This window comes from Homo sapiens, chromosome 6, assembly GCF_000001405.40.
Source record: "Homo sapiens chromosome 6, GRCh38.p14 Primary Assembly".
Lineage (NCBI taxonomy): Eukaryota > Metazoa > Chordata > Mammalia > Primates > Hominidae > Homo > Homo sapiens.
Genome location: NC_000006.12, coordinates 139,553,822 through 139,625,910, shown reverse-complemented (window position 1 = coordinate 139,625,910; position 72,089 = coordinate 139,553,822). Strand labels below are relative to the sequence as shown.

Here is a 72,089-nt window from a genome sequence, read left to right as displayed (position 1 = left end):
AGCAGGGTTGAGACAATGGCATCAAAGGCATGTCTTAAACACCATCATTGCTTTTGCCTCTGCTGTTGACTTACCAGAGTCAAAAGTCTATGAAGGGTGAGAACTAAGGCAGGTCTCTGCTCTTTCAGCCAGCCTAGTGTCTACTGCTGAAGAGAGGACCCTGAAGCAGGAAGGTCCAGGGTGCACCGAGAAAGAGGTAGCAAGCTATGAGCCACAAGAACACCCACACTCTGTTCTTCCCTTAACTGTGCTTTGGCTATTCACAGGTGGTCTTTGCCATTCCATTGACACTTACCTATGGTTTCTTTCCTAGGTCCTAGATTATTACTAAAGCCCAAAGTAGATCAAGGTAAATATTCTACAGTTAGCTGTTGACTACCGATGTCTGTTATCATAACCTTCACATTTTCAATGTGGTCTAGACCATAGATAAGTCCACATGAAACTCAGACTGCACAGGAAACAGCAAAGGAGAATTGCTTACCGCCCTTTGTTTTCCTCTTTGCCTTGACCCTAATAATGAGAGCTGCCTCTTTGTTTTCTCTTGTTCAGCCTCATTCTGCCTCATACCTTTCTCCCAAGGTCTCCAGGGAGGGAACTTAAAGGAACACACAGAGCAACTAACCGGAGGAGGCCCTCCCGGTCCCCTGGCTGTTTCTGAGTGACTTTTGGAGGGGAGCTCCCTCTGTTCTGCAGTGATGGTTTAAGTAGTGAGGGTAGAGCAGAGGGAGGAAAGAAAATCCAGGCAGGGACTGGTGGAACTACGGTTCTAAATCTCAATTAATATGGCTTTTCCTGCCTCCCAAGGGTTAGGAAGGTTATATCTGCAAAATATATTTAAGTTATATTGCACAGTTATATCTGAAAAAAATATTTAAGTTACCATAGGTTAGGTGCTATGTAAGAAAGTAAAAACAAACAAGAAGTATACATATTTATTAGATAGATACATAGATAGATGACTGATAGATATAGAGAGATGATAGATACTATAGATAAAACTCAAGTTACAACTAAGTCTGACTACATAGCTCAAATAGCCTTCTTAAATTTTCAAGCTCCTTTTTAAAACTAATATATGTTGGGGCAACCTAATATATATCATCTCAAAGTCTGAGATACATTCCAGCAGAAATCACAAGAAATAAACAAAATGTAGTAAGTACTATGGTAACAACTTGATTTCTTGCTTTGCTTACTAAATGACAGAATTATGTTTAATAGGCAAATAGCTGAAAATAACTCCATAATAAATAATGACATAATTATATAGTAGAATAACTTTCAAACCCACTCCTTATTGTCTCTTGTTATCACTGCCTTACTAATATATTCTGGAGTGCTTACCGTTTGTTAGATGCAGATCTAATTTCTTTATACCTGTTAACTAATTTAATCCTTACAATTCTGTGAAATAACTCCCATTCCAATCCTTGATTTACAGAGGAGGAAGCTGAACCATGGAAAAATTAAGTAACTTCTCCCAAGGTTATGGCTCATCCGTGGCAAGTCAAGGTGTCTATTAATGCACAAGGTCATCCAGCTTCTATGGCTTCACTCGTAACCACTATGCTTAACCCTAAGATCTGGCTCTTTCTTTTCTCTCCTCTTTTCTGATTGGTCTCCCAGGCTGCTAACTTCCCACTCCATCATTATTCAGCTGCCAATGCAATTATTTACATGCATAATAATTCACATTATCACCCCTATTGAAGTCCATCAATGATCGCCTTTTGCCTACAGAACAAAGTCCAATCTGCTTAATGTGGATCCCAGCGTGTCACATACTCTCATCTGAAATGTCCATTCAACTCCATTGTTCTTCCATCACTTTCTTTACAAATGTCTTCTGCATTTTCTTATCTCTATGCTTTTACATAACATTCCCTTCCTCAGTCTTTCTCACTATTGAGAACCAAGATGAAATTCCAGGCTTCATGAAGCCTCTCTTAACCTCATAACAAGAAATCATTTCTCACTCCTCTGAGCTCCCCCTGTACTTTGTGCTTCTTTTCTGACCCTTACTCCTTTTTTGGCCACCTCCAGTATGGCTTTTTATGTGTTTCTCTAGACTATAGCTCCTAAAAATCAAAGACCATGTCTTGTGCAACTTTAAACTCAATCATTCCTTACTCTCCTTGGTGTGCAGTAGTTGTTCAATAGGTGTTTGTTGAATTGCATTGAAAATCTGTTCTATTCTGTATTTGGATGAGAATATCATGTGTTTGCAAATTGTGTCTCTGTCAGCCCACAGAGAAGGGTGGGAGGAGGTTGCTGTGGGCATGTGGAAAGGAATATTCCCAAAGGTGCATGAGACCATGACTCAAAATATAAGGCCACTGGGTTATCACTCGTGGTCTCATATTTCTGCTATATGAGCGAGGAGGGCGCCTACACTGCTGCAAGCACAGCTTTTTTCTCTAGCTCCTGTTTACTATTCCTTCCAATGGCCCCATCATGACTAGGCCTAACTGACTGCAACAGAAATGTCTCCCCGTTCCATACAGTGCACATTGGTTGCTGGAGAAAAAGCAGGTTAGTTCATGGCCTATTAGTCCCTCTTCTCCTTCTCCCTGTACAAAACCCTCTTTGCTCCCACGGTGGTACTGTCTGCAAAGGTGGCAAGCAAAACATGATTAGAAGGAAATGAATACTCAGGTAAACATTCAAATTAAAAGAAAAGACAAAGAAAAAAGAGATATAAAGCATTAAAAATATTGGGCTAGGAAATGAAGAAACAAGAATTATACAAAGTGGTTTTTAAGAAGCAAAAATAAAGGGCCGGGGGCGGTGGCTCATGCCTGTAATCCCAGCACTTTGGGAGGCCGAGGTGGGCGGATCATCTGACTTTGGGAGTTCGAGACAAGCCTGACCAACATGGAGAAACCCCGTCTCTACTAAAAATACAAAATTAGCTGGGCTTGGTGGCACATGTCTGTAATCCCATCTACTCGGGAGGCTGAGACAGGAGAATTGCTTGAACCCAGGATGCAGAGATTGTGGTGAGCTGAGATCGTGCCATTGTACTCCAGCCTGGGTAACAAGAGCAAAACTCCATCTCAAAAATAAATAAATAAATAAGAATGGGACATAGCTCAGGGAAAAAAGAAGCCCATTTATTTTTCTTAGAGTAGTACTTCCAGCCTTTGCTATAATCAAGAGCACTACATCCATCCTTACTCCCTAAATCTGGCCTTCTCAGATACAGCTGTAATAAAAACTGATATCCGTCTCCCAAAGAGGTAAAACTCTTGCCTCCAAATGACAAAGCAACCTCAATGAAGACCATGATCTAACATTTAGATAACTCCCTACTTTATATTGCTTATTCATGGTCAACTTTGCATGGACATTATCCAGACTAATGAAAAGAATGGCATTGCTTGCATTAGGTTGATAGACCTGGGTCTTACCCTTTTTTCACTCTCTCTCCACCAGTGTAACACATCCTGCCAACCATCACAAACGGTTGCTTCAAATATACACATATATGTTAGTTCAGTTGAATAACACTAATTATCACAGATAAAATGAAGGAAATCCTAACTACAGCCTTCACATGCATGCAATCATTTTGTCACAAGTTCAAAATGCCAACAACCCTTTTTAGCAATTCTTTTTCATCACTTCAGTATTAGCTCAGGGAGTTTCTGGGTCCTTGTTCCAGATCCTGCAAACTAGTACATTCCATTTGGAGGCTTTTATCTCACTTTTTTCCTCCTTGATTTCAACCACCATATGTTCCCTCTAGATCATCAACTTGATTAATCTTTCCTGAGCCCTGTTCCTAACAAACTGGTTTTCTCTGTACTCCTTCTTCTAGCCTTTGATACTAGGTACTTCTTAAAATATGTTCTTCTATGATGAATTAGCAAGTTCTAGTTCAAATCTAACCAAATGGGCTGGGCGCAGTGGCTCACACCTGTAATCACAGCACTTTGGGAGGCCGAGGCGGGCGGATCATGAGTTCAGGAGATCGAGACCATCCTGGCTAACACAGTGAAACCCTGTCTCTACTAAAAATACAAAAAAATTAGCCAGGCGTGGTGGCAGGCACCTGTAGTCCCAACTACTCGGGAGGCTGAGGCAGAAGAATGGCGTGAACCCAGGAGGCAGAGCTTGCAGTGAGCCAAGATGGCACCACTGCACTCCAGCCTGGGTGACAGAGCAAGACTCTGTCTCAAAAACAAAAGAAAAAAAAAAAAGAAATCTAACCAAATGAAATTCAGTTTTAAAAAATTAAAAATCTGGCCGAGTGCGGTGGCTCACACCTATAATCCCAGCACTTTGGGAGGCCGAGGCGGGTAGATCACTTGAGGTCAGGAATTCCAGATCAGCCTGGCCAACATGGTGAAACCCCATCTCTACTAAAAATACAAAAATTAGCTGAGTGTGGTGGCACACGCCTGTAATCCCAGCTGCTCCAGAGGCTGAGGCAGGAGAATGTCTTGAACCTGGAAGGCGGAGATTGCACAATCATGCCACTGCACTCCAGCCTGAGCAACAGAGTGAGGCTCCATCTCAAAAAAACAACAATAACAACAACAACAAAATATATATATATATGATCTTGTAACTAGAAAGAAAAAATACAAACAATTGTACAAATACAAGATAGGGAAAATACCCTGTAGTTATACAAGTAAGGAATATTTCAGTGTTCTACTTGTTTGCATGTACATTGACAGGATACATTATAATGAGACTGAATTTTAAAATGTGTTCTTAGGCTCTACACACGAGAGGATCAAGAATAGATTATAAACCGGGCGCGGTGGCTCACGCTTGTAATCCCCAGCACTTTGGGAGGCCGAGGCAGGCGGATCACGAGGTCAGGAGATCGAGACCATACTGGCTAACACGGTGAAACCCCGTCTCTACTAAAAATACAAAAAATTAGCCGGGCGTGGTAGCGGGCGCCTGTAGTCCCAGCTACTCGGGAGGCTGAGGCAGGAGAATGGCGTGAACCCGGGAGGCGAAGCTTGCAGTGAGCCGAGATCGCGCCACTGCACTCCAGCCTGGGCGACAGAGCGAGACTCCGTCTCAAAAAAAAAAAAAAAAAAAAAAAAAAATTAGCCAGGTGTGGTGGCGGGCGCCTGTAGTCCCAGGTACTCGGGAGGCTGAGGCAGGAGAATGGTGTGAACCCGGGAGGCGGAGCTTGCAGTGAGCTGAAATCTCCCCACTGCACTCCAGCCTGGGCAACAGAGCAAGACTTGTCTTAAAAAAAACAAAAAAAAGAATAGATTATAATGAATAAAGTTCTGCTTTCCTCTGTATTTCTCAGAATTTACCCAGAATTCTGGTAGGTGTAGGAAACACATTTGAAAGACAAACTAGAAAATTTCCAGAGCAGAGTAGTAATGAATAAGAAAAAAACTGATAAACTTCTGTCCTGACTAAGATGATAAGGAATAGAGTTACCATCCCTACCTAAAATCAAACAAACAAACAAACAAACAAAAACCTAAATAAAATATATGAAACAACAACTTTCTCTTTTTTTTTTTTTTTTTTTTTGAGACGGAGTCTCCGTCTGTTGCCCAGGCTGGCGTGCAGTGGCGCAGTCTCGGCTCACTGCAAGCTCCGCCTCCCTGGTTCACGCCATTCTCCTGCCTCAGCCTCTCCGAGTAGCTGGGACTACAGGCTCCCGCCACCACGCCCGGCTAATTTTTTGTATTTTTAATAGAGACAGGGTTTCACCATGGTCTCGATCTCCTGACCTCGTGATCCGCCCGCCTCGGCCTCCCAGAGTGCTGGGATTACAAGCGTGAGCCACTGTGCCCGGCAGAAACAACAACTTTCAAGACATGAGACATCAGGCAAGAAAGACGTAATTCCTGCTAGACGGAAGACAGGTCGGATTCTCTGATTACTCTGGGTTACCGTTTTGAGGGAGATGCTAAGTTGTGATTCAGGGAGGATAAAGCCAGCTGGAACGTGTGGATTCCCTGAGTTGAGGTAACAGAACTGAGAATCCAGTGAGACCAAGGCAGACAGAGTTCACAGAACAAAGTACTGGAGGGGAAAGTAATGAACAGAGAAGGCACTATGGAGGTCTCCAGAGGATCTCCTTCAAATACTCAGCAGAGTCTGATCAGCGTATACATGTGATGAGACTGCTTGATGTTGGAAAAAGAACCACCTAAAAGGATTAGAGAAAACAGAACCTAGTGCTCACACTGGGCTGGGAATAGTGCCTGTTCCCACAAGCCAGACTACAAAACCTTATAATTCACTGGGCATGGGTAAATTCAGAGGGTCTTGACTCAGTAGTAAGGAATAATTAGCCCAAGAGAAAACACTGCGCTAGTTATGACTAACATCTTAAAAGAAAGTCTAGAAAAATGCTGTCTGTTTTTAAGTTACTTAACTGCATCCCAGAAGAAAGCGCCAGAATATTTTTAGGAACACAAAAATATCTAGCACCCAACAAGTAAAATTCACAATGTCAAAGACTAGCAAAGATTATCAAAGATTAACAGGCATAAAATAAAGGAAAATAGGAAAAAAAATGAAAGGATTAATTGAAACAGGCCCAGAACTGAGAGAAATTGGAAATATCAAAATAGAACATTAAAACAGTCATTATAACTGCATTTAATAGACTTTTTAAAATTATGTGGAGGCATAATCAAACTTTTTGAGAGGGGAACATTATAATGTCTTTGATAAAAATACAATACATGAGATTAATGACAAATTACATATTATATAAAGAAAAGATTGGCAAACTTGTAGAAATAGCAATAGGCACTGTAAGAGAAGGCACAGAGGCTGGGCACAGTGGCTCATGTCTTAATCCCAGCACTTTGGGAGGCCGAGGCGGGTGGATCACCGGAGGTCAGAAGTTTAAGACCAGCCTGACCAACATAGTGAAACCCCATCTCTACTAAAAATACAAAATTAGCCAGGCTTGGTGGCACGTGCCTGTAATCTCAGCTACTCGGGAGGCTGAGGCGAGAGAATCGCATGAACCCAGGAAGCAGAGGTTGCAGTGAGTCAAGATCGTGCCATTGCACTCCAGCCTGAGCAACAAGAGCAAAAAACTCCATCTCAAAAAAAAAAAAAAAAGGCCAGGTGCAGTGGCTCATGCCTGTAATCCCAACATTTTGGGAGGCCAAGGCTGGCAGATCACAAGGTCAGGAGATCAAAACCATCCTGGCTAACACGGTGAAGTCCCATCTCTACTAAAAATACAAAAAATTGGCCAGCCGTGGTGGTGGGTGCCTGTATTCCCAGCTACTCAGGAGGCTGAGGCAGGAGAATGGTGTGAACCTGGGAGGCGGAGCTTGCAGAGATCGCGCCACTGCCCTCCAGCCTGGGTGACAGAGCAAGACTCTGTCTCAAAAAAAAAAAAAAAAAAAAAAGAAGGCACAGAGAGAAAAACAAAAGGAGCATCGGTGAGCTGTGCAGCAATTTCAGGTAACCTAGCTTACATGTAATTGAAGTCCTCGAATCAGAGAGTAAAAAAAAAAAATTGAAGAAATTAAAACTGAAAATATTTCAAACTTGATAAGAGCAATAAACACACAGATTCCAAACACATACAAAAATCTTCAACAAAATAGTAGGTAACCAAATCCATCAGCATATCAAAAAGATAATCCGCCATGATCAAGGGGGTTTTATACCAGGGATGCAGGGATGGTTTAACATATAGAAGTCAGTAAATGTGATATACCACATAAACAGAATTAAAAACAAAAATCACATGATTATCTCAATAGATGCAGAAAAAGCATTTGATAAAATCCAGCAACCTTTGTGATCAAAACCCTCAGCAAAATTGGCATAGAAGGGATATACCTTAAGGTAATAAAAGTCACCTACAACAAACCCAGAGCCATCATTACACTGAAGGGGGAAACGATGAAAGCATTTCTCCTGAGAAATGGAACAAGACAAGGATGCCCACTTTCACCACTTCTACTCAACATAGTACTAGAAGTCCTACCCAGAGCAATCAGACAAAAGAAAGAAATAAAGGACATCCAAATCAGTAAAGAGGAAGTCAAACTGTTGCTGTTTGCTGATGATATGATCATATACCTAGAAAACCCTAAAGACAGGAGGCTGAGGCAGGACAATCACTTGAACCCAGGAGGCGGAGGTCGCAGTGAGCCGAGATCGCGCCACTGCACTCCAGCCTGGAGACAGAGCAAGACTCCATCAAAAGAAAGAAAAAGAAAGAAAGAGAGAGAGAAAGAGAGAAAGAGAAAGGAAAGGAAGGGAAAGGGAAATGGAAAGGGAAAGGGAAAGGGAAAGGAAAGGCAACTCTAAAGACTCATCCAAAAAACTCCTAGAACTGGTAAGCGAATTCAGCAAAGTTTCAGAATACAAAATTAATGTACAAATCAGTAGCTCTGCTATACACCAACAGCAACCAAGCTGAGAATCAAATCAAGAACTCAATCCCTTTCACAATAGCTGCAAAAAATAAAATCGAATACTTAGGAAAATACCTAACCAAGGAGGTGAAAGATCTCTACAAGGAAAACTACAAAACACTGCTGAAAGAAATCATAGGCACAAACAAATGGAAATACATCCCATGCTCTTGGACAGGTAGAATCAATATTGTGAAAATGACCATACTGCCAAAAACAATCTACAAATTCAATACAATTCCCTTCAAAATACCATTGTCATTCTTCACAGAAATAGAAAAAAAATCCTAAAATTCATATGTAACCAAAAAAGAGCCCATATAGCCAAAGCAAGACTAAACAAAAAGAACAAATCTGGAGGCATCACATTACCCGATTTCAAACTATTATAAGGCCATAATCACCAAAACAGCGTGGTACTGTTATAAAAATAGGCACACAGATCAATGGAACAGAATAGAGAACCCAGAAATAAACATTTACGGCTAACTGAGCTTCAACAAGGCAAACAAAAACATAAAGTGGGGAAAGGTCACCCTATTCAACAAATGGTGCTGGGATAATTGGCTAGCCATATGTAGAAGAATGAAACCGGATCCTCATCTCTTACCTTATACAAAAATCAACTCAGGATGGATCAAAGACTTAAATCTAGGACCTGAAACCATAAAGATTCTAAAAGATAACATCGGAAAACCCTCCTAGACGTTGGCTTAGGTAAAGACTTCATGACCAACAACCCAAAAGGAAATGCAACAAAAACAAAGATAAATAGGTGGGACTTAATTAAACTAAAAAGCTTCTGCACAGCAAAAGAAATAATCAGCAGAGTTAACAGACAACCCACAGAGTGGGAGAAAATCTTCACAATCTATACATCTGACAAAAGACTAATATCCAGAATCTACAAAGAACTCAAAGAAATCAGCAAGAAGAAAAAACAGACAATCCCATCAAAAAGTGGGCTGACATAAACAGACAATTCTCAAAAGAAGATATACAAATGGTCAACAAGTATTAACATATGGAAAAATGCTCAACATCACTAATTATCAGGGAAATGCAAATCAAAACCACAATGCAATACCACCTCACTCCCTTAAGAATGACCATAATCAAAAAATCAAAAAATAATAGATGTTGGCATGGACGTGGTGAAAAGGAAACAGTTTTACACTGTTGGTGGGAACATAAACTAGTACAACCACTATGGAAAACAGTGTGGAGATTCCTTAAAGAACTAAAAGTAGATCTACCATTTGATCCAGTAATCCCACTACTATATGTCTACCCAGAGGAAAAGAAGTCATTATACAAAAAAGATACTTGCTCACGCATGTTTATAGCAGCACAATTTGCAATTGCAAAAAATGTGGAACCAGCCCAAATGCCCATCAATGAGTATTTAAAGAAAATGTGATATGTATAGAGATAGAGATAGAAATATACCATGGTATACTACTCAGCCATAAAAAGGAACGAAATAATGGCATTCACAGCAACTTGGATGGAATTGGAGACTATTATTCTAAGTGAAGTAACTCGGGAATGGAAAACCAAACAGCTTATGTTCTCACTCACATGTGGGTGCTAAGCTATGAGGACCCAAAGGCATAAGAATGATACATTGGACTTTAAGGTCTCGGGGGAAAAAATGAGGGGTGGCAAGGGATAAAAGACTATACATTGGGTACTGTGTACACTGCTTGGGTGATGGGTGCACCAATATTTCAGACATCATCACTAAAGAATTTATTCATGTAACCAAACACCACCCGTTCCCTCAAAACCTATTAAAAAATAAAAAATAAAATAAATATAAATAAATAAAACATAGGAAACCAAACCTAACACAACTGTAAAAAGAAATGCACAAATCCACAACTATAGTTGGAGATTAAAATTCACCTCTCTCAATATTTGATAGAACAAGTAGACAGAAAATTATCTAAAACATGGAATACTTGAACAATACGATCAACTAAGTTGACCTAATTGACATTTATAGAAGAATCCACCCAACAACAGTAGAATACACATTCTTCTCATGTGCATGTGAAATATTCATGTGTGTGTGTGAAACATAGACCATATTCTGGGACATAAAACCAGTCTAAATAAATTTAAAAGAATTTAGGTCATACAAAGTCTATTCTGTGACTACAGAGGAATAAAATTTTTAAAATGAATAACATAGAAATCTCTAGAAACCAAACAACACACATCTATATAACCCAAATATTAAAGAATTCAAAAGGTAAATTGGCTCTGGTTGGAGTCACAGGGATGCTAAGACCACTGCCTGGGCCTTCGCTGACCATGCTGTCCCAGGTGGCACATTCTGCCACCACCATGGTGGCCCCCTCTCTGAAGAATACAGCCTTCATAGGTCCAGGGATATTGCAGGCAACAAAGACCTTTCACACAGGGCAGCCACACCTTGCCCTTCTACCACCTCTTCCTGAATATGGAGGGAAAGTTCATTTGGGGCTGATCCCTGAGGAATTCTTCCAGTTTCTTTATCCTAAAACTGGTGTAACAGGACCCTATGTGCTCAGAACTGGGCTTATCTTGTATGGTTTATCCAAAGAAATATATATGATTACCCCAGAGACCTTCTCTACCACATCGATAGTATGGTTACTTGTCTAAATAATTTTAAAATATCGCGCCTCTATTGGAGATTTTGCTGAAAAATTCAATGAGCAAAAAATTGCCCAACTAGAAGAGGTGAAGCAGGCTTCTATCAGACAAATCCAGGATGCAACTGATTTGGAGAAGTCACAGCAGGCACTCGTTCAGAAGCACCATTACCTTTTTGATGTGCAGAAAAACAACATTGCTATGGCTTTGGAGGTTACTGGGAACGACTGCATAGACTATATAAGGAAGTAAAGAATCACCTGGACTATCATATAACTGTGCAGAACATGATGCTTCGAAAGAAACAAGAACACATGATAAATTGGGTGGAGAAGCACGTGGTGCAGAGCATCTCTGCACAGCAGGAAAAGGAGACAATTGCCAAGTGCATTGCCAACCTAAAGCTGCTGGCAAAGAAGGCTCAAGCACAGCCAGTTATGTAAATGCATCTATCCCAATTGAGACAACTAGAAACAGTTGATTGACTAAATGGAAACCAGTCTATGTGACAAAATCTTTCTGTATTGTAGTATTTTTGTATCCTGTATTCTGTATTTTTAGGAGACGTAAACTATAACTTCAGTAGAAGTTTCCTCTCCTAAAAATGAAAAGTTTGTTTCATATAGTGAGAGAACTAAATCTATTGGCCAGTCAGATGGCTCTCATCCTTCTTACTCTGCATTTCAGTTGTTCCGTGATCACTTTTGAATAAGCGTTTGCCTTTATTAAAACTTGCTGCCTGACTCAAGATTACCAAGTTATAATTTAAACTTGTAATTAATTATACCATCTTGCAATATAGTGATAATTGAATGAAAAAATGGCAAATTGAATTGGAAAGTATTTTAAACTGAATGAAAATGAGACGGCAACATACCTAAATTCGTAGAATACCACAAAAATCATTTTAAATGGGGAGACTTACAGCACTACATGACTGTATTAGAAAATAAGGTCTCAAATCAATGAACTCAGCTTCAACTATGAGAAAAGAGAACAGGGCTTGGCAAACTACAGCCCTTCGATCAAACCAAGATCACTGCTCATTTTTAGAGATAAAATTTTATTGGCACAGTCTTGCACATTCTTTTACATCCTAGAGGGGCATACACACTTCAGTGGCAGAGTTGAGTGGTTGTACAAAGACTGTATGGCTCACAAAGCTAAAATATTGCCATGTCATCCTCTGCATAAGAAGTTTACTCACCCCTGAACTGGAAAAAGAAGTGCAAATTAAACCCAAAAACTATGGAAGAAACTAAATAAGGATTACAACAGAGTTCAGTGTAATTTAGAAAATACAGAATGAATACAGAAAAGCTTTGGTTCATTGAGAAAAATATATGAAAGTGATACTAATCAGAAAAACAGAAATTATCAATATGAGAAATGATAGAGACCTCCCTACAGAAACTACATATAATAAAAGAAAAATATGGGCCAGGTGCAGTGGCTCATGCCTGTAATCCCAGCACTTTGGGAGGCCGAAGCAGGCGGATCACGAGGTCAAGAGATCGAGACCATCCTGGCCAACATGGTGAAACTCTACTAAAAATACAAAAATTAGCTGGGCATGCTGGTGTACACCTGTAGTCCCAGCTACTCGGGAGGTTGAGGCAGGAGAATAGCTTGAACCTGGGAGGCAGAAGTTGCAGTGAGCCAAGATCATGCCATTGCACTCCAGCCTGGGCAACAGAGCGAGACTTCGTCTCAAAAAAACAAGCAAACAAACAAACAAATAATAAATGGAAAATATGAAAATAATATGAACTTCCTGCTAATAAATTCAACAACTTAGATGGAATAAACAAATTTCTCCAAAGACATAAATGACCAAAACTCACTGAACTAAGTAATCTGAACAATTCTATATTTATTAAAGAAAATCAATGTGTAACTAAAAAATCTTCTCACAAAGAAAATCCCATGCCAACATGTCTTTCCAAAATTTAAGGAAGAAATAATATGTATTGTTACATGAACTCTTCCAAAAAAATTGAAGAGTTTGAATTCTCCCCATCTCAATGTATAAAGTTACCATTACCTTGATACCAAAACCAGGCAAAGACATTAACACAAGAAAATCCTATACCAATATCCCTCATGAATAAAAATGCAATTTTTTTAATTTGACAAATCAAATCCAACAATACATAAAAATGATAATACATCATGAAAGAGTGGGATTTATCTCATGAAAACAGTGTTGGTAAACAATTTTGGCTTAGCATTTGAAAATCAATCAACTTAATTTATCTTATTAATACACTAAAAAATAAAATCCATGTGATTATCACAGTAGAAGCATAAAAAGCATTTGACAAAATCCAACATAAATTTCTGATAAAAACTCTCAGCAAAATAGGAATATAAGAAAACTTTATCAACTTCATAAAAGACATGATGAAAAACTACAGCTAACATGGTACTTAATAATGAAAGATTGGTTATTTTCCCCTTAAGACCAGAAAAAATGCAAAGATATCTGAACTTATATCTAGTTAACATTGTAGTGAAGGTTCCAGCTAGTGAAATAGGGAGAGAAAAAGGAATAAAAGGTATCCAGATTTGAATAGAAGAAGTAAAACTCTATTGTGAAACAACATTGTGCAAAAATAACCCAGGAAACCTACAAAAAACCCTGCTAGACCTAATAGTGAATTTCTCAAGTATCTTTAGTTTGTTCAGCATGCTGTAACAAAATACCATAAACTAGGTAGCTTATAAACAATAGAAATTTATTTCTCACAGATCTGGATGTTGGGAAGTCCAAGATCAAGGAACCAACAGATTCTTACAGAAATATATGTAACCAAGCTAAATCCATGATCTCTGTTGTCCAGTGTGAGATTGGTGCAGTAATCAGGGTACAGTCTAGCTAACAAAAAGTAACATAAGAATAGTTCAATTTCCTCCCTTGAGTTTTCTGAATGCCATGAATTGTATAGTCTCCAGCGAGGCTTCTCAAAATTTCCATTTTCCTTCCAACACTTTTGTCATACTATGTTGGTTTTGGGCCACATTTTACGGAAATGTCTTCCCCTGGCCCATCTGCTTGTTATCCTTTTTCTTGTCATTCCTGATTCTGCATCACAAAAGGCTAAGCAAATAGTCTGGCAACAGCAGATCTGTCCATGGGAGTCAAAGAAAGGGGTAAGTCTGAGTGGGCAACAGTAGAATTCTTTGACCAATTCAAGGATGAGGAAAACCTGGGAACATTCATGCATTGAAAGGAAGAACACTGATGTGCTTAAAAGCACAGGCTCTAGAGCTAGAATTCTAGGATCCTGTGTCAGGCTCCGTTATTTACCAGCTGGGCGACATTGATAAGTTTATCTAACCTTTCCGAGCTTCATTTGTCTTATCTGTAAAATGGAGATAATAATCATAACTTCCTAAGATGACTCTTTGAGCATTAAACGATTTAATACATGTGAGGTACTTAGAATTACACGTGGCACATATGAGGCTCTCTAAGCTAGTACTTAATTGCTATTCATATGTATAGTAATAACTTCGGCACTTTCAAACATAGGTACTTTTTGAGACCCAAAATGGAATGGGCAGTCTCAAGAGATAGTGATCTCCCTATTTCTAGAAGTGACCAAACTGATATTAGAGGAATGCTCCATCAAGAAAGTACACATCACATTCATTAATTTGATACTGATTGGACCAGGACTGCATAGAGTCCCTTTCATATATAAGGGTCTATATTTCTGTGCATCTTTTCTGCCTTGGTTATTTTCTTCCTGTTTCCACCATTCATCCACCCCAGATCAGAGAATTTGAATTCTCTTAATCCTAGGCATTTTTTTTTTCTTTCGCTTGAAGGTGTTTTGTAAAAAAAAGCTTTCTTTCAGATAACAAAACTGACAATTCACAAAATAGGGAAATAAAAATATGTTAACCTCACAGGAAATCAAATATTTGATAATACAAAGAATGTCCCTGCCTTGTGTACACACAAGATTGTAAGCACTGAGAATTTTGTAAAAAAATATATAATGTTTTTAGCCAACTGACACCCACACAAAACAAGTCTTTCTGCAAGATGGATAAAACAGAAAAACGAATTCGAAGTTAATATTTTCTAAGTAGAGAATTTACAGGTATTCCACTATAAAATATGTTTCTCTGTTTTCTTCTTTTTCTACTTCTTTTGCATTCAGGGAAATTCTAATAAACAGTTCAGCTTTTTATCCTGGTGGTCAAAGGAAAATGTATTTTCTAATCAAAGGAAAATCAATGACAATTATCAGAGTTTTTTCCCACATCTAACCTTATCTCCTTTACTCTACGTCCCCAAATGGTGGGGTATTCTTTCAGTTAAAGGCCACCACCACCTTCTTTGAGAACTTGCCCCCCTCTTCCTATACCTTTAACCTTCCTCTCCTTTCTGACTTTCCCACTTCAACCTGCAAATATTCCCACATGCTTCACATTCACTACAAACCCTCCTTTGACCTTGGATCCACCTCCTGCTACCAACCAGTCTATCACTTCTGCATCTCTATTCATACAGAATATCTCTCTCCTCTTCCCTCTCACTCTGCAGACATTTACTCCTCCTTTTAGAATCATTCCATAGTTGTAACACCATCCATCTCCCACCCCCCAATAAGAGTAGTAAACATCCCTCATTGCCTCACAGAATTACCCCAAATACCCTATTGGTGTTATCAGTTTACCTCAACAGCCTTGAAAGTAGACCTAGGAGGCTTGGCCGACAAAGAAAGAGATATACATTGATTCCTTAGGGAATAAATGAATGCACCAGTTCTAGACAAACACATATGAAAAAGAACTAATATGATTATGTGTTATAACCTTGATAGGTACATTTTGTTGTTGAAACTTAAAATTTTTCAGATGAATAAGGCCAAGTCAGTAATCTCTTTGGCCCTGAATTCTGTGTAGGCAAAAATGTGTAAACTCCCACATGGAAATACTAGCCATAGTCTCGGTGCCCTCCAATCAGTAATACAATTGATAACACATATTTTTCCCTGGGCCATTTGGTCTAATCTTTCTATGATCTACATAACTTCTCTTGACTTTTTCATTCTAGAGTCTATACTCTAGATATTCCATACACAGACCAGCACACTGCCATGGGCATCCCTGGACTGTCACTTAGTCTTTCTATCTATGCGTACTGTTTTACCCACTGTCACAAAACTTCAGACACAGAACAGTCTGGAGAGGTAAGCTCTGTTTATCCAAGATCACATATTTTGTTGATTTTTTTTTTAGTTGGGGATTTTTTGAAAGTTTAAAATTTTTTATTTTGTATATCTTATTTATTTATTTGTTTATTTATTTGGAGTGCAGTGGCGCCATCTCAGCTCACTGCAACCTCTGCCTCCTGAGTTCAAGCAATTCCCCTGCCTTAGCCTCTTGAGTAGCTGGTGCACACCACCATGCCCAGCTAATTTTTTTTTATTTTAGTAGAGACGGGGTTTCACTATATTGGCCAGGATGGTTTTGATCTCCTGACCTCGTTATCCACCTGCCTTGGCCTCCCAAAGTGCTGGGAGTACAGGCGTAAGCCACTGTGCCCGGCCTGTATATCTTATTTTTTTAAGCCACCCTTCATTGAGACTTATTGTGGGATAGAACTAGAACATGAGCTTGGCTTACATTTTCTCATTCAGACTTTACCACAATCCTATCAAGTTCACACTACGATTATAAATTTCATCCCCATTTTACAATTGAGAAAACTGAGGTATAAGGAAATTAAGAAAGTTAATCTAAACCACATAGCTGGTAAGGTCTTGAGTCAGAACAGCTGTTTCCAAAGCAGACACTCTTAACCAATACTCTACAATGTCTCATGGAAAATCCGAGAATAGATATTCAGAGGAAAAACTGATGATAGATACTCATGTGTATTTAAAAAGAGAATGAGGCCTGGGAATATATTTCCTTATTATTTATAGAGTGTGTAAGTTTTTAAAAATGTAGAATAATAACATAGGGAACAGAAGAAAAGAAAAATACCCTAAAGATTTCTAAAAGAACATTTTGACCGAAAGAGGCTTTTCTAAGCAAGTAGTTTACTCCTGGGCCATTAGTCATGGATTTAGATTTTCTTTTGAGCTATTGATTAGCAAGTGAAATGCAATTTACAGATTTTGTTAATCATTGTTCTCTTGGTGAGCAAATTTTTCAATCTGTTTCAAAAACAGTCAAGTAATAGAACTAAAAAACCCCAAGCCAAGTTGGATGGGAGAGAAGAGTACTCAAACATTTGCACTGACATCATTGTTTACCTAGTGGAGACCCTCCTAACATTCTAGGAAGAATAACTCCTTCAGGAAGGGTTTCTGTTCTCAGAAAAACATTCCACAAACCTTTATAATTAAGAAGGAAATGCAAGGCCCAAGAGACTTTTCCTTATCAGCAAAGTCATCCTAAATGTATATAAATTTATTCTCTAAAATAATCAAGAAAGAGGATATTTTAAATATAAATAAATGAAGGATTTTTTGTTTCCTATTACATGAATCCATCTCCATCCTGTCTTTGAGTTAATCATCATCAAATTGCACTAAATCAGAGATGGCAGGGGCTGCGCCTGGCTGGATACCAGTGTTTCTCAGTGTTTGGTTATACTGGAAATGTCTTTGGAATGAGCTTAATCTGAAAGATTTTTGACCAGTAATTCTCTTAGAGTTCTAAACAGCAGAGGTTTTTTTGGTGGGGAGAGTAGGGTGGGGAGATGAAGGGATCTCTGTGTGTGATACATATTTTCTTCTTAAATCAAAAATAAGATGGCATCAAGAATTTCTCTCCAATTTTCTCTGTCTCTCTCATGCGCGCGCGCACACACACACACACACACACACACACACACACACTCCCTCCTCCCATCACAACACTTCTGCTGTTGGGAAGTCTAAGAGAATTGGGAAAAGGAGGAAGGAGTGGTGAGGGGAGGGAGACATTTACTTTCTGCACTGTTTGCTTTTTTAACCATGTTTATGTGATTCTTTTGGGGTAAAATAATAACTTTTTTGAACCCTGAACAAAATGAAAAGGCAAAAAGACTCACAGCTACACAGTCAGCTGTTGTAATAAAGAAGGTAGAAGGGAAGTACAAGCAAAATATTCCAGGTTGGCAGTGTCATCTGTATTATTCTTTGGCTGAAAGGCGAAGTTTCTCCTGAGGGTTTAGGTTGTTTGCCCAACTAAGGGGTGGGGTGAAGGATAAGGAAGGCAGATTTGCGTCTATAGCTGATTGGCAGTTTCTGTGAGGAATTATCCACTCCAATAAATTTTGTTATTTCTGCAGTTTCTTTCTCAGAGTTGATGGTACTCTTTACTCTTGGGTGGGGGGTGGTGTGGGGAATGGGATGTTGTTTCTGGTGACTGCTGGGAGAAGAGAGTAGGGGGTAGCTGTTTGAGAGACTGAAAAGGTTCTGGGAGAATGGAATGTTGTTGTTCCTTCATTTTTGAAACCACTCTTCTTTTTGATCGTGTTTGTACTTTAAAATTTCACACTGTGGTCAAACTAGGCAAGGTATAATTTAACATGTCCCCTATAAACACTGGACAACTGCACTTGCCTGTATGCACACAGGCACACAATTTTTATATAGACATTTGTGGGGGAAAAAAATCACATTTTAATTAACAACCAGAATGTGAAAAGGCAAATATTTTAAATGCCACCTATTTTTTTTTTTGCTTTTCCTACAGTTTTTCTATTTAATGGAGATAACATATAAACCCAAGTGCTGTCTTTCTCTCCTTCTCAACTATAATTTAGAATCACACTGAAGAAGAAAGTTGTAAATAAGACAAAGTTAAAATTTATATTTCACATCAAGCATTCAACTGTAATGTAAAGAAAAGCAAACTTTAAGTTTACTGAAAAGGAATATTCCAGCAATTACCAAAAGATTCCACAGCTGTTAAACTAGAGAAACTATTTTTTCTTTCTTGGATTCCAACTCATCATCTCTCACAATTACCTCATAACTAATCAAAGCTTTTATGAAAACGTTAGTAGCCAAAAGAGCCACTTTGATTGCCTTCATTCCATTGACACACTATTTACAGGCGTGTTTATTGCCACTAATAACTTTCTTTTTTAATTTTAAAATTTCTTCACTTGAAATCTGCTTTAAAAACAACAATAAAATATATTCTAAAATATTCACATAGTATTTAGATAGAACATCAATTTTCTAGGGCATTTCTTTACAACATGTAAGGAAAATGTACTCAGGGAAAGGGATGCAGTTCTTGATCTTGAAGACGGCAGCATCAAGCTTTCTTCGAGCATCTTCTTCTTTGAGGACGCACTGCTTGGAAGAGCTATTATAAGAATGTATGCACCGGGCGCAGTGGCTCACGCCTGTAATCCCAGCACTTTGGGCAGCTGAGGCAGGCGGGTCACTAGGTGAAGAGATTGAGACCATCCTGGCCAACATGATGAAACCCCATCTGTACTAAAAATACAAAAATTACCTGGGCATGGTGGTGCGTGCCTGTAGTCCCAGATACTGCAGAGGCTGAGGCAGGAGAATTGCTTGATCCTGGGAGGTGGAGGTTGCAGTGAGCCAAGATCGTGCCACTATACTCTAGCCTGGTGACAGAGTGAGACTCCATCTCAAAAAAAAAAAAAAAAAAAAAAAAGAATATGTGTATGTGACTTATAGACATCTATGATAAATAGCCATGCCTAAATTAGACTGTGTCCGTCCATGCTTTCATACATTCACCAAGTATTTGACCAAGACTTTATGCTGTTTTGCTAATACAACCATGTATCAAACATAAATACTACTCTTAATTTGCACGCAATCTAATAAGAACTTTAAAGAATAGTGTTTCTTGGCTAGGCGCGGTGGTTCATGCCTGTAATCCCAGCACTTTGGGAGGCCAAGATGGGTGGATCATTTGAGGTCAGGAGTTCGAGACCAGCCTGGCCAACATGGTGAAACCCCGCCTCTACTAAAAATTCAAAAATTAGCTGGGCGTTGTGGCGGGCGCCTGTTGTCCCAGCTACCTGGGAGGCTGGGGCAGGAGAATCGCTTGAACTTGGGAGGTGGATGTTGCAGTGAGCCAAGATCACACCACTCTACTCCAGCCTGAACGACAGAGCGAGACTCTGTCTCAAAAAAAAAACAATAAACAAAAAAAACCAGAATAGTGTTTCTTGCCACTAGATCCTAGGCCTTTGCATCAGTCGGCTGTTAGCACAATGCTGCATAACAACAACAAAACCTTGACATTTTAGTGGTTTGCAAAAGTAAGCATTTATCTCTTGCTCAATATCTGTGGATAGGGTTCAGCTTACGTAGGCTTGAGTCAGCTGGACTTGGCTCCAAACTTTGAATTGGGTCCAAACGTGCTAATTCCTCTATAAACCAGTGGCTATCCAAGGCATGTTCTTTATGAAGCAAAAGGAAAGAGCACAAAAGGGAAAGTTCCACTGCACAATTCAAACATCTGCTCCTGTCACCTCTGCTGACATCTCACTGGCCAAAACAAATCACATGGCCAAGGCCAGCACCAATGGGACGGGGAAGTATACTCCATAGGAAATAATAGCCATAATAAAGACAGAAGAGAGTGAATACTTGCTGGACAAAATCCAATCTCCCCAAAATCCTCTTCTCTTTTCATATCATTCTTTCTCTAAGAGATCTCATCAAATCCAGAGATTTCCTTCCTATCTATGTATAGATAATTCGCTAATTTATATCTCCAGCTGAGAACTCTCTTCTCAGTTCTAAACCAAGTTTTAAAACCAAGAAACTACTTGATAATTGTACTGGGATATCTCAAAGATACTCCAAAGTTAATATGTCTTAAATAAAAATCATGCTAACCCCCACCATCTATCATAGACCAAAGTGGTATTCTCCTGGTATTCTCCATGTCAGTGAGTACCACATTATCTATTCAAACCAGAAATCTAAGAATCTATACTATTCCCTCTCCTTCAACCTTCAAATCCAATTGATTGCCAAGACCTATTTTACCTTCATCTTTTCTCTTCATCTTTATCAGCATCCTACTCTACCCTACCAACATCTCACACCTGATATCACTTAATATCTATTAACCAGTGTACCCACTTTCATACTGGTCCTATTTAATTGGTTTTCCATTTAGAGTATCATTTTTTTGAAAGGCAAATCTAATCATGTGACCATTCCTGCTTAACTCTCTTTAACGGTTTGGTGGTTTTTAAATATGCCCCAAATTATTTGATGTTACTTCTTTTAAAAGTGAAGCCTAGTTCTCCTCTCCTTAATAAAATGTGGAACGGAATTAGCTACTTTTTTTTTTTTTTGAGATGAAGTCTCGCTCTTGTTGCCCAGGCTGGAGTGCAATGGCATGATCTTGGCTCGCTGCAACCTCCACCTCCCAGGTTCAAGTGATTCTCCTGCCTTAGCCTCCCAAGTAGCTGGGATTACAGGCATGCGCCACCACGCCTGGCTAATTTTCGTATTTTTAGTAGAGATGGGGTTTCCACCATGTTGGCCAGGCTGGTCTCAAACTCCTGACCTCAGGCTATCTGCCCATCTCAGCCTCCCAAAGTGCTGAGATTACAGGTGTGAGCCACCACGCCCGGCCCTAGTTACTTATTTTTAACAAATAGATGTGATGGAAGTGCAATGTGACTTCTGAGGCTAAGCTTTTAAAAATATACCTTTGCCTCTCTCTCTCTCTCTTTCTCCCTCTCTCTGTCTCTGTCTCTCTCTCTCTTTCTCTGTTTCTCTCTTTCTCTCTCTCTCATTACTTACTCTCGGAGAAGACAGCTACCATGGCATGGAAATTCAAGCAGCCTTATGGAGAAGTAGCTCAAGCTTCTCACCAACAGTCAAAACTAATTTTCCAACGACGTGAGCCACCTTATAAGCAGATCCGTCGCCCTAGTCAAGACTTCAGATGACTTCAGCCCTGTAAGATATCTTGTCAGCAACTTTCTGAGAGACCTAAAGCTAGAGCTGCCTGGCTAAGCTGCTCCTGGATTCCTGACCCACAGAAACTGAGATACTAAATGTTTATAATTGTTTTAAGCCACTAAGTTTGAGGATAAATTGTTATGCAATAGTGGATAACTTCCCATTCCTCTTAGGAGAAAGAGCAAAATGCTTAACCCCCTTCTCCAGACACATCCCATAACCTTTCCCACCCACTCTCTGCCTCCCAGACATGCAGATCTTCCTTCCGTCCTTTGGACACACGATGTTCCTTTCTCCCACAGAGCTTTTGCTCATTATCTTCTGATTTTGCAATAAAGGTATTTCTTTCTATCTTCACCACATTATACCCTATATTGCCACTAAATCTTCGCAACCTTCTTACTTTTCCTGAGATATTTTTCCAGATATTAGTGAACTGGTTAAACTCATATATCATAACCTTTCTCTGCATCATGTAACTCCCCCACTCCATTTACATTAATCATGTGATAATTTGATTTCCATTTCTTCCTCTGTAGACTTCCTGAGAGTTCACTTTGCCCACCATTGAATCCCTAGTACCTGTAATAACGACTGGCTTGGAGTTGGCAGCCAACAAAAATTTGTCGAACGGATGAACGAAATGAAGGAACGTGAGAGGTACACAGGAACCACAATCATATAAGGCAAAACTTGCCATGTTTGGAGTGAGCAGAGCTGGAAGGCCGTACAAATAGGTATCAAGACAGATTGTCTAGTTTACCATTTATGTCCACAATTCCTGTTGCCTCTGTCCTTTCACCTCCCCTTCAAAAGCAGCCTTCCTCTTTCTCCCTGCTTCCCCTTAAAAGTTTCCAAATCCCTTATCTCCATTTTCCTTGCTTGTCAGTATTCACTGGCAACAAAGGGTCAAATAAAGTCATTCACATTGAGGTGCTTATTGTCGGCAGAAAGTCCAACTGTGCAGGGAAGCCCTGGAGGGAAATAGAGGTAGAGGAAATGAGCTGGTTAAGTGGGACAAAAACCCAGGACAGAAGAGAGGCCAGGGTGAGAGTGGACTAGGCTGGAGTCAAATGGAAATGAGGGGGTGGGAGGTAAAGGATAAGGGAGAGGGCAGTGGGGCTAGTTCAGACCCCCGCCCAGCAACTCTCCTAATCCAAGGAAACAAGAAACAGACACAGCTTCCAAGCCATAGGGTGCAATCCGGAGTGTCTGTTGCAAAGCTAGACTGTGAGAATGCCTGTCTGAGGTGACTGAGATAAGGAATAGGAGGCAGGGTCTGGCATTGAAAAAAAGAAGCCTGCAGGAACAGGGCAGGATAAAAGGCCTCCAAATAGTAAGTTTTAGTGGAGACTAGGCACACCTCTGGATGCCAGAAAATTAGAGGAAACAGAGAAACTCTAGATGAAGGAAGAGGGGCCCTTTTATCTAGGGCTCAATAATCTGTAGATTCACCATCTCCATGGGCCTCCTCCCCCTCTACGAGCATGGAAGGCTGTTCTCAGCACTGCATGGCCAGGGGAAGCTCTGGGGGTCTTGTCCAGATGTCCTTACTATGGTTCCACTGGGATAGCTATAGATGATCAAGTATTTACCATCAGTTAGCGGGCTGAGGCATGGGACTGGCTCAGAGGTATATACAGGTAAATGACTAAGAAACTTCTGTTTTGTTTTGTTTTGTTTTGTTTGAGACGGAGTCTCACTCTGTCGCCCAGGCTGGAGTGCAATGGTGCGATCTCAGCTCACTGCAATCTCCGCCTCCTTGGTTCAAGTGATTCTCTGCTTCAGTCTCCTGAGTAGCTGGGATTACAGGCGCCTGCCACTGCACCCGGTTAATTTTTGTATTTTTAGTAGAGATGGGGTTTCACCATGTTGGTCAGGCTGGTCTAGAACTCCCAAACTCAGGTGATCTGCCCGCTCAACCTCCCAAAGTGCTGGGATTACAGGCATGAGCCACCGCGCCTGGCCAGAAACTTCAGTTTATTGGTTGTTTTTTCACTTGAAAAATATATTTAAGTTAAATTAATAAATACTGATTATGGACTTCTGAACAAAGTAGCCAAGAAGAGCATTGCAGCATGCATTAGAAACACACGTGAGTTCATAAACACTTGCTGACACTCCTAGGGAAGTAGCTCCCTTTCTTCAGCAGCTCCAAGTGTGGTTCTGCACCAAGTCACTGAGCACTTCTTCCCAACCTGAGCCAGCTAACGAGGGCCAACATCAAACAATATTCAGTGCAAAGTTTAAGACAGATGGCAAGTATATTCAAAGAATCAAATTTTTGAGATATGCACAGTGAATTCATTCCCTGCCTTTTATTTACTAAGCTATAAAGCTTCTCAATGGCTTTAGTATACTTTATTTGTTTAGCAGAAATAACAGTGGCATCTCAATGACTAAAAGAAGTGGACCAAATGGATCTTCCAATCTTAGGGTTTTTAGCTTCCAGTCTTAGTGACTGAAAAAGATCAACAAACTGTGCCCTCAACCGATTGTTGTTGATTGGACTGTGCAAAGATAAAAATGAAAAACTCTGAATTAGTAGTTGGTTTTATAACAGCGTATCCTGTGGTGTGACCAGACATAGTCCTTTCAACCTACAGAGTAAAGGGAATATTGCCTAGTCTAGCACATCCTCTAATCTTATCACCCAGGCCTACAGATTCTAGAATAAGCCATACTCCACCCCTACCACCACCACCTCTGGCCTAATTACTCAGCTACATCCTCTGGACATGTTCTGTTGGAACTCAGGGGCCTTCTAAAGAACTGCTATAAGACCATCAGGCTTGCCTTCTAAATTCCCCTCTGGGGCTCTATTGAACTGCTGTGTGACAGAGAGGGTACTTCCCCAGCCATAAATAAGTGTTGAGTGCAACCACACTTTCTCATTCTTAATGTTGGAAAACTAGGAGGGCAGTTGCAGTTGTCAGCCTATATGTGGCTGATGACACCTAGAGTCACTAAGAATAAAATTATAAAATTAAATTCATTTTCTATAATTTTTTTTGAAGTGATGTGTTAAAACACCAACAGTCTTACCTTAGGAGAATGTAAACTCCTTAAGGATGCCTTTGCAAGCTTTTTCAACAAGTCATGGTCAACTGCAATGAATCAACACAACCGTCAATATCTATGAAATCTGTCACTTATCAGGTGTAACTAAGTATAAAATTTTCAAAATATCTGTTTTTTAAGTAAATTATGTCAAATTTGGTATATCCCATACAATGTCACTCTCATTTAGTTGCATCCTTAGATGTTTCCTCAAAAGAGAAGAAGGGTATGTCATTACAGCTAGTGGGAGGGCAACCCACCAATCAACAGCTGCCAAATATCTTCCTCTCTTCCTTTAGCCTCTCCAGGAAATCTTCCTCCTCTGAGAAATATGTGTTCAAACACCTTATTTGGGTATTTCCATGATGATATATACTTGTGACAGTGTCATCAATCACGTGCATCTCAAAAGAAAAAAAAAATAAAGTGATCTCAGACATTAAGTCTTCTGTGAATTTTAAAGAGTATCTGAAAAGAGCCGGGTGCAGTGGCTCACACCTGTAATCCCAGCACTCTGGGAGGCCGAGGTGGGCAGATCACCTGAGGTCAGGAGTTCAAGATCAGCCTGACCAACATGGTGAAACCCCATCTCTATTAAAAATACAAAATTAGCCGAGCGTGGTGGCACATGCCTGTAATCCCAGCTGCTTGGGAGGCTGAGGCAGGAGAATTGCTTGAACCCAGGAGGTAGAGGTTGCAGTGAGCCAAGATTGTGCCATTGCACTCCAGCCTGGGCAATAAGAGCGAAAACTCCATCTCAAAAAAAAAAGTATCTGAAAAGAGCGATCTGTCTTCAGCTGAGCTCCTAGAGAATTCTGAACTAATGCAGTATCACAGCAATCATTTCCCTCATGCTTTCATGGCCTGTCCCCTGCAGTGGTCATTTTACTAGATTATAACAATTTATCACATCTATCTCTTTATTAGGATACCAGCCTTGAGTCTATGGCTGTGTCTTTTTATCTTTGTGTTCAGGGTCCAGCACATTGCCTGGCACATAGTAAGAATGTGGCACTACGTGTTGAAACTGAATGAAATGGTTAGATGAATGGATGGACAGAGGGACAGGCGGATAACTCGATGGATGCTATGTAGAATAAATAGAGTGGATTAATGTCACCTAAACTACAAATGCTGCCCCGTTATTGAACTTTAGAAGTTCTGACAATGTTTTGAGAACCAAGGTTATGTTTTGACAAAACTAATTTAGTGTTTCGCAAAGCATAATTTTAGAGCCCAAATGACCACATTTGACAGGATTTTGTTAAGCAGGGCTGCATTTTATTTAGGCCAGGCCCTCAAGACTGACAAGTTATATACTTTTTGTTTGTTTGAAGGTCTTTGCAAAAATGTATGACTGCACCAGCTATGGATTCTTTCTGGTTTCTGCTGCCCTGTAACCTCCAACAGAACAACGCTGCTTCCAGGAGGTGCAGTGTCTTCATGGGTTTCCCAGAATCTTTTCGATGTCATAAGAAGGCAACAGATTTCTAAGGAGCACCTGAATTCCTTGAAAATGGCTTTGAACAATATGAGTTTCTTTTCTTTTCTTTTCTTTTTTTTTTTTTTTTTTTGAGACGGGATCTTACTCTGTCGCCCAGGCTGGAGTGCAGTGGTGCGATCTAGGCTCACTGCAAGCTCTGCCTCTCAGCTTCATGCCATTCTCCTGCCTCAACCTCCCTAGTAGCTGGGACTACAGGCAACCGCCACCACACTCGGCTAATTTTTTGTATTTTCAGTAGAGACGGGGTTTCACCGTGTTAGCCAGGATGGTCTTGATCTCCTGACCTTGTGATCCACCCGCCTCAGCCTCCCAAAGTGCTGGGATTACAGGAGTGAGCCACCGCGCCCGGCCATGAGTTTCTTAATTTAATATTTGTTTCTTTAAGGGATCAGGCTGGCAGCAATGTCATGGAGATATCGATGTGCTTCACTGAGAGGAAAATAGTTGTGCTTCTTTGAGGAAGGGGCTTAATTCATAAGGTAGTTCACTAAACTCAATGCAGATCCTCAAACCATATGACTTTGTAAATTTGTCTAAGGATCAAATCATTTGTTCCAATTTAGTGTTTCTGACTTTCTGAGAATAGTATTTCCAAGAACACCCAGGAGAATGCAAAGTATGAATAATCCCATATCTGTCTCTCCTTTTTTAAATTAAAAAAAAAAAGATAATAAAAGACAAATTAAAATATTTGAATTTTATGATTTAACTTCAGCTTACAGATTGATTCATTTGTGGCAAATTATGACTTGAAACATTTAAGAAAATCAACCCCAACTTTAAAGAAGATGGTGCCAGGAAATGGAAGGCAGAATTTAGCTTACTCTTTGGCTTTAGCATCTTTTTCCTGTGCTATCTTTATAAAGGCTGTAAGTAGCAGCTTAGAAATGCTGGAGAGGTTTTTCATTTTTTCGTTCTTTTTTTAAAAGAAGGATTTGGCCAGAAACTTAGTTATTTGCATATAGTAGGATCTTGACATCTCCTGTGCTTTATCTTGTTCACATTGTAAAATGTTGCATATGAACTCTAGGATTTAAGACACATCAGCAGTTGCTGAACACTGCATTGAAAATGTATTCATTCCAAAGTGAATTATCATTGTTGGTGACGTTCTCTTTTCTAAACCTTAAAAAGCTGAAAAATGGTAATACAAACCACATGCTTGCTTCATTCCACCACCATTCTTGGCAGGACGAGAGCTGCCTGGCAACCTTGCCGTCAGCTGGGCCTGTGGTAATCAGGGCAGTATTGCCCTGTAGTTAAATCTAATGCTTTCTTTCTGAGAACCCATCAGTGGATGTTTTTTCTTCTTATCAGACTTCTTAGTAATGTTTGAAAAGGGCTTCTGTGGATGAGGAGAATATGTCCTCATAGAGCGAGCTGCTGAAATAGTGGGGAAAAAAAAAAAGACAATAAAGTATTCTAATGACTCTGCAGAGAAAAAGCCTGCAAGAACTGCCTGCCTGTTGCTTTGGACTTCGGCCCTACAGAGGCGTGGGACCCAGCCTGACTCAGCTGGCTGGGCTCCATTTCTTTCAGAGGCCTTGGGGAGCCTCATTCCCTATGGAAACTCCAACAGCAAGGATCCAGGGTATGGAGTTCAGGGTCTGAAGACTTAAAACACAAGCATGGCCTTATGTGTTTGGCCCTTGAACATTGACAATATTTTAATTCCAACATACTTAGGAGAAAAATATGTATTTGGAGCAACACCAATGATGAAAACATCCCTTTAAGTAAGCCTAATTATAACTGAGATGACACAAATTTGTTATGATAACTGAGCCTGTAAAAACTGAAACTTCCAGGAAAGAAAGATCACTGGAGCAGCCATAGCCACAGGGACAGTCTCTAATGAGACGCAAAAGTCAATAGGAAATTGGAATTCACCAGGCAGAATTTTACTTTATAGCCAAATTACATAAACAAGGACATTATTCAATTCTTCCTATTCCCTGCTAATTAAACAAAATGATGACATATAAAGTGCCTAGTAGAGTTGCTTCACATGACTGGCACTTAAAACATATATGAGTTTGTTCCTCCCTGGTCAAGCAGATTTGCTTTGAGATCCCTCTTCCAAAGGCCCTCTTAGCCAGCTCTTAAAAACACAGCTCTGTGGGGCCTCTTTCTTCCTTCAAGCACCTTCCATTGCTTCATCCTCTTTCCTGAGACCTATAATCACTAAGAAAAAGAATCTCAAAAGGAGTTGATGAATCCAGCCAGTAGCTCCAGCTACTTAATTTGAGTAAGCCCTAAGAAAGTTAAGATCCTTCTGTGATCCTTAACTTCAGGGTCCTAGAACCCAAGACCTTAGATGAACTTTATTCTAAAACAGAGAATATTATTCCCCAAAAGGAGTAAGTAAATTATTCCTAGTTACATAACCAAAGGACAGCCTCATTCTAATCTTATGATTTAGAGAGCAGTGGCCCTCTATGTAAGTTAGTTAGTTAGTTTTACTTTCCACAATGGTTAGAGGTGCTTTGTGAATGGACAAGAAATTATATACATGCCTGGAACTAACCAGATGCACACATTGGAGGTTGTACCATAATGAAAACATACAAATATTTTTAATTTCCATTATAATGGGTAGAAAAGAATTTGGGCTGTACTTAATGTTCTCATTCCAGCCCTTCCTCTCACAGACCCTGAAATACCTAGAAGTTCAGCTACTTAGCAAACTCGCAGGATGGTCACATTCTCTGTCTTCCCCCACTGCACTTCCCTTCAACTAGCCAGTAGGAAGAGTAAACCCTGTCTCAATACTAGTTGTAATAATTCCCTGTGTTTAAGTTTATAGATTTAACTTTCAGGGACATCATTTGCCACTCAAATAATAAATAAAATTGCTTGTATTTGCATATGTTCAAGAGTTTTATACTTGTTTTCTTGCTTGTCACTTCTGTGAAACATGCTGAGATAAATATAGATATTATTGACTTTATTCTAATGATAAGGGGACTGAGATAGAAGTGTAAAAATGTCTCAAGAAAATACATTTCAAGTAGACTGTCACCAGGTGATGGAAGGCAGCTGGATGATATGTTCCTTTTTAACTGAGATTCCTACGTGGCTATAAATGGGCCAAGGTTAATGCATTTTAAAATCCATATCCCATTATTTCAGTTACAGTGAATTTTGAACAATCTTTAAAGAGCATAAATTTGAATTTATCATAAGTACCTTTCTCAGAAATCTGTATTTATTTATCACAATTTAATCTAACCTTGGTCTTCCATCTAAAGATTTAAGCTGTTTTTTTGTTGTTGTTTTGTTTTTGCTCTTGTTGCCCAAGCTGGAGTGCAATGGCACAATCTCAGCTCACTGCAACCTCCGCCGCCCAGGTTCAAGTGATTCTCCTGCCTCAGTCTCCCAAGTAGCTGTGATTAGCACCACCATGCCTGGCTAATTTTTGTTGTTGTTGTTGTTGTTGTTTTGTTGTTGTATTTTTAGTAGAAACGGGCTTTCACCACGTTAGCCAGGCTGGTCTCATACTCCTGACTTCAGGTGATCCACTCGCCTCAGCCTCCCAAAATTCTGGGATTACAGGCATGAGCCACCACGCCCAGCCTAGGCTGCTTTTTAAATCCACACTGTATCCACTGCCTTGAAGCTAGATTCCTCCTAGGCTTATCTCCAGGTGCACCTCTTTTTATCTGCATGTGGTCTCTTTTCTTTTATTAGCTTTCTAGACACAATTAAATACACAGCTTTAATTTCCTTTCTAGCTCCTGTGCATGAGCTGCAAGGGCTCTGTTCTGTCTTGAACTGTGTCTCCCAAGAAGGATGGAGCACAGATTGATCACTTTCATTTAGGGCATCCCTCTATTCTGAGAGCCCCGCCCCATTACCAACCCTCCCCCATCCAAGAATGTTTTCTTGGCATTGTTCTTTTTGGAATATGAGGGAAAGTTTTCCCTCCTTTTCTTGATTCTTTCCTTGATTAGCAGCTGCAAGTTAGGTATGATGACTTTTAACCACAAAACATCTCAGAAGCCTGTTGCTAGCGGTAACACAACATACAATTTTTAAACAACTCTGTCTGATACAAGCTGTTCCAGCCAAAGAGTTCCTCTGAACTGATTTCTAAAATAGGTGATATTCTTCCAGAACAAAACATTTTATGAGAGATTTTTTTCAATGGTGATTTAAGTCATCGCATGACCCATTTATCCTTAAAAGCTCAACTTCTTTCCTGTGGTGCAGTCAATTAAATAATGATTTCTAGCACAACCATACTGTAAGGGTCTCCTGCTACTTCCAAGAAGCTCAAAGAACTTATGTATTTGATATTGGAAATCATCACAGGATCCTTTTTAGGGGAAAGGCTATAGGTAGGTGTATCTGTATAGTTTTGGAGAGAAGCCAATAGATAGTTAAACATTCTTTTTCATGGATTTTAACTTTGTTAAGACTTGTAAATTTATCTTTCTAGAAGATTATGTGTTTACCTTACATTTTCCCTATGTTAAAATCGCATTTGTCTGAAACTCAGTTACTTCTTCCTTTAGTTCCAAACCATGTAAGTAGTTAATTATTTTCCCAAGCTCCACCTATTTACCTTCTTTATATCTTACTAGGCCCATCTCTTCTGGCCTCCTAGAGCTGAACTATACAATTATGTGACCACATGTAGCTATTTAAATTTAAATTGACCGGGTGAGGTGGCTCACGCCTGTAATCCCAACAGTTTAGGAGGTTGAGGCCAGTAGATCGCTTCAGCTCAGGAGTTCAAGACCAGTCTGGGTGACATGGTGAAATCTCATCTCTACAAAAATACAAAAATTAGCCCAGCACGGTGGCACAGGCCTATTGTCCTAGCTCCTTGGGAGGCAGAGGTGGGAGCATGGGAGGCTAAGGTGGGAGGATTGCTTAAGCCCAGGAGATGGAATTTGCAGTAAGCTGAGATCGTGCCACGGCACTCCAGCCTGGGTGACAGAGTGAGACTCTGACTCAAGAAAAAAATTTTTTTAATTACAAATAAACTTGAATTAATTAAAATTAAACTAGGCCGTGTATGGTGGCTCATGCCTGTAATCCCAGCACTCTGGGAGGCCGAGGCGGGCGGATCACAAAGTCAGTAGTTCAAGACCAGCCTGGCCAACATGGTGAAACCCCATCTCTACTGAAAATACAAAATTTAGCTGGGCATGGTGGCAGGTGCCTGTAATCCTTGCTACTGGGGCAGCTGAGCCAGGAGAATGGCTTGAACCCATGGGTGAAGGTTGCAGTGAGCCAAGATCTTGCCACCACACTCCAGCCTGGGTGACAGAGCAAGACTCTGTCTCAAAAAAAAAAAAAAAAAAAATTAAAATTTCAGATTTTCAGTTCACTGGTCACATTTTCAGCGCTATTAGCCATATGTAGCTAGTGACTAGTATGCTGGACAGTGCACACATAGGACATTACCATCATTGCACTGCTGTTGACTGTATGACCCATACATTTCCCGTATCTGTCTTTCCTATGGTATCACAGGGCCTTGAGTGTTAGTAAGAACACTAGAATACTTGTTGAATAAATAATCTATCCAGAAAGATGTCTCACTATTCACAAGATGAGAAGACAAAGAATGGGACTTTAAAAAGAATCCCTCATTGGAAGCAAAGAACAAAAAGGTGAGAGTCTAACTAAAGTAAAATGTGGGTAAGAATAATGGACATAACACAAACACAAGCTTGTGCCTGTTCAGTAACTACAGAGAGATTAACGGTTCACAATGAGTTAGATTTCCATTCCGCACTAAAGTTTATAAAATTTTTACATCTGGCTATTTTATCAAAACTAGCAATTCAAATCACCAATCTAACCAGCGCCTAGCCAGAGGTGAAACAAAAAATATATATATATATCATTGGGACTAAAGAGTTCTCCATTAATTTCTTTATTAATTCAACATTTGCTTGAGTTCAATATGCAAAAGATGAAAGAAAAGAAAGTGCGAGAGATATTATTAAGTCACCCACCACACAAAAACGTATTTATATAAATAAAGGCAGTAGATAATAAAAAAATGCATTTGGCTTACAAGTTTGTTAAAATAACGATTCCCATAGAAACAAAACACATTCTATGATATGAGGCTCAAGGGCAGCCTTCCAATGCCAATGTCAGTCACCCCATAGGTGAGTCAGAACCTTAAGACTGTGTGTACCCCTGATTCTGTGGGCAAATACATTCAAAATTCTAATTCAAGGTGCCTGGATCCTCTCTCAAGAATGCCTCACCTGTATATCCCTGACTGCCTTAACTCTGAATTAGTAATGGGGGTTTTGTGGCCTTGGGCCAAGAGAGCAAGAAGCCCAAGGGGGTAGAAACTGAGATAAGGGGAAGCAGGGAGCCAAGGTGAAAAGGTGGCAGGAGCTCTGGATGAGCAAAGGGTGAGGAGCAGATATAGGGCATCTAGGAGATGCAGAGGTTAAGGGACAATGGTGGGGAAAAGGGCAGTAATGGGAGAATTCCACTTGAATGGTGCCTGTCCAACTGCTGCCCAGCACTGTAATAAAACCCTTAGGCAACTTCTCCGTCTCCCAAGATAAAGAGAAGAGTCCTACTTTGACCTCAAGGCTCATGTGTCTGGCCCTCTCCTGCCTCGGCTGTCACCAAGCTGCCGTTGGCCTCTTCTCTGCTCCCCCGACCATCTTTCTGTCATTCCCTTGCCCCATCCCAACTCAGGCCTCCAAATCTGCTACTTAACCTGGAATTCTCTTCATTTCCTTCTTGAATGATTTTGTTTCCCTTCAACCTTCACCTTTCAGCATTTATCACTTCCTCAGGAAAATCCGCCTTGAACCCTGGATTAAGTTCAATCTCTCTTATTATCTGTACTCATAGCATGTGCTTTTACCTCCTTGCACTTATCAGAGCTGTGATTTTACATCTATTGATGTAATTGTTTGATTAAAGGCTATTTATCCCTCTAAGTCTAGACTGTAAACTCCAGGAGGCCTGTTCCAGGTCTATTTCTGCTCACCAGTGTGTTCTTAATGCCCTGTCTAGTGCATGGCACATAATAGATATTCACTAAATAGATGTGGAGTGAATAAATACATGAATGAAATATGACGGGGGGGTGGTTCTCTCAGGCTCTAGATAAGGTATTTTAGGGGTTAATCCTCCCTGAGCATGGGAGACATGATGTTTATGTGTACATCCAGCCATTCACAAATAAGGAATGACCACAAGTGAGGAAGTCCCTGTATTCATCTGAAAGTTAAAATATTTATGCAACTCAGTGTGTTTTTCCATCCTTTCTCTCCAGCTATCCTCCTTTCCTTTCATATGAGATTTATTCTAAGAGCCTTGGACTGAATTTTTTAGTGTAATTGAGAAGACAGGAGGTTCTGTCCTCCAATAGAACACATACTTCCTCTCCTTAAAACAGAAAAATACTTTAGAAAGCTAAACTGTTCACAGAACACTCGATTTAGAATTGTCAGGGAGAAAAAAAAAAGAATCAAATCAGAAAGTAGCCTCTTTGCCTTACTTTCACGGTTCCAATTAAATAACAGTAGATCAGGAAAATAAATGTGCCTAATTATAAAGTTTGTAGGACCTTGAGGGGTTTCATGACAGGGAGCACTTGTCTTCTTAAATGGGATTTACTCTAATGGGGTTAGCCTCCTAAGAATAGACTTGTATTTGTGCTTTGTGCTTCTTACCCTAAGGGGTTAACACAGAATGTGGGAACTTGTTCAGTACCCACTTCCGTGTGTCCTGCTAAAGTAAAAAAGAATTGCTTATAAGGGCAGAAAATGTCATCATTTTTGCACTTGCCCTGACCCTAGCATCTAAAAATACAAAATGCTGGAGTTTCCATAGCAGGTGACTTTTAAAAAAACGTGAAGAGGGCTAATTGTTTAAGGTCTAAATGTAGTCCATAGAAGAGAACAGAAATAGAGAGGTGTCTCTCTAAATGACCTAGCTTGTATAAAACCAGGCATACAATTCATTTAAAGGACTTTTTGTCTCGGCATTTTTCCTCTAGATTTAAAGAGAAGCATTTCTTTTTCAGCACAATGGATAATAGTGTCATCTTGGCTACCTTCTGTCTATAAGTGGGGTTAATTTTAGCCTGATCCTCATGTTGAGCACATGGAAGAGTTTATATTACTCATCAACCTTTGCTAGAAGCCTAAGATAGCCTTTAAGTCTCGGAAAAAGTAGCTCCTGTTTGAAGAGATTCTCCTGCCACATGCTGAAGTCAGAGAGGGTAGCTGTGAACCTAGAAAAGGCTGCACCTGTTATTGTATACACCATTGCTGCTAACTTTGGCCTTTCCTTTCAGTTTAAATTTTTTCCCTTTGATATATACTCTATTTCTTAGTTTAAATACACATTTCAAAACACTTCCTTCGGGTAATTGAAGTGAAATTGATCATTCTTCAAATGTAAGTTTTTAATTGACTTCCTCCTTCCTGACTAGGAAATTAACTTTCAGTCCTCCCTTATTTGATCTGTTTAACAGGGCATGTAACACCTTCCAGACAGCAAGATTTAATGAGATCCTAAATGCCGAAGACTTCACCTGATAGAGGCTCAACATTCCCACCTAACTTTTAAAGATACAACAATCAAACTTACAACTGAATTCTAGCTGCAAAACATATTGATTGACATCATTGTCCATAATATATTGAAACGGTCAGCTATTGTCTTGCTCCTCTCCGCCAGTTGCAAAGCACTCTTTAAAAATCAATTGCCTTCTCCCTGTGCAGAATTGCCAGAAGTAGATATCTGATGCCTGAGCTGTAAGCATATTTATTCATTTTCAGTCTCATTTCTGTTGTTTATAATGATTTCAATGAAAATTGAAATCTAATGTTTGAACTGAAAGGGATCAATAACATCTGAGAACAACTATGCTCAAAGATTTCACAGCCCTTTCCTTACAAGAGGTTGTTGTTTTTCATGCTGGTTGTTTGCCAAACTGCCACCTGGACAACCAGGTTGGTGACCAAACAGGTGATAATGCTCTCACAGTTTCACAGAAAACGCACCCAGAACTACCATTGCCACACTGCAGTTCCTTGACTTTAAGTGCTTTATAGATTTTTCTGTTGTTCATGTGGTTATAGTCCAACACTATGAAAAACAAGCTCTAGGATCCCAGATCTCAGTCTACAAAGGTAGGTTTTACTTCTCAGAAGGAAACAGATCTCCAAATCCCAGAATGTAGTACAGTTGTGACCTTCGGGGAATTCTACTGCCTACAACAGCTTATTTTCCTAGGAAGGAAACTTCTAGATTTTCTTTGGAGATACTCCTTACCATGGGGAAAATTTTCTGACTGTGACCCCCTAAATGCTTCCATAAAGTAGTCTCAATCAATGACATAAATATATTTGGTGACACTGTACACACACACCCAGTGTGCACATATACTCTGACCTCCACCAAAGATAGAATTTTTCATGGAAATAAGATTTTTCTTAGCGATTGATTTTCCTGGAAGGAATTTAATTAATTAGCATTCTCTTCCTCCAACGTTTGCTTCATTTGCTTTTCTTTCTCTTGCCAACATTCTGTCCTATCACCTGTGTTAAAGACACCGAGATTTACACCCCTGACTTTTTTCTACGTATTTTATCATAATTTCATTATTGTTTTCATTTTCCATATCATATATTCCGTTTGGTTTTTAAATAGGTCTTTTAATATCTTGGAAATAAAGGGTCAGCTGGGCAATAGAAACAGGAGGAAATAGAGCCTTGTCATGTTTGTAAAAAGAAAAGATGAAGCCAGATGAAAATTGCAAGATCTGTTACCTTATTACATCCGTATTTTCCCCTGACCGAGTGTAATACTTTAAACTTTTTTCCTCCCTGGTTCTCATAGAACTGACACATTGCAGGTGCCACAGTTTAGATTTAACAATGAAAAAAAAGTCCATCTCTTTTCTAGTTCAGCAGGAAAGACATCACAAAAGATAGAGTTATCATGAGCTAATTACAGTCCTTGAAAATTACCTTTGTGCTTAGCAAATATGCATTTTTTTTCTTTGCTGGTGATGAAGAAGTTGGCAGTTTAAATAAAAAACACTATTTAAAGTAACAGAGTACAGTTACATAACCTTTTCACATAAATCACACAATAACTCTTTGTGCTTTGAAAAAAAAAAAAAAAGAACCGCAGTGCGTGTTAAGAAGATTTATTTATATAATAATCTATGCAAAGGATTTTTTTTCTCTTTTTATAAAAGTGGGATGTTCTTTTTTTTAAACCTCTGGAAGTTGCAGAATAGAGGGCAGGAATACCCTCCAGTCACTACTTTTAGTAGCACACACTCCAGCTACTAACGACTTCAATTCAAGTAGTGTTTTGGCATTACCACACACTTTTATTTCTAAACACACAGATAGAAAACTTCATAAAGGAACAGTCTCTGCTTATAAGTAAACAAAACTATAGGGTCAAATTCCAATCCAGTATAAAGATTCTTTTGCATCCACAAATTGCATCATGGCCTGAGATCATTTTTCTCTGTTTTGTAGGAATACTATTCCTTCAAGTATGTTTGATCAGTCATGGGGGTGGAGAAATTCATGGGACCATTGAAGCCCTGTAGTTTCTCTACTGATTCTCTATGGAATTCTTTAATCTTTTTTCCCCCTTCCTGTCCATCCCTCTTTTGTTCCTTTTAACCTTATTCCCTGATTTAAATCTAGAAGCAATAGTCTTTCGTTATTTACAACATTGTACCCACCGTTTAAAAACATCCCCCATATAAAATGTCCTGACACCAAATTGATCTTATCACTGACCAGTTCACTCTGAAGGGTTTCAGAATTGAAGAGCCAAGGAAATACGTAAGTTGCTAAATGCTAAGCTTGGCTCAAGCTTACCCACTTAATCCTCAGTCCACAAGATCACTCCGGGAAAAGTGATCTTTTCACAGAGATAAACCTAGTAGAAGCATTTCACTGGTCACATATATCTATTCTGATCCTTGCTGAACAGTGGGGGTTCTCAAGACAGGGCAACCCACAAGGGCTTTCTTGTGTGTCCTTATCTTTCATTGAGATGCTGACCTAACTTTTAAAAGCTATCTCCATGGAAAATTCTGGGCTCCACTCCAAAACCAATCAGTAGGAGGTGGCTCTCTTAATCAGTGGCTGTGTTCCGTCTTTATATAAACAGGTTAAGCCAGCTGCCAGGGCCTCTGTGACCAGTTCCAGCTCACATTACCTTCAGCTGGAAAGATGGGCCTGTACCAAAGCTACATTATGAAAGCTGAGAACTCTACCTCTCCCAGGTCATAGCAAAAGACCTGGCTGCTGTATGTGGTGATTAGAGTCACCAGTAATCTTACTCTTGTTCCTGAAAAAAAAGTGAATAAAATGTGGCACACCCTCATTGCCAGAATGGGTAAGATTTTACTAACCTGGCAATTAGCGGTAGCAACTCCAAAAGGAAAGATTTTTTAAATTCTGATTGATACATAATGTCGAGCTACTCATTTTCCTAACACAGTGGAAAAATAATAGAAGTAGAGATAACTTCTTGGTTAGAGGTGGAATAGAGTGCTTGTTGTGGTGAGATTTGATTAACTGGAGAGACATCCTCCCACCAGCTAATCCGAAAAGGGCTATCATTGCCCAGGATGGAGCTCAGAGTATCAGTTTGAAGAATCAACAGGCATGACTAATACTGGAAAGACACTGCTGACAAAAATCTGTTACATTCCTCAAATACCCATTCCTCTCCTTTGACCCTAAGAATGTTGCTCAGAATGATGTTAGTCCAAAGTAGCAGCAAACCACATGAAATACAACCTAAATAAATGGAACAATAAAACAGGCTTCTGGCCAGGCGCGGTGGCCCACGCCTGTAATCCCAGCACTTTGGGAGACCAAGGCGGGTGGATCATGAGGTCAGGAGATAGAGACCATACTGGCTAACACGGTGAAACCCCGTCTCTACTAAAAATAAAAAAAAAAATTAGCCAGGCATGGTGGTGGGCGCCTGTAGTCCCAGCTACTCGGGAGGCTGAGGCAGGAGAATGGCGTGAACCCGGGAGGCGGAGCTTGCAGTGAGCCAAGATCGAGCCACTGCATTCCAGCCTGGGCAACAGAGGGAGACTCCCTCGCAAAAAAAAAAAAACAAAAAAAAAAAAAACAGGCTTATACATGTTGACCAAAAATAATCCAGGCAGAAGAGGTGACACCATCATGACACCCTAAATTTTGAAACTTGCTTGTCGTCCAACCAATAAAGCAGGATCATTAAAAGAAACAAAGCAAACAAATGAAAGCCTTCCCATACAATGTATTTTTGTTAGGTATTAATGAAGAATAGTCTGTTCTACATTAATCATTACAATGGTAATAATTAGGGATTCCGGAACTCACTTCCAAAAGAAATCCATTCCCAGAGAAAGTATTTTAACATGATATCACATTGATTTAAAATCACTGAATTAAAGCCACTGGTTTATACGTCAAGCCATATTTGAATGGCTTGAATAACTTTTCTCTTTTTTGCTACCAGAATTGAATGCAAAGTGGGGAGGGCTCTTATGCTGATTTTATTTTTAAGCGCGTGCAATAGCCACTGCAATTCCAGTAGAATTCTTCTGTTTTTTATTTTTGACAGCATAATCCTACACCCATGGGAGCTGAGCTTTACAGGTGTTAAAGAGGATTTGTTGTAAGAAAATGATTATGATAGGATTTAATGTAATTGAAAGTCAAGGTACAGTAGCCATACAGTGTATCAGAGAGAGTGTCAAAACTTGCAGCGAGGGTGGAGTGTCTTTTGTTAAGTAAACAACAAAAGTAGAGAGCGAAGAAGATATTCTATCACAATAGGATCTACAAGCTTGGCCAACCTGATAAGCCTGTCCCACCACAGTGGATATCAAACCCACAAGTGCTAGAGTGCTTCCCTGGCAAGAGGGGCCAGGAATAGCTGCAACATTCCTACTACACAAGAATGTTTTGAAAACAAGTTATATAATAACCTGAATTCTTGTCTAGAACTTGCTAAGCAACAACCATAGGCCCTCTCAGGCTCCAGGGGAGAAAGACTCATCTCTCAGCCATCACCCTGGCCCTTCCAGTTCCATGACCTAGAGCCACTCAGTCCTTTCACATCTTCGCTAAGTTTGTCAATATGGTGGCTATGAACACATATGCATTGCACGCACATATGCACAGAAACACATGAAGCAAGAATTGTGTGGCTCCCCAAGTTTCTCACCCCTGTTCTTGAAAATGTCATTCTCTCTCTAAAAATTATAGGTGGATCAAACATGTGAATACTTTTCCATTAAGATATGGCTATAAGGATTACAAGCAACATGACTTACTTTAGGCTCATAAAGTAATTATAAGCACTCAGGACTAGAATTTGGTGGTAGCAAGCAAAAGGGCAAGAATAACTGAAGGCCTTTTTCCCTGTAATTATAGTGCTTTCTTTTACTTCTGACTTTCTTCCCTACCATCCCAGGGTGCCATTAGCTCATTTTGATCATAATTAATATTACTAACTATATTTTGGTTGGCTTTTCACTGCTTATGGTCCATGAGATGGGCAGAAGCAGAACCTGAAGTCTAAGGCCATATTTATCTTAGACAAACAACTGGAGAACATTTTTTCCAATCATTAATTCCAGTTCTTTAGTACCGTGGAATCCCATAACAGCCTTTGCAACAGAGACACGTGAGTGCAGACAAGACCAGGAACTTACTATTGTTGCTATCCGCATCAATATTATTTATGTATATACTTCATTTCTCAAGCATGAAAGTGATTTACGAAATGACACAGGATGTCAAATAATGTGCATGGACTTGTGAGTAACGTCTTTTGAGGCGTTGCTCTTTCAGCACACAAATTTCATTTTCACCTGCATTCCCAATATCTGTTACAGATTTAAGCATCACTACATATATTTTTTAATATTAGGTTTTCTTTTTGTTCTAAATCGTGCTGCCTCAAAATCATGAATTTCAGATTTATATCACATATCACACATAAGGAATTTTTCTCCTCCTTTCTCCTTTATTTGTGTGCTAGCCAATTCTCTCCCTAGACATACAAGATAAAGGACAATAGGGAAAAAAATTTTTTTTTCATTTATTTATTTTTTGAGATGGAGTCTTACTTTGTTGCCCAGGCTGGAGTGCAGTGGTGTAATCTCGGCTCGCTGCAACCTCTGCCTCCGGGTTAAAGTGAGTCTTCTGCCTCAGCCTACCGAGTAGCTGGGACTACAGGCGTGCACCATCATGCCAGACTAATTTTTGTATTTTTAGTAGAGATGCAGTTTTACCATATTGGCCAGCCTGGTCTCGAACTCCTGACCTCGTGATCTGCCCGCCTCAGCCTCCCGAAGTGCTGGGATTACAGGCGTCAGCCACTGCACCCAGCCAAAAAAATATTTTAAAGTGGAGATAAATTCAAACATCACCAGTCAGCCAGCACTGAACAGCAAACATATACACATGCATATCTGACCCTTGAACAACATGAATTTGAACTATGTGGGTCCACTTAGATGTGGATTTTTCAATAAAAGTTACATTGAGTGTCCCGCCTCCCCTCCCACCTCTTCTGCCTCTGCCACCCCTGAGACAACAAATCAACTTCAGTACTTCCTCCTCCTCAGCCTACTCAATGTGAAGACAATGAGGGTGAAGGCCTTTATGATGAGCCACTTCCACTTACTAAATAGTAAATACATTGTCTCTTCCTTATGATTTTCTTAATAACATTTTCTTTTCCCTAGCTTATTTTAATAATACAGTATATAATACAAATAACATACAAAATATGTGTTAATGGACTGTGTATGTGGTCAGTATGGCTTCCGGTCAACAGCAGGCTATTAGTAGTTAAGATGTGGGGCAGTCAGAAATTATACATGGATTTTTTGCTGTAGGAGAGATCACCACCTCTATGCCCCAAAACGTTCAAGGGTCAACTGCTTATATATTTTGAATTATAGTTGGCATTTTGAATATGTTTTTATGCTTATATCTGAATATATGGTTTTGAGGATTAGAAATTAATATTTTACCCTAAGTCATGATGTCATTCTAAGAGCATTGTATTCAAAGAGTCAATAAAGCCACTCTATTTAGGACTCTTCACCTCCCAGACTGATAACAGAATACCACATTAAAGTAAAGTTGTTACTTCTATGAAGCAGGTAATCAACTAATTACATGCTTTAATTAAACTATCTCTCTAGTAGAATTTTCATTTGTTGGTCGGGCTTGGTGGCTCATGCTTGTAATCCCAGCACTTTGGGAGGCCGAGGCAGGCAGATCACGAGGTCAGGAGATCGAGACCATCCTGGCCAATATGGTGAAACCCCGTCTTTACTAAAATGCAAAAAATTAGCGGGGCATGGTGGTGCGCACCTGTAGTCCCAGCTACTCAGGAGGCTGAGGTAGGGGAATTGCTTGAACTCGGGAGGCAGAGGTTGCAGTGAGTCAAGATCATGCCACTGTACTCCAGCCTGGGTGACAGAGCGAGACTCCATCTCAAAAAAAAAAAAAAAAAAAAAAAAAAAAGAATTTTCATTTGTTCTGCTGGGAAAGTGAACTGCATAGTGACAGTGTCGGTAAGTACTAAATGTTGAGGTATACCACTAGCAAAACCAATGTGTATGACCCAACATAAAAATTCAGATATTCACTGTACTTTCTCTGTAGACTTGTTGTTAGTCCTATCTCTTCATATCTGAATGCATTTCTTTCATTCCATACCTGTTGACTCATATAGGATACTCTATATTAAACACAAATATGACTTTGACTTCAGAGTCCTTAGTAAAGAAGTTCTGTCATAAGCCACTCGTTCCTTTGATCACAGCTCTACCTGTGTTCTTGTATGCTCCCTGACCTTTAACCCCGTTAATTTTGCTTCATTCCTTTTGTGCATTCTCACTGCCAAGAATTCTTACCTGCCAGTTCTTCTATCATGGGTAACTTACCAATCAGCACTGCCAAATATCCTTCTCTTTCTTCACCTTCTCCAGGAAAGCTCCCTCTTCTGAGAAATGTGTATGGTCAAATCCAAAATCAGCTTGAGTGTGTTCATTGTTTTGCATCTTAGAATGATCACTATCTGGAATTATAATTTGGATTTTAGTCTCCAAATTTAAAAATGAGCATGCTAATAATGGTATGTTTGCGAAGACCTAGTGTCACAAATATTCAAGATATTCTCATCTTGGTCTCAAGTAGAATTGCTATTCTCCACCTCACCCCAACCCCTGTGAACTTAGTCATCATCACGTAACCTGCATTAGCCAATGAAATGTGATTCTGAGACAATGTGCAGTTTACAGTATCCTCTTTTCCCTCCTTCAGGGATATTGAAACTGTGAGTCTAGATGGAGTTCCCAGCAGCCTGGTCCTTTGCTGACTGTGATGAGCAGAGCCCCTGCCAACCTGCAATCACCTGTGCAGTGAATCTTTGGGGTTGTTTGTTGCCACAGTATACCTGTATTCCTGACTAATTAACTTAGAAATATTAATTTTCCCTTTCACTGCAGGGCTCATCTTTGTGATAAAATTTCTGTTGTATTCCAAAGCTTCTCAAACTTATGTTCTCACTGATTTTTACCTTTGGTTTTGTTGTTGTTGTTAACATTCCTATATCTCAGATAAAAAGCCTAAGATGCAAAGAAGGAGAATGATTTCATCAGCTTTTCCGAGCAATCACTTCTAAAGGAAAAATAAGAACAGATCTGATGTCTAGCCAGCGCTCTCTCTTCTGAACCAGAAATTAAAAAGAAATGCAGGTTACAATTCCAGTTAGAGGAAAAGTCATAGAGGTGTAGACTATTAAAGCTGGAAGAGTTTCAGAGCTCATCTGGTCCAGGCACCTTATTTTAGAACAAGACTCTGAGGCCCAGTGGATTTAAATGAGTGTACTGGCTAAGACCACACACCAAGTTAGGGGTTAAAGAAGATAAAAATTCAGATCCCTTATACCATGTTTTTCCACTTGGTAATATATGGATCCTGAATGAAAGGAAATCTGAAGAGTCTAAGACTATGTAGGCATATTCCTACACATCAGGCTAAGAAATTTAATCTTTAATCATTGATGATATCTTTCACATATGAGTTACTGCTCTACAAAATTTTTCCTTTATAACTAGTAAAATTACCATTAAAAATATATTATTGGGCCAGGCACGGTGGCTCACGCCTGAAATCCAAACACTGGGAGGCCGAGGCGAGTGGATCATCTGAGGTCAGGAATTCAAGACCAGCCTGGCCAACATGGCAAAACCCTGTCTCTACTAAAAATACAAAAATTAGCTGGGCGTGGTAATACTTGCCTGTAATCCCAGCTACTCAGGAGGCTGAGACAAGAGAATCTTTTGAACCCCAGAGGCAGAGGTTGCAGTGAGCCAAGATCATGCCACTGCACTCCAGCCTAGGTGACAGAGTGAAGATGGAAAAATATATATATAAAATATATATATTATATATACACACACACATACACACACACACATATATACACATATATATGTATATATTATTGAAACAAAAGCAAAAAAAAATTAGACTTCTGGAACTTGCAATCCCTGAGAATTTTTGGAATTCTCCAATTGGGAAATACTGTATGAGGCTCACTCTGCAGTGTGATCTTGGATTTCTCATCTTTGTCTCTATTGCATGCAGCCCAGTGGCTGGAACAGAGTAGGTGTTAATGTAAATTTGTGGAACTGATGCTTCTCTGTGTGGCACCCTGTTCAGTTTTCTTTCCAGGATAACATGCTAACATTACTAAGAAATTGATGAGACTCTGTCAGCAAGTCAACTGGATGACAGAGGTGATGAGCTGGTGCTGCACCAGCTTAATTGATTTCTTTACACACACTCACTCTTATGAGACAGTTTTAAAAAAGAGAGAAGAAAAGCTCTAGCATATTTCTAACAAGTTAGAGTAAAAGTTCATTATCTTCAATGACTATGAACACCATCCCCCAAAATATACAATCTCCACCTCCCAAACCTGTTGTCTCCACTATCTCTGGACATTAAGTCATTATCCAAATATCATATTCTCATCCTTCAGTGCAGTTAATCGCTACACAAGATGACGCTGCCTGTCCCAGGATGAGGAAAGGGGTGCTAGGTGCCAGACGCTGAATACAGACTGGTTCAGTCAAAGGCTCTATGTCTCCAGTTACAGAGAAAGAAACAGAGGACACAAAGTTAGATGTAATTTTCCCGGGCCCCATAGCTAGAATATGATAAAGAAGAGCTTTGCACCCAAATCTGTCTAAGAGCAGAAACAGAACGACAGAATCACCCTTCACTAAAACTGGTTGCCTCCGACTGCAAAGTAGCCTCATTTTATGGCCCCTCAGTTTGCAGCCTTTTGGGGGAACTGTCACGTGACCACTATCCCTACTTCAAGAGAAAGATTTGGTCACTAACATCATCACTAACACTTCACTTTTATTTCTACCAGGGCAGTGGGGAAAGGAGAACACAGAAAGGAGTGTCTGTCTCTACGGTTAAAGTGTCAGAAAGCCAAAGACTCATTCTCCTGGCTCTAATCGTGTAATTCTTGTGTGGGTGAAGTTAAACTCAGTAGTTAGCCTAATGAGAATGCAGATTTTGCTGTTCTGGGACTATTTAAAGGTTGCTTTCTGGTTTCTGTGGTAAAGTACCTTGAAGTCCTACTTTCAAGTATAAGTGGGTGGGAGTTGAATTGGCACAAAAAAAACCAAGAGATTTTATCAGTCTTCCTATCTACCTTTGCCTGGTAGAAGAGAAGCTCAGAGGCTTACACTAAACTGTCTTTGGAGACTCAGTTTCCAAAACTTCATATAATTCATCCTGCAATGTCCCCATGAGAACTTCCAACACTACAAAAAATGGACAACTTGAACCAGAAGGAGGGTGGTGGGAGCAGGTTTCTCTCTGCTCAGTATTCTAACAACCCTGCTTCTCCTCCTGCGTCTATCTTTCTGTTTCTCAACCCAGATCCGAAGGAAGTTGGGTGCATGGAGGGAGACTAGTAAGGAGTTGGAAGGTTTAAACACCACATCGACCAGAGAAACTTTAATGTTAAAAATAGGCCAGGCGCAGTGGCTCACGCCTGTAATCCCAACACTTTGGGAGGCCAGGGCGGGCGGATCACTTGAGGCCAGGAGTTCGAGACCAGCCTGGCCAGCGTGGTGGCTAATCCTGAGCTCAGTGGCTCACTCCTGTAATCCCAGCTACTCGGGAGGCTGAGGCAGAACAATCGCTTGAACTTGGGAGATGGAGGTTGCAGTGAGCTGAGATCACGCCACTGCACTCCAGCCTGGGTGACAGAGTGCGACCCTGTCTCAAATAATAATAATAATAATAATAATAATAATAACAACAAGTATTCCAAACAACTGAAAGTCTAGATTTTTAAAAAATAAAGAATGTAGAAAAAGCAAGCTATTTTTCTCCTGCTGTAGAGGGAAGACGAAATAATAATATGGGCTCAATACAATTCTTGCAGACCTGGTATTTCCACTTGTTCTACTCTTTGATCTCCCTACAGTGAGGAAGCACTTCAGAGGCCTGCCCTTCTCTCAAGCAATCTTATTTTCCCAGCACTTCCTTCTGATGGATTTCTGCACAACAAATTTATCAGGACATTTTATCATAGGCTGCCTTTTATGTGGTGAGATGGAGAGACCCTTAAGGAAAAGAGAATGTCCAGGAAGTAAATAAGTTTAGGCTGGAAGCAAGCAAAAAGCAAAGGACTAGGAAGAAATTCAGGAGGCCTGGGTCTGGAGCAGCCCACCGACAACCAATCAAGGAGGCCACGAAGCCAGTAGGGAAAGTAGCATCAACAAAAACAACATGGTGTCCTAACCGTGTGCCAGGCTTCATGTTAACCTACCTTCTTTTTATTTATTTTTATTTTTTATTTTATTTATTTATTTATTTATTTATTTATTTATTTATTTTGAGATGAAGTCTAATTCTGTTGCCCAAGCTGGAGTGCAGTGGCACATCTTGGCTCACTGCAACCTCCACACCCTAGTTCAAGCAATTCTCCTGCCTCAGCCTCCCGAGTAGCTGGGACTACAGGTATGCGCCACCACGCCCGGCTAATTTTTGTATTTTTAGTAGACACGGGGTTTCACTATGTTGGCCAGGCTGGTCTTGAACTCCTGACCTTGTGATCCAGCCCCCTCCTCGGCCTCCCAAAGTGTTGGGATTACAGGCATGAGCCATGGCGCCTGGCCCAACCTAACTGCTTTAAACCCATTATCACATTTAATCTGCATGATAACCTATGAGTTGGTGCTATTATTATACCTATTTCAAATATCAGAGGCTTAAAAACGTTACATGCTTGCTTGGGCTCGAACAGCAAGTAGGTGACAAGGAGGAGGAATTTAAACCTTAGTCTGTCTGAACATTACTTACATGCTCAATCAAGAACCTGTACTACTAGTGTAACAGAAAATTCATTAGACGCTCAGTTTCATGGACTAACTTAAGGAGTAGATAAATCCTTTGAAACTCTATAGAAAATATTATGTATCATTTTGTTTTTCAAGAGAAATGGTCTGTAGCCCTTACTGGATTCTCTGATGGGTTTGGGGGTCCAAAATACAGCCTGGGTTGTTCAGAGTTTGGCTGTGTGATTTTGCACTGGCTTAGTAGCTCTGAATTGTCATTGCAGGCTTCCAAGGCCTCTTCTGTCTTTAAAAAGCAATGGTTCTGTTATCCTAAATGTCATAAAGAACATTAAAAAGTATGAACAACTTTCCTATTACCCCTCATGACCCCTCCCCTCCCCACCCTGTACCCCCCAGCTTTACATTCCCACCACCTACTACATCACCTGCTTTTATCACTCCCACGATGGGACAAAATAGATCCAATTGCCATGTGCATTCTTCAGAGCCTTTCCAAAGCCTGGTTATATGATGCATGGAGTATGAGTCAGGCTCAGGGGAAAGGGGGCCTCTTTTTAAAGTTTATATGTAACCGTGAGAGCATTCAAGCATGTGCTGGCATGCCAACCCTCTGTTTAAAAAAATATAAAAGCTGTTAGCAATAATGTTTTCCTGTTACATAGTAGTTCAGGGACATCACAGCCCTTCGAAGTGGGGAAAGGCATGTCTACTTAGAGGGCAGTGGAGGGCATTGTAACCCCCAACCATTTCTCCACCTTCCATTTCTGCTACAAAAAGGTTCTCCAACCTCATTCCTCTCTGAAGTTGAAAGCTCCAGTTTGAATTCCTTACTTGGAAGGTCACGCATTTTCTCATAGCCAAAAAGCCTGTTTGCTTTTGTCTTCCCACTTGCTTTCAAATGAAAATATCAGACCACAGACCATTTTGCTTCCCTGATTCAAAAATTAATTACATCATGTCCAGAAGTGAAGGTTGTTGAAAGTCATTAATGTATTTGTTGGGAACACTGCATTCCGATAGCTTTTACATGAATGCTCAGATGCCTGTTCTCAGCCTGACCCCATCAGCAGTTCTGTATGGTGTAGGGTAAAAACCATGGTCACATATTGTCCACTTCAGTCCCTCACTGTGCTCATTCAAAAGCACACTGTCAAGTACATTTTTATTATCGGAAAGTGTATCTATTTATTTCCCATTGTTTGTCGACATCTCCCAGAAGCTTTGGAATAGGACTTCTTAATCTGCCAATTCTGACCCTTTCTGCCTCTCGACCATTATTTCTACTGCCTTGTGATTCTAATAGACCTTGAAATTAGCACTGTGTTTCTGTTTGTGGTGCGTAGCACACTCACCGGTGGTAGGTAGCAAGCCAAGTACATCAGCTGCACAACAGTCATATGTGGCCTGGGTACCTGTCCTTGCCACTCCTGGGCAGGGGTCCAGCCCCATGCCTGGCAATCACATGCATCAGCAAGCTGCTGCTCTGGAAAGAAGAAATACAGGCTCAATTGTTTGGGACAGGGCTCTGCAAATGTGACGGAGGGAAACAGCCAAAGCTTGCAGGTAAGTTTTTAGACATAGAGATCAGAGACATTATTTTTCACCAAAGCCATCAGTCCAGATACATAATTCCTCTATAGTGAATCAGTATGAATTGGTGGTTACCCAGAATGCTCTGTGCTTCCACCAAGAACACTCCCAAGCTTAGGGAGTAGGCTTGGCAACTCGGGGAGAGGGTGACAGGTTGATGTATAGAAACACAGCATGACAGATTGAAAATTCTAAAACTTTGTCCTTCACCACAAATTGGGCACTTTAGGGAGGTGTATTTCCCAAGGGCATGAAGGACACCAGCATGAGATATTATACATTATATGTCACTAGGAGTCATGATAGTCAGAGGAACTGAACTGTGGTGACAATAGGGCAGGGTCTGACCTTGGGGGCAGATGAACTTGGTTTGAGCTCAGCCTCTGTCCTTTGGAGTTAACCTCTAGCACATGATTTAACTCCCACACATCATCTGACACCTCTCACCTCATATATAGCTCTTGCACCCAGTTTGCATAGTGGTCCAGGCACAACTTCCTTCTTCAGATCTTTCCAGAACTCCATGGGTCCATGTTATTATCACTGCCTGACACACGCCCCCCACCCATGACGTTTCCCTCGTGGCATGTTTCTGCGTATACAGGCAATCGCTTTGCTTCACTGGATTCCAAGCTGGATGAAAAAAGGAACTGTGTCCATTTTTGTGCACCACTGTATACTCAGTACCTAGCATCTTGCCTGACATCAGTCAGTATTTAAGGAATAGTGTTAAATAAAGAGATGCACTCTAAATCTGTTTTCTCTGTAAAATAGAGATAATAGGCCGGGAGCAGTGGCTCATGCCTGTAATCCCAGCACTTTGGGAGGCCGAGGCGGGTGGATCACCTGAGGTTGGGAGTTCGAGACCAGTCTGACCAACATGAAGAAACCCTGTCTCTACTAAAAATACAAAAATTAGCTTGGCATAGTGGCGCATGCCTGTAATCCCAGCTACTAGGGAGGCTGAGGCAGGAGAATTGCTTGAGCCTGGGAGGCGTATGTTGTGGTGAGCTGAGATTGCGCCATTGCACTCCAGCCTGGGCAACAAGAGCGAAACTCTGTCTCAAAAAAATAAATAAATAAATAAAATAGAAATGATAATAGTACCTACTTCAAGTGGAGTTGCAGAAATTAAATGAAGTAGCACATATAAAGTCTTCAGAATAATGCCTGGAACATAGCAAACACTCAATAAACAAACACAGCTGGCATTGGTATTTAGAACATTCATTCACAGCCCAGGGTCTTGCCCTCATATTGAGGTGTTATGTGAATCACCTGAACCTGCAAATTGTGTGTGTACACAATTTTTTGAGAAGAGGATCCCTGAGAGTTTTCAGACTCTCGAGTGGGGACAATTACTCCACCGTCTAAAGGAAATCAGAATCGCTGCTATAGAGACCGATACCATTGGACTACAGAAAATAAGACAGCAGCCTATTTTACGTAAGAGTCTAAGGATCACAGATTTTAATTCTTATGCAGCCTTAGTTTGCTTTAATGCTCAACTGAATCACAGAGCACTGAATTAGGAACTAGGGGACATGGTCTCTTGTCTGAGTCCTTTTCCTTTGCTAGCTCTATAGTCTTGGTTTATTCACCCACCCTCTTACTTTATAAACGTTTTTGCCCTGGTTTGGGCAGAGATAATGCCAAGAAGAATAATGCTTTTAAAATCCTAAAGACAAACACAGAACTACATGAAAAGTATAGGGTCTGCAAGTCAGGAGATGTCTTGCTCAGAGCACCCTGTTTCCTAATGTGCAAAATAAGTGAGTTTAATTAGATGACATTTAAGATTTCTTCTAACTGCTCACTATAATCCAAAGATTTGAAAATAAATTGCCTCTGTTCCGAGGATTTGTTTTCTGTCTGAGTCTTCACTGTACTAATTTACACCCTTGCCCACACCAAGGACACTATTTTTACTGACCCATTTGCAAAATTGAAGTAGAGGTGGCATCTTAGTCCATCCGGGCTGCTATAACAAAACACTTTAAGCTGGGTAATTTATAAACAACAGAAATGTATATCTTGCCACTCCGGATCCTGGGAAGTTCAAAATCAAGGCACCAGCAGATTTAGTGTCTAGTGAAGGCTCTCTGCTTTATAGAGGGTACCTTGTGGCTGTGCCCTCCCATGGTAAAAGTGGGGCAAGGGAGCTCACTGGAGACTCTTTTATAAGAGCAGTAATCCCATTCATGAGGGTAGAAGCCTCTTGCATTGATCATTTCCCAAAGTCCCCACCTTTTAATACTATCACATTGGGTATTAGATTTCAACACATAAATTGGGGATGCGAGGGAGGATAAACCAACATTCAGACCATGTGAGATGGGAAAGTAAGAGACATTCTCTGCTCTTTGCTGATTTTGATTCGGTATATTTAGCCCTTTAATGGGCTTCTTGGACTTGAGCTAAGTTGGATAGCAAGAGGAACTTAAGACTTGGTGAAGCCAATTATTAAAAAGTCAAAAAAATAGGCCGGGCACAGTGGCTCATGCCTGTAATCCCAGCACTTTGAGAGGCCGAGGTGGGTGGATCACAAGGTCAGGAGATCGAGACCTTCCTGGCTAACACAGTGAAACCTCGTCTCTACTAAAAATACAAAAATTAGCCGGGTGTGGTGGTGGGCACCTGTAGTCCCAGCTACTCGGGAGGCTGAGGCAGGAGAATGGCATGAACCCGGGAGGCAGAGCTTGCAGTGAGCCGAGATCACGCCACTGCACTCCAGCCTGGGTGACAGAGTGAGACTCCGTCTCAAAAAAAAAAAAAAAAAAAAAAAAAAAAAAAAAAGCAGATGCTGGCGGGTTGCAGAGAAAAAGGAATGCTTATATGCTGTCGGTGTGGGTGCAAACTAGCTCAACAGGAAAGCAGTGTGGCAATTCCTCAAAGACCTAAAAACAGAATTGCCATTCAGCCCAGCAATCCCATTACCAGGTATATACTCAAAAGAATATCAATCATTCTATTATAAAGACACATGCATGCATGTGTTCATTGGAGCAGTATTCACAATAGCAAATACATGGAATCAACCTAAATGCCCATCAACAGTAGACTGGATAAAGAAAACGTGGTACCTATACACTGTGGAATACTATGCAGCCATAAAAAAGTACAACATCATATCCTTTGCAGGAACATTGATGGAGCTATAGGCCATTATCCGTAGCAAACTAATGCGGGAACAGAAAACCAAATATTGCCCATTCTTACTTATAAGTGGGACCTAAATGATGAGAACTCATGGAATCATAGAGAGGAGCAACAGACACTGGGGCCTATCAAAGGGTGGAGAACGGAAGGAGAGAGAGGATCAGGAAAAACAACTAATGGGTACTAGGCTTAGTACCTGGGTGAGACAATAATCTGTACAACGAGCCCCTGTGACATGAGTTTACTTATCTAACAAACCTGCACGTGTACCCCTGAACTTAAAATAAAAGCTAAAAAGGAAATAGCAGGGACCCAGTGAAGGCAAAAGCACCCGAATTCCAGCTCAGAATGACTTCCCCACTGAGCCCAGCAGAGCACCAATGGGAGATGAATCTAACTCCTCTGGATGTGTAAATTCTGTACCCTTCTCGCCCATCCCCTGGGAATCTTTGAGTTTTACACACTGAGGTATCAATTTCTTTGATTGGACTGAAGATCCATCTCAGTAAATGTGAATTTAGGAAGAACAGAAGGAGAAGAGCCAAGTGAAGGATGTTAACTTTCAACAATAGGATACTGCCACGCAGGAGAAGTCAAAGCCTTTAAATGGCAGGAGACTGAGAAAACGAATCTGCTGGTTCATAGGAAGGTAAAGGACATAGAAAGTGAAATGGAACCAGAGCTCTATAAGGTGGCCTAGGCTTCTGGAAGCCCATCTCTGGACATCAGTCCTGGAGAACTCACACAGGCCAGTCTTTTTGTTTTGTTTTAAGACGGAGTCTCACTCTGTCACCCAGGCTGGAGTGCAGTGGCACGATCTCCGCTCACTGCAACCTCCAACTCCCAGGTTCACACCATTCTCCTGCCTCAGCCTCCCAAGTAGCTGGGACTACAGGCGCCTACCACCACACTTGGCTAATTTTTTTGTATTTTTAGTAGAGACGGGGTTTCACTGTGTTAGCCAGGTTGTTCTCGATCTCCTGACCTTGTGATCCACCTGCCTCGGCCTCCCAAAGTGCTGGGATTACAGGTGTGAGCCACCACACCCACCTCACCTAGGACAGTCTTAAAGGACTGAAAACTTAAGCTCATCTTGGCTGACTGGGGTTTTCCAAATAGAATCCAGGCTAATGAATCTAGTTACATTCAGATAAGTAAGTCTCTGCGATGCTGTTCAGTGTCTCTTAGTCCAGGTCCTTTATCAATGGCCATCATTTGGGGACACACGGATAAACCTAATATCATCTCAGGTAATGGTGCACCCAAACCTCCCAAGCAGTAAGTCAATTTTCAGCATTCCACTCTGATTTGACTCCTATATCATTTCTTTGCCGCTCTATTTCCTCATTGAGGAAGATTGTATTCTGATCTGATACCTAAGTTGAGCCTGGAGTGCAGTGAAACCTTATTGCCTATAACTCACACAGTCTCACTGACCTGATTTCCATAAATAGATAAACTCATCAAGGAGAAACACAGGATCAAAATCTAAAAGCCATCTCAGGAAATTATTCATTTCAGATATTTGCCTCAGGTCAAATTAAAATTCCAACCATCCCTAAAACTCATGTCTGTCTGTATTTTTTAATAGAGATTCAGATTAAATAAGCTTCCTTGATAACTTCTAATATATGATTAATTTTTCTGTCATTGAGTCCTTTTTTATGAATGTGGCAGAATAGATGAGAACTAGATAAATCTTCTAGATGGTAGTGAATGTCATTTCACAAACGACAACACTGAGGACTATAAAAAATATATGGCTTTCCTGAGGTAACATATATTCATGTATTCTTCCATGTATTCATTTATTCATTCAACACTCATTCAAAAAATCTATTTATTGAATGTCTGCTCTATTTAGTCACAGTTGTAGATACAGGGATAAACAAAATATTTGTTTACTAGAGCTGCTGTTAACAAAATACCACAAACCAGGTGGCTTAAACAACAGAAACTGGTTTTCTCGCAGTTCTGGAAGCTGAAAATCTGAGCTCAAGGTTTCCTAGTGTTGGTTCCTTCTGAGGGCTGTGAGCAAGAATCTGTTCTATGCCTTTCTCCTAGATTCTGGTGGTTTGCTGGCAATCTTTCACATCTCTTGGCCTATAGGAAAGCATGGCCCCAATCTCTGCCTTCATCTTCACATGGAATTTCCCCTGTGTGCATGCCCACATTTCCCTTTATAAGAACACCAGTTCTGTTGGACTAGGGGCTGAACCCTATTGCAGTATGACCACATCATAGCCAATTACAACTGCAATGGCCATATTTTCAAATAAGGTCACGTTATAAGGCAGCGGTTCCCAGCCTTTTTGGCACCAGGGACCTGTTTCAAGGAAGACAGTTTTTCCACGGACTTGGGGTCGGGTGGGGGGGCGCTGGTTTCAAGATAACTCAGGCGCATTACATTTATTATGCACTTTATTTCTATTATTATTACATTGTAATATATAATGAAATAATTATACAACTCAGCCAGGCATGGTGGCTCACGTCTGTAATCCCAGCACTTTGGGAGGCCGAGGCAGGTGGATCACGAGGTCAGGAGATCGAGACCATCCCGGCTAAAACGGTGAAACCCCGTCTCTACTAAAAATACAAAAAAATTAGCCGGGCGTGGTGGCGGGTGCCTGTAGTCGGGAGGCTGAGGCGGGAGAATGGCGTGAACCCGGGAGGCGGAGCTTGCAGTGAGCGGAGATCGCGCCAGTGCACTCCAGCCTGGGCGACAGAGTGAAACTCCGTCTTAAAAAAAAAAAAAGAAAAAAAAAGCAGAAAAGAAATAATTATACAACTCACCATAATGCAGAATCAGTGGGAGCCCTGAGCTTGTTTTCCTGCAGGAAAACTAAACGGTCCCCTTTAGGGGTGATGGGAGACAGTGATAGATCATCAGGCATTAAATTATCATAAGGAACACACGGCCTAGATCCCTCTTAGGCGTAGTAGGGTTCGCGCTCCTATGACTATCTAATGCCACCACTGATCTGACAGGAGGCGGAGCTCAGGCCATAATGTGAGTGATGCGGAGTGGCTGTAAATATAGATGAAACTTCCCTCATTCGCCCACCTGCCGCTCAGCTCCTGCTGTGCGTCCTGGTTCCTAACAGGTCACAGACTAGTACTGGTCCATGACCTGGGGGTTGGGGACCCCTGTTCTAAGGTATTGAGGATTTTGACCTCAACCTATGAATTTCAGGGGAATGCAATTCAAATCATAACATGCAGGAACAAAAGAAATTCCCTGCTGCCAAAAAACTTAAATTCAAATGTCAGGAGACATTGAATGTATGTGTGTATTTCTGTGTGTTTCAGAGGCAGTGAAAAATGCCCGAAAGTACCAGAGCAGTGACAGAGTTTAAGGGATTGCTACTTAAGATCCTCTCTGAAATGCCTTTTGAGCAGACCTGAATAAAGCCAGAGGCTGGACCTCGTGAAAATCCAAGTGGAAGCGTGGTCTGAGCGAACAGCATAGTGAGTGCAGATGCTCTAGACTAGAACCTCTCATTGCTGCCTCCCGCTGCAAAAGGGTCTGGGAAGTGTTAATTGTGCCAGGCACGATGTGTGCTGGGAGATATTTCACTACCAGCCCTTGGTAATTTCCTCTCCCTTTTGAAGACTTATTTCAATATTTTTTGAGCATCTACTATACTCAGCCTGCTTGGAGCTAAGTGAAAATCAAAATGAGACTGATCTTTGTCTTCTTGGAGCAAGGTTTTAAACGACTACATAATATTAGATTGGACAAGCCATAATAACTCATTGTAATTTTACTTTTCACCTCACTTCTAAGAGAAAGAAAGACCAAATAGCCTCTGAGAGAATTTTTCCCATGATAGGGTATTAAAACTTCACAAGACTCATTCCATTGGCAGCTGCTCAATTGCTGGAATTGGCTTTTATCTCAAATTAAAATCTGATACTTACACCTACTGGACGTAGAACAACACAGAACAAATATTTTTTCTCTTCCGTGTGATCATTCTTAAAATTTTGAAGAAAACTTGAATGTTTATTTATTTCCTCATTGCCTTTCACTCTCTATGTACCCCACAGTCCCTGCAATATTTATTTGCCTCTGGGTACTCTCTACTTAGTCCGAGTTTTCACTAACTGCTAGGCCTAGAGAATATGGGTTGCATGTAGGTTTTGAACATTTCCATGTTCAGTGGGAGTGTTGTTTATTGTGATGTAGATGTTATGCTTCCATTAATCCAGCCCAAGATTAAGTCAGCATTATTTGTAATCATAATGAAATGCTGGCTTCCATTAAACATTCAAATGAACATATTTTTACTTCAGCGTTAGACTTTACATTCACCACCTTCGTATTTCATCTTACTGGTTTCGATCTTCCATCTGCATGTCTTGATACTTTTTCAAATCATGACTCCATATCTATTGCACTGTGACAGAAAAGAGAAGTCCTCAGATTATTCACCGTATGACTCTGACTGAGTCACTTGATTTTCCTGAACCTCAGTTCTGCCCACTGTAAAAATAAAGGAGAGTTGGGATCTAGCAATAAGTCTGTTCTGTATAGTTGTGAGAATCAAACATGACAATCTAGGCAAAACTATTCTTTAATATGAGAAACACTATGCAAGTGTTAGTTAATAGGATTGATAGGATTGGCTTTTCTTCTTGATTTTTGTCAACTGTAAAAGTGACAAGTGTGTTTTCTATGTCTTTAGCCAACTCATTAATTCAAATGCCAGGCAAATTAAGACCAAAATATTAATCAATGTGCTTTAGGTTTGTTTACAACCTGTTGTGAATCTATCTAAAGGTATTATGACCCTATTGGTATATTCAGTTTACCTTAACCTCAAAGATCTCATCAGCCTGGCTGTGTGTCAACACGATATGGTGTAGTAGTTACCATCAACTGCTTTGAGTCGGACAAATTTAGCCTCAATTCCGGCTCAGCCACTCACTGGCAAGTAATTCGTGTAAATTACTTGATCTTACTGATTCTCTGTTTCTTATCTTTAAAAAGGGAGATAAACAAAGTACTTACCTACTGGAACTATTGTGAGGGGTAAATAAAGCAGAGCCTAGCATAGAGTAAACGTTCAACAGTGGTTGCAATTTTTATGATATTATGAAAATTAAGTCATCCTAGTCAATCCTCTGATCTTATGAAGTAGCTCTATTTCAAAAACAATAAAATAAATTAAGCTAGCATAACATGACATTCCCTGTGAACCTATGTTCACTCCCAGTAACCACCACATTCCTTTGTTAACAGTCATGAACCATTAGCTTAAAAATCCATTCTTGACTTTTTCTAGGTTCACCATCTGAGAATAGCTGATCTGTTTGTGAATTATGGAATCTGCTTCCTTTTTGTGAAAAATTAATTGACATTTCCCTTATTCATTCATCTCTTGGTCTCTGAAAGATCTCAGTAGTTACTGATATTAATCCTCAGTTCATATTCACTCATTCAAAATGAATATTCTGAGTATCTACTATTTGCCCAACATTCCAGTTTTCTCAGCAGCCTGGCATAACTTGCGCCTGTCCTGTGTTCTCATTTAAAGTGACCAGGCTTTGTCTTACTGTCCACTTATCTATGTAGACTTGCAGTCAACTCCCTCTTTACATTGTTTGTGAATGTGGACAAGTCATTTAATGCTAAGTCACAATTTCCACCCCAGTAAAGTAGGATAACTACTGTGACTACCTCACAGGGCAAAAATAAATGAGACGAAGTGAAAAAAAAAAGTCCCCCAAACCCAAAGCACCCCCCAAAATTAATTCAAGGCATAATTTTCTTTTCCTTCCAGCCAGCAGACCACTTTCCTTGCTGCTGAACGTGAAAACAGAATATGAATTTACCAGTTCTGTTATCTGTTATTATTACACCATCTGCCCCAAGCAGTTTGGAATCACTTCCTTGTTCTACTTTCAAACACAGATGAAAATGACTTTTTGTGGTCTTTAACATTTTCAATAAACCCAAATTTTGTTATTTTTTGTTATTCATTTGTTATTTATACCCCTATGATATTCTGTATTAAAATACAAGTACAGTCAGATCCAGCCAAACCAAAAAAGGATGAAGAGATCAAGCATGAAAAGGAGGAGATAGAGCCTTGCTCTGACTGGATCATAAACCTGCCTGGGAGCAAGATGACAGAATGGAAGTCTCCAGTGCTCATTGTCCCTCTTCCTTACAGGAACATCAAACTGCACAGCTATCCAAACAAAAAAGCGCTTTCCTTAGAACCAAAACTCGGCCGGGCGCAGTGGCTCACGCTTGTAATCCCAGCACTTTGGGAGGCCGAGGCGGGTGGATCACGAGGTCAGGAGATCGAGACCATCCTAACACGGTGAAACCCCATCTCTACTAAAAATACAAAAAATTAGCCGGGCGTCGTGGCGGGTGCCTGTGGTCCCAGCTACTCGGGAGGCTGAGGCAGGAGAATGGAGTGAACCTGGGAGGCGGAGCTTGCAGTGAGCCAAGATCGCACCACTGCACTCCAGCCTGGGCAACAGAGCGAGACTCCATCTAAACAAACAAACAAAAAGAACCAAAACTCAGGTAAGCAATCACAGTACTGGGTTTTAACATCATATTAAGGAAAGAGGCACAGAAGAGAGTAGGAAAGACAGTCCAGAACTGTTGACACCACCCTTCCTCCATCCCCTGGCAGTGGCTGCATGGCACACAGACAGCATCTGTGTGCTTGGGGAAGGAAGAGCACAGTGATTGTGGGACTTTGCGTTGGAACTCAGTGCTGGCTTGTTGCAGTGGAAAACAACACAGGGCAGAACTCAGCCCGTGACCATGGAGGGAGTGTTTAGACCAGCCCGAGCCACAGGCAAATCATTCATCATAGCAGTTGGAATCTGAGTTCCGGCAGACCCCCCACTCACTGCAGGCTAAAGTGCTCTGGGGATCTAAATAAACTTGAAAGGTACTCTAGGCCACAAAGACAGCAATTCCTGGGCAAGTCCTGGTGCTCTTCTGGGCTCATAGCCAGTGGACTTGGGGGGCACATGACCTAGTGAGACACCAGCTGGGAGTGGGAAGGGAGTGTTTGCACCACCTCTCCCCCAACCATAGGCAGTGCAGCTTGCAGCTCTGAAAGAGACTCCTTCCCTCAGTTTGAAATAAGAGTAAAGGAGACTTGGTCTTTCAGCTCGGGTACCAGCTCAGTGACAGTACAATAGGATAGCAGACAGGGTCCTGAGACCCTCATTCCAGGCACTAGCCCCTGGATGACATTTCTAAACACATGTTGGGCCAGAACCATTTCCAGCTGTGGTAGCTATAGGGAGAGAATTCTTCTGGAGGGAAGGAAAAGGAAGAGTAAAATGAACTTCATCTTGCAGCTTAGGTACTAGCGTGGCCACAGTAGGACAGTGCACCAAGTGGGCTCCTGGAGTCCTCAATTCCAGGCTTTGGCTCCTGGAGGGCATTTCTGGACCTTCCCTGGGCCAGAAGGGAGCCCACTACACTAAAGGCAGAGACTCAGGACTGGCAGGATTCACAAGCTCACTGAAGAGGCCTTGACCCTTGAGTGAACATGGGTGGTAGCCAGGGAATACTTGCCACAGGCTAGGGGTAGCGGTGGCCATGGAGAGAGACTCCTCTACTTAAAAAGTGTGGAGGGGGCCGGGCTCAGTGGCTCATGCCTGTAATCCCAGCACTTTGGGAGGCCGAGGCGGGTGGATCACGAGGTCAGGAGATTGAGACCATCCTGGCTAACACGGCGAAACGCTGTCTCTACTTAAAAATACAAAAAATTGGCCGGGCTCGGTGGCTCACGCTTGTAATCCCAGCACTTTAGGAGGCCGAGGCGCGTGGATCACGAGGTCAGGAGATCGAGACCATCTTGGCTAACACGGTGAAACCCCGTCTCTACTAAAAATACAAAAAATTAGCCGGGCATGGTGGCGGGCGCCAGTAGTCCCAGCTACTCAGGAGGCTGAGGCAGGAGAATGGTGTGAACCCAGGAGGCGGAGCTTGCAGTGAGCGGAGATCGTGCCACAGCACTCCAGCCTGGGCGACAGAGCAAGACTCCGTCTCAAAACAAATAAATACAAAAAATTAGCCAGGCAATGGTGGCAGGCGCCTGTAGTCCCAGCTACTTGGGAGGCTGAGGCAGGAGAATCCCTTGAACCCAGGAGGCGGAGCTTGCAGTGAGCTGAGATCCAGCCACTGCACTCAAGCCTGGGCGACAGAGCAAGACTCCGTCTCAAAAAAAATAAATAAATAAGGATGGTGGGGGAGGGAAGAGTGGGAAGGACTTTGCTTTGCAGCTTGGGTTCCAGTTCAGCTGCTGTAAAACAGAGCACCAGGTAAATTCCTAAGGTTCCCAACTGCAGGCCCCGGCTCCTAGACAGCATCCCTGGTGATATGGTTTGGGTTTGTGTTCCCACCAAAATCTTGTGTCAAATTGGAATCCCCAATGTTGGAGGTGGGGCCTGACAGTAGGTGATTGGATCATGAGAGCAAATTTCCCCTTTGGTTCTGTTCTCATGATAGTCAGTGAGTTATCACAAGATCTGGTTGTTTGAAAGCATCTCCCCCACCCTCCTCCTGCTCTGGCCATGTAAGAGGTGCCTGCTTCCCCTTTACCTTCTGCCATGATTGTAAGTTTCCTGAGGCCTCCCCAGCCATGCTTCCTGTACAGGCTGAGGAACCGTGAGCCAATTAAATCTCTTTTCTTTATAAATTACCCAGTGTCAGATATTTTTTCATAGCAGTGCAAGAACAAATGAATATACCTGGACCCACCTAGGGCTGGGGGAAACACACTGCCCTGAGGGAAGGATACAAGCCCAGCAGGATTTGCCCCCTGCTGATTGTAGAGTCCTTGGGCCTTGAGTGAACATAGGCGGTACCCAGGTGTTGGTCACCATGGGCCATGGGTGAGACTCAGTGCTGTACTAGCTTCGGGTCTGACCCAGTGCTACAGGGGTGCCTGTTTTATCCTTCCCCCAGCTATAGGCAACACAGCTACAGAGAGAGAGATTCTGTTTGTTTAGAGGAAAGTGAGGGAAGAAAACAAGAGTCTCTTCCTAGTAATCCAGGGAATCCTTCCAGGTCTTACCCAAGACCACCAATGTGGTACCTCTACAAGTTGGCAAAAGCCACAGCATCACTGGGCTTGGAGTGTCCCCTAACGCAGATATGGCTGCAGCAACCAAAGACATAGATCACAACACCTAAATCTATTCAAATACCTGGAAAGCCTTCCCCAGCATGATGGTTAAAAACAAGCCCAGACTGCAAAGACTACAATAAATACCTAACTCTTCAATGCCCAGACACTGACAAACATCTACAAGCATCAAGACCATCCAGGAAAACATGACCTCACCAAATGAACTCAATAAGCTGCCAGAGACCAATCCCGAAGAGACAGATATGTGACCTTTCAACAGAGAATTCAAAATAGCTATTTTGAGTAGCTCAACGAAATCCAAGATAACACCAAGAAGGAATTCAGAATTCTATTAGATAAATGTAACAAAGGGATTGAAGTAATTTAAAAGAATCAAACTGAAATTCTGGAGTTGAAAAATGCAACTGACATGAATGCATCAGTCCCTTAACGGCAAAATTGATCAAGCAGAAGAAAGAATTAGTAAGCTTGAAGACAGTTTATTTGAAAATACAGTCAGAGCAGACAAAAGCAAAAAGCAGAAAAAAAGAATGAAGCACACAAACGAGATCTAGAAAACAGCCTCAAAAAGACAAATCTAAGAGTTATTGGTCCTAAAGAGGAGGCAGAGAGACAGATTGGGAAAGAAAGGGATAATAACAAAGAATTTCCCAAATCTAGAGAAAGTTATCAAAGTTGCAGTACAAGAAGGTTATAGAACACCAAGCAGGTTTAACCAAAATAGGACTACATCAATGTATTTAATAATCAAACTCCCAAAGATCAAGGATAAAGAAAGGATCCTGAAAGCAGCAAGAGAAAAAAAAACAATATACAAAGAAGTTCTAACACATCTAGCTGCAGACTTCTCAGTAGAAACCTTACAGGCCAGGAGGGAGTGTCACAATATATTTAACATGCTGAAGGAGAAAATCTTTTACCCTAGAATAGTATATCCAGTGAGAATATCCTTCAAACTTAAAGGGGAAATAAAGCATTTCCCAGACAAATAAAAGCTGAGGGGTTTCATCAACTTGGGATCTGTCCTACAAGAAATGCTAAAGGGAGTTCCTCAGTTTGAAAGAAAAGCATTTTAATGAGCAATAAGAAATCATCTAAAGGTACAAAACTTATTGGTAATAGTAAGTACCAGAAAAAAAACAGAATATTACAACACTGTAATTGTGGAATGTGAACTACTATATCCTGAGTAGAAACACTAAAAGATGACCCTATCAAAAATGATAGCTACAGTTTTTCAAGTATTCACAATACAGGAAGATAGAAATAACAGGAGGTTAAAAATTGAGGAGATGAAGTTAAATTACAGCATTTTTATCACTTTTCTCTTTGCTTGTTTGTTAGTTTACAAAGTCAGTGTTAAGTTGTCATCAGTTTAAAATAATGGGTTATAAGATATTATTTGCAAGCCTCATCAAAATATCATACAATACATATAATACAATATCATAGCCTCCAATCAAAAACATACAATGGATGCAAACATCAAAATATACTACCAGAGAAAATCACCTTCACTAAAAAGAAGATATTAAGGAAGGAAAGAAGAAAGAGGAGACCAAAAAACACCCAGAAAACAAATAACAAAATGACAGAAGATAAGTCCTTACTTATCAATAATAACATTGACTGTAAATGGGCTAAACTCTCCAATCAAAAGACACAGAGTGGCTGCATAGATTAAAAAAAAAAAAAAAAAAAAGACCTAATGATCTGTTGCCTATCAGAAACACACTTCACCTAAAAGGACACACATAGGCCGGGCGCGGTGGCTCACTCCTGTAATCCCAGCACTTTGGGAGGCTGAGGTGGGAGGATCACAATGTCAGGAGACCGAGACCATCCTGGCTAACACAGTGACACCCCGTCTCTACTGAAAATACAAAAAATTAGCTGGGTTTGGTGGCGGGTGCCTATAGTACCAGCTACTCAGGAGGCTGAGGCAGGAGAATGGCATGAACCCGGGAGGCAGAGCTTGCAGTGAGCTGAGATCAGGCCACTGCACTCCAGCCTGGGCGACAGAGCGAGACTCTGTCTCAAAAAAAAATAAATAAATAAACAAAGTCACAGATAGACTGAAAATAAAAAGATGGAAAATGATATTTCATGCAAACAGAAACCAAAAAAGACCAGGAATAGCTATACTTACATCAGACAAAATAGATTTCAAGACAAACACTATAAAAAGAGACATGCACACACACAAAACTATATAATGATAAAGAGGCCGATTCAGCAAGAGGATATAACAATTGTAAATACATATGCACGAAACACTAGAGCATGCAGATATATAAAGCAAATATTATTAGAGCTAAAGAGAGAGATAGATAGACCCCAGTGCAATAATAGCTGGAGACTTCAGCATACCACTTCCAGCATCAGACAGATCATCCAGACAGAAAATCAACAAAGAAACATTGTACTTAATCTGCACTATAGACCAAATGGATGTAATAGATATTCACATTTCATCCAATGGCTGTAGAATACACTTTCTTCTCCTCAGCACACGGATTATCCTATATATGGATAAACCATATATATGTTATGGATATAGATAGAGATAGATAAGTAGGTAGGTAGATAGATGATAGATGATAGATAGATAGATAGATAGATAGATAGATAGATAGATAGATGAACCATATATATGTTAGGCCGCAAAACCAGTCTTTAAAAATTCAAAAAAATTGAAACAATATTAAGTAACTTCTGTGATCACAATGGAATAAAACTGGAACTCAATAGCAACAGGAATTTTGGAAACTAAAACACATGGAAATTAAACAGTATGCTCCAGAATGACCAGTGGGTCAATGAAGAAATTAAGGAGAAAAGTTAAAAATTTCTTGAAATAAATGAAAATGGAAACCCAACATATCAAAGCCTATAGGATACAATGAAAGCACTAATAACAGAAAAGTTTATAGCAATAAGGACCTCTATGAAAAAGTAGAAAAACTGTAAGTAAACAACCTAATGATGCATCTTTTTTTTTTTTTTTTGAGATGAATTTTTGCTGTCACCCAGGCTGGAGTGCAGTGGCGCAATCTAGGCTCACTGCAAGCTCCGCCTCCCAGGTTCACTCCATTCTCCTGCCTCAACCTCCTGAGTAACTGGGACTACAGGTGCCCGCCACCACGCCCGGCTAATTTTTTTTTTTTGTATTTTTAGCAGAGACGGGGTTTCACTGTGTTAGCCAGGATGGTCTCCATCTCCTGACCTCGTGATCCACCCACCTTGGCCTCCCAAAGTGCTGGGATTACAGGCTTGAGCCACCATACCCAGCCCTAATGATGCATCTTAAAGAACTAGAAAAGCAAGAGCAAACAAAACCCAAAATTAGTAGAAGAAAAGAAATAATAAAGATTAGAGCAGAAATAAATGAAACTGAAATGAAAAAAATACAAAACATCAATGAAATAAAAAGTGGGTTTTTGAAAAGATAAACAAAAATCAACAAACATTTAGCCTAACTAATTAAGAAACAAATAGAAAAGACTCAAACAAATTAAATCAGAGATGAAAAAGGAGACATTACAACTAATGCTGCAGAAATTCAAAGGATCGTTAGAAGCTACTATGAGTAACTACATGCCAATGAATTGGAAAACCTAGAAGAAATGGAAAATTCCTAGACACACACAATCTACCAAGATTGAACCAGGAAGAAATCCAAATCCTGAACAGACCAATAACAAGTAATGAGATCGAAGCCATAATAAAATGTCTCTCAGGAAAGAAAAGCCTATGACCTGATGGCTTCACTGTTGAATTTTTGCAGACATTTAAAGAAGAACTAATACCAATTCTACTCAAACTATTCCAAAAAATAAAAGAAGAAAAAATACTACCAAACTCATTCTATGAGGCTGTTTTTACTCTGATACCAAAACCAAACAAAGACACATCAAGAAAAGAAAACTACAGGTCAATATCCCTGATGAACATTGATACAAAAATCCTCAACAAAACACTTGATACAAAAATCCTCAAAAAAACACTAGCAAACTGAACTCAACAACACATTAAAAAGATCATTCATTATGACCAGGTGGGATGTATCCCTGGAATGCAAGGATGGATCAACATATGCAAATGAATCAGTATGATACATCATATCAACAGAATGAAGGACAAAAACCATATGATCATTTCAACTGATGCTGGAAAAAGCATTTAATAAAATTCACCATCCACTTATGATAAAAACCCACAGAAACCTGAGTACAGAAGAAACAAACTTCAACATAATAAAAGCCACATATGACAGACCCAACCCTAGTATCATGCTAAATGGGGAAAAACTGAAAGTCTTTCCTCTAAGATCAGGAACATGACAAGGATGCCCATTTTCACCACTGTTATTCAATATAGTACTGGCAGTCCTGGCTAGTGCAATCAGAGAAGAGAGATAAAAGGCATCCAGTTTGGAAAGGAAGAATTCAAATAACCTTTCTTTGAAAGTGATATGATCTTATATTTGGAAAAACCTAAAGCAGGTGTCCAATATTTTGTCTTCCCTGGGCCACAATGGAAGAAGAATTGTCTTGGGCCACACATAAAAAACACTAACAGTAGATGAGCTAAAACAAAAAAATTTCAAAAAAATCTCATGTTTTAATAAAAATTACAAATTTGTATTGGGCCATATTGAAAGCTGTCTTTTGAGTCACATGTGGCCCACTGGCTGCAAGTTGGACAAGCTTGAACTAAAGACTCCACAAACACTTTTTAAAAGACATACATGTGGCCAACAATCATATGAAAAAAAGCTCAACATCATTGATCATTAGAAAAATGCAAATCAAAATCACAATGAGATACCATCTAATACCAGTTAGAATGGCTACTATTAAAAAGTCAAAAAACAACAGATGCTGGCAAAGTTGTGGAGAAAAAGAAACATTTATACACTGTTAGTGGGAGTGTAAATTAGTTAAGCAATGGTGAAAGACAGGTTGGCAATTCCTCAAAGACCTAAAGACAGAAATATCATTCCACCCAGCAATCCCATTACTGGGTATATACTCAAAGGAATGTAAGTCATTCTATTATAAAGACACATGCACACATATGTTCATTGCAGCACTATTCACAATAGCAAATGGAATCAACCTAAAGGCCCATCAATAGTAGACTAGATAAAGAAAATGTGGTACATATACAACATGGAATACTATCAGTCATGAAAAAGAATGAGATCATGTCCTTTGCAGGAACATGGATGGAGCTGGAGGCCATTATCCCTAGCAAACTAACACAGGAACAGAAAACCAAATACTGCATGTTCTCACTTATAAGTAGGAGCTAAATAATGAGAACACATGGACACGTAGAGGGGAAGAACACACAGTAGGGCCTTTCAGAGGGTAGAGAGTGGGAGGAGGGAGAGGATCAGGAAAACTAACTAATGGGTACTAGGCTTAATACCTGGATGATGAAAAAATCTGTACAAAAACCTCCACAACACAAGTTTACCTGTGTAATAAGCCTGCACATGTACCCCTGAACTTAAAAGTAAAAAAAAAAAAGACTCCACAAAAAAACTATTAGAACTGATAAACAAATTCAGTATTCAGGATACAAAATCAACATACTAAAATTAGTACCATTTCTATAGGCCAATAGTAAATAATCTGAAAAGGTAATCAAGAAAGTAATCTCATTTACAATAGCTACAAATAAAATAAAATACTGGCCGGGTGCGTTGGCTCAGGCCTGTAATCCCAGCACTTTGGGAGGCCGAGGTGGGCAGATCACTTGAGGTCAGGAGTTCAAAACCAGCCTGACCAATATGATGAAACCCCATCTCTACTAAAAATACAAAAATTAGCCAGGCATGGTGGCATGCACCTGTAATCTCAGCTACTAGGGAGTGTGAGAGAGGAGAATCGTTTGAACCTGGGAGGCGGAGGTTGTGGTGAGCTGAGATCCCACCATTACACTCCAGCCTGGGCAACAAGAGCGAAACTCCGTCTCAAAAAAAAAAAAAAAAAAGAAACACCTAGGAATTAACCAAAGAAATGAAAGATCTCTACAACGTAAAAGATTGATGAAAGAAATTGAAGAAGACATAAAAAAATGGAAAGATGTTCCACGTTCATGGATTAGAAGAATCAATAAGTTTAAATGTCCATACTATCCAAAGCACTCCACAGATATAATGCAATCCCTATCAGAATACCAATGACATTTTTCACAGAAATAGAAGAAAACAATCAAAAAATTTATATGGAATCACAAAAGACCCACAATAGACAAACCTATACTAAGAAAAATGAATGAAACTGGAGGAATCAAATTACTTGACTTCAAATTATACTACACAGCTATAGTAACTAAAACAACATGGTACTGGCAAACAAGATCCCCAAAAATGTCTTCTTTAGGAAGTAACTTCTGCCTGCCCAGAGCACTGGCTATGGGAAGTCAAGGCCTCAAAGATCTTGATGCTGAGCATAACCATACTCATTTTAGCCTGGATTAAAAAAAAAAAAATCAGTAAAGGATCAATGAAACTTATTTTCTTTATCTCTGTAACACAAGGGATAAATGCTTGAGGTGATGAATACCCCATATACTCTGATGTGATTATTATGCATTGTATGCCTGTATCAAAATATTTCATGTGCCCCATAAATATATACACCTACCATGTACCTACAAAAATTAAAACTAAAACTAAAACTAAAATTTTACAAAATTCTCCCTGAGGAGGCTGAGCATGAGCCCAGGAGTTCAAGACTAGCCTGGGCATCATGGCAAAACTCTGTCTCTATTTTTTATTTATTTATTTATTTATTTATTTATTTATTTATTTTATTTTTTTTTTTTGAGACGGAGTCTCGCTCTGTCGCCCAGGCCGGACTGCGGACTGCAGTGGCGCAATCTCGGCTCACTGCAAGCTCCGCTTCCCGGGTTCACGCCATTCTCCTGCCTCAGCCTCCCGAGTAGCTGGGACTACAGGCGCCCGCCACCGCGCCTGGCTAATTTTTTGTATTTTTAGTAGAGACGGGGTTTCACCTTGTTAGCCAGGATGGTCTCGATCTCCTGACCTCATGATCCACCCGCCTCGGCCTCCCAAAGTGCTGGGATTACAGGCGTGAGCCGCCGCGCCCGGCCTCTATTTTTTATTAAAAAAAAAAAAAAAAATTCTGCCTGAGGACCAGAGGCCAGCCAGTGCGTGCTATAGAAATGAATGTTGACCATTACTTCTGCTTGGGGCTTCTAAACCTAGGCTGAATACAAGCTGTGCAATTGAACATATACTTAGTTTCACTTTTTGGAAACAGAGCTTAAAATATATATACAAGGGGTAGCATAAGAGGAGTTACATTGCACTCCTTGGTAAACAACAGGAAGCACAAGAGATACAATTCCATTGTCCCACTAAATGCTAAGGGTCACACAGAGCTTTACTTCCTAAATGACGTAAAACAATCTAATGAAAAGTGTATTCAACCATAGTTTTTCAAAAGAGGAAAAGTGTTCTCCAAAAAGTCACTTTTACATATAATCCTTTATAAAAGATGGGCCGGGCATAGTGGCTCACATCTGTAATCCCAGCACTTTGGGAGGCCAAGGCGGGTGGATCACCTGAGGTTAGGAGTTCAAGACCAGCCTGGCCAACACTGTGAAACCCCATCTCTACTAAAAATACAAAAATTAGCTGGTGTTGGGCACCTGTAGTCCCAGCTACTCAAGAGGCTGAGACAGGAGAATTGCTTGAACCCAGGAGGCGGAGGTTGCAGTAAGCCAAGATTGCGCCATTGCACTCCAGCCTAGGTGGCAGAGTAAGACTCCGTCTCAAAAATAAGTAAATGAAACAAAAGATGATGGAGTGGTGTGAAACTGCAATTCTGCAAGGACACTTCTAGAGGAGGGAAGGTAATGTAGTACATGTATACATATTCTTAATCATGTGGCTTGATACAAGTCTGAACATTTAAAAATCTAGAGTAATGAATTATTATGCACATTAAGTTATCTTTCTTATCTCTCTGCATCAGCCAGGCCTTTACAAGTAGCTATGCTGTCATTTATAGTGGTTGAAGTTATATGGGGAGCCTAGAATGTAGTTTTTCTGTGTTGTTGATAAAATGGAGAGCTTCGTGTTTTAGATAACTGGTATGTAGGTGGCAATGATCTGTTTCAAAAATCAAAGCTTCTTGTCTAAAAAGAGAGCCTACCCATAATCTTCAGGGAGGTAGATGGTCAAACCAAAATTTCTCTTTGAAAACAGTTTTGAATATAGTGAAAACTTTAAACAAGAACATAAAACCCCATAGTTCTACAACATAAAGCAGGCAAACTATAGCTCATTAATTAACCAAATTCCCTTGCCACCTGTTTTTGTAAATAAAGTTTTATTGAAATGCAGCTATCCCCCTTAGCTTATACACTGTCCATTCATAGACATTACATCACAATGGAGAGTTGAATAGTTACAACAGAGAACATTTGGCCCACAAAACCTAAAATATTTACTATCTGGCCCTTTACAGAAAAAGTTTGCCAACCCCTGCCAGACAGCAGAGAGATCATCCAATTCTGAAGGGGTTTGAGGGCCGTAGTTACTTCCCCATCATCAATTTTCACTATAAAGTCATTTAATATAGCCTTTGTCAACTTTTTTATTTTAAGCGTTGCAACATTGTTATGGGCTCCCACTATGAATTAGATGCAAAATTCACATCCAGAAAAGCTAAGTGAATTACTCTTCAGATGGTGATTTCAGTGGAATAAAAACAGAGACTGTGCTTCATCCAACCACTAGTTTCCATCTAATTTGAATCAATAATTTAATGATACTTTTCTATAATTTTGACTCATTTCTTTCTGTTCTAGAGAATAGAAAAATAGATATTCTCTTATAAGGAGACACCAAATTAATTGGCATGAACAGCAAGTGGCTGCAGGTCAAGCTTGCCCTGACCAATGCCAAAAAAGACAACAAATGGATAGTTTTAAAACCAAAGGCATCTTTTGGGTAGGCATCCCCTTCCGCATACCTGATTTATAGTTAATCAGCCTGTGCACCTAGTTAGTCATCAGTTGTATAAATATAAATTTGGTGGCTAGTATACTAGCCAGTATATCAGACAGTTATGTTTCTCAAAAATGAAAGTTTCACTGATCCTTTTTTTAAAAAAATAATTCAGGCTAAAATGAGTATGGTCGTGCTCAGTGTTAAAATCTTTGAGATCTTTATGTTCCATAGCCAGTGCTCTGGGCAGACAGAAATTACTTCCTAAAGAGGACATTGTGGTCAGGCACATCGGCTCACGCCTGTAATCCCACCACTTTGGGAAGCCAAGGTGGGCAGATCACTTGAGGCCAGGAGTTCGAGACCAGCCTGGACAACATGGCGAGACCCCATCACTACTAAAAACACAAAAATTAGCTGGGCATGGTGGTGCACACCTGTAGTCCCAGCTACTCAGGAGGCTGAGGCAGGAGAATGGCTTGAACCCAGGAGGTGGATGTTGCAGTGAGCCAAGATCGTGCCACTGCACTCCAGCTTGGGTTACAGAGTGAGACCCTATCTCAAAAAAGGAGATTGCAGGTGACCTTGACTTACAGACTTTTCTGTATTAATAGCAAGAAAGCTTAGAGACACTCTCCCGGCCAGCCTCAGTGGGCACACAAGCCCTTACAAAGCACAATGAGTCTAACTCACTCCTGCTGTCACTTAATTTTCTGCATCTTATTTTCCTGGTGTCCTACTTTCCTCACCCACTTATTTTTCACTTCATTTTATCTTGTGTGGTATTAATAGGTAATCCACCTTAAATCCTTTCTGGAACAAGGCAGGGTATAAGTAAACAAGTAGAAGTGAACTGGCCTGTTGAATAGAGTTATTTAGTATTGTCCATCTGAACACTAAAAGAAAAAATCTACCAAAAACAACTATTTTGTTTTGGCATGGTAGCTTCTGAGGTTTTCTTTCAAGTAAAATTGCTCCACAGGTTCAGGGGCTTCTTGTTGCTCCCGCAGGCCCGTAATATTAGGACTCTACAGCTAGAGAGAGGAAGATGTTCATCTCTGCTGTGGCAGGAAAATGGGCGAACCAATCCCATTGCAGCTGCAACAGATGAGATACAGAGTATAAAGATTGCTGCATACATCCTCTCTTCAGTCTCTCTTGGGGGACTGAGGGTAGAGGAGAATGGGGGTCTTAGGAATTAGCATTTGAATAGTGCTCTACAGTTTGCAAAGAAGTTTTTTGTTTTGTTTTGAGACGGAGCCTTGCTCTGTTGCCCAAGCTGGAGTGCAGTGGCATGATCTTGGCTCACCGCAACCTCTGCCTCCCGGGTTCAAGTGATTCACCTGCCTCAGCCTCCCGAGTAGCTGGGACTAAAGGCACCCGCCACCATGCCCAGCTTATTTTTATATTTTTAGTAGAGATGGGGTTTCACTATGTTGGCCAGGCTGGTCTCGAACTCCCGACATTATGATCTGCCCTCCTCGGCCTCCCAAAGTGCTGGGATTACAGGCGTGAGCCACTGCCCAGCCTGCAAAGAAGTTTATATACATGGCTTCTTAATCCTTACAATACCATGTTAATTTGGTTTATGACATTTATAATAGTTTACATTTGAGGGAACTGGAACTTCCAGAAGGCAAGTAAAGTGAGCAGAGGAACCAGGATTGAAACCTAGTATATGAGGCCACAGCATACACGCTTTATTTCTCTGTGCTTTCCCTAGCCTTTCAACCTATTTCTAATCATTTGATCCAGCTATTATAAAGTCTAGAAGCCTGCGATATGATGGGTCATCATAAAAGGCTTTGGAGTGACACCCGAGGCTAAACATCAGATTTTTCATTTTCTATAAGTTACTTTAGGTCACTGCATTAGTTTCCTAAGGCTGCTGTAACAAATTGCCACAAACTGAGTAGCTTAGAACAACAGAAATTTATTCTCTCACAGTTCTGGAGGCCAGTCAAGCCTGAAATCAAAGTGTCGGCAGGGACACACGCCCTCCAAAGGCTTTAGGGGAAAACCCCTTCCTTGCCTCTTCGACTTCTGGTGGCTGTGGATACTCCTTGGCATGTGGCTGCATCACTCCAATCTCTGCTTCCATAGTCACATCGCCTCTTCCTTTTCGCTATGTCTTTCTCGGTGCATCTTTCTTATAAGAATATGTGTGATTGCATTTAGGACCTCTTTAGGATAAGCTCCTCTTCTCAAGATCTGTAACTTAATCACATCTTTTTTTGCCATATATGTTAATAGTCACAGGTTCTAGGGACTGGAATATGGATATATCT

General features: G+C 40.5%; 1 pseudogene, besides 4 other annotated features; it reads left to right on the top strand.

Annotated features, from left to right (window-relative positions):
- Positions 54–717: a transcriptional cis regulatory region, noted in NCBI's record as "candidate enhancer chr6.4971 targeted for multiplex CRISPR interference". NCBI's record gives its function as "positively regulates CITED2 gene expression in K562 cells {active_cell/tissue: K562}" and the evidence as "EXISTENCE:mutant phenotype evidence [ECO:0000015][PMID:30612741]".
- On the top strand, positions 10,662–11,657 carry ATP5PBP6 (ATP synthase peripheral stalk-membrane subunit b pseudogene 6; annotated as a pseudogene).
- Positions 36,855–36,999: an enhancer, noted in NCBI's record as "145 bp enhancer 251 fragment used in the MPRA reporter construct; PK_construct_1316". NCBI's record gives its function as "activates an SV40 promoter by MPRA in HepG2 cells {active_cell/tissue: HepG2}" and the evidence as "EXISTENCE:reporter gene assay evidence [ECO:0000049][PMID:23512712]".
- Positions 36,921–36,932: a transcriptional cis regulatory region, noted in NCBI's record as "FOXA motif; enhancer activity is reduced when this motif is scrambled". NCBI's record gives its function as "necessary for full MPRA enhancer 251 activity {active_cell/tissue: HepG2}" and the evidence as "EXISTENCE:site-directed mutagenesis evidence [ECO:0005528][PMID:23512712]".
- Positions 60,052–60,252: a silencer, noted in NCBI's record as "peak6156 fragment used in MPRA reporter construct". NCBI's record gives its function as "represses an SCP1 promoter by STARR-seq MPRAs in K562 erythroleukemia cells {active_cell/tissue: K562}" and the evidence as "EXISTENCE:reporter gene assay evidence [ECO:0000049][PMID:32103011]".